Source organism: Buteo buteo, chromosome 1 (assembly GCF_964188355.1).
Source record: "Buteo buteo chromosome 1, bButBut1.hap1.1, whole genome shotgun sequence".
Lineage (NCBI taxonomy): Eukaryota > Metazoa > Chordata > Aves > Accipitriformes > Accipitridae > Buteo > Buteo buteo.
Genome location: NC_134171.1, coordinates 27,582,915 through 27,655,003, shown reverse-complemented (window position 1 = coordinate 27,655,003; position 72,089 = coordinate 27,582,915). Strand labels below are relative to the sequence as shown.

At 40.3% G+C, this 72,089-nt stretch overlaps 1 protein-coding gene across 2 annotated transcripts; it reads left to right on the top strand.

Moving 5' to 3' along the window:
* Positions 1-32,119: 32,119 nt before the first annotated feature.
* LOC142037194 (uncharacterized) lies at positions 32,120-55,599 on the top strand. Of its 2 annotated transcripts, XR_012652303.1 has the most exons (3): positions 32,120-32,259; positions 53,101-53,188; positions 54,009-55,599. XR_012652303.1 is itself a non-coding variant. In XM_075041314.1 (2 exons), the coding sequence occupies exon 2, from the start codon at positions 49,946-49,948 to the stop codon at positions 51,833-51,835; it is 1,890 nt and encodes a 629-aa protein (XP_074897415.1). In that variant the 5' UTR covers positions 32,120-32,259; positions 49,839-49,945; the 3' UTR covers positions 51,836-52,112. The 2 variants fall into 2 exon arrangements, 1 of the variants encoding a protein (XP_074897415.1); XM_075041314.1 differs by lacking the exons at positions 53,101-53,188; positions 54,009-55,599 and adding an exon at positions 49,839-52,112.
* Positions 55,600-72,089: the final 16,490 nt, after the last annotated feature.

Sequence of the window (72,089 nt, the reverse complement as noted above, 5' to 3'; positions counted from 1 at the left end):
GGGGCAGTGATGACTCCCTCATTATGAAGTTGTGCCTGTAGCATTGTCTCCTCATTGCTTGTATATCTAACGGCTGGTATTGGCCAGATCCCCACTGTCTACATTTGGCAGAGCTCCGCCTAGCTTACTTTGGAGGTTGTGAGCATAGGGCTGTCATCGTTTTCTGTGGGAAATGGGTCAGCTTACAGCTCTTCTGTGAGGAGGGGTAGTTCTGGCTGCACTGTGTCTGCTGCCCTCTCGCTTCTGCCCATCAAGCCAGCCTTCCGCCAGCCTCCCAGCAGGGTATGTCAGAAATGCACCTTTTCAGGATGCTTTCACATGTTAAAGAAAGAAGTTCTCTGAAGTCACTGTACCATTTCTTGTTTTCCTGAACCACCTTCCATGAATGCACTTTATGAAATTAAAAATATTTAATTACCCTAACTATGTAATTCCAATATAATGAACTTCAGTATTTTTAGAGCAGATTAATGTAGTATGCAATTTTACTGACAGAATAACATTTTAAAGTGTTAAGTAATGGCTTTGAGGGAAAAAAATAAGACAATAAAAGTATTTAAATAGTCTACTCTGAATTAAAATGATGCTAAATCATCCATTAAAAAAATTGCACAAAACCTTGTTGTTCCCTCAGTTTTCAAAGAAACTTGCACCAGGTGTATCTATGCAGGGGTAGTCCAAGAATGTTTCCTTCCTGCTAGTTCTGGGACATGATCCCGCTGAGCATCATCTGTCTCCCAGTTAACACTGGGACTCCACCTGGGCTCACAGGAAAGAAGAGACCAGAGGCATATTCCCATGGGTCTCTGAACTGGATGATAAGGGGGCCAGAGCCAGCTGGACATCAGCCTCACAGTGAAAAAACAAATATTAATATTTGGATTTGTGATGATGAGAATTAAGTGAGCGCATTCAAGAAAGTGTCGGACTAGAGAAAAGCAAAAACTCCATCCTGCCTGTCTTCAAACAAGTGACTCAATCCTTTCTAAGTCTGACTGCCTGCTCATAACCCACCTTGCTGAAATGCTCAACCATTGCTTAGATTTTAATTTTGCAAAAAGATAACTTTGTTGGACTTGAGTTCTTCTCCTTTAATTAAACAGTTTTTCATCATGTGCTTTCTTTATTACAAACTCTGTTCACAGGCAAAGCATTTAAAATACCTGCTGTTTACTCATACAAATGTTTCAAGTAAGTCACATAAAAATCAATAAAGCCAATTAAGTTAGAAGATTAATATTCATTATGCAAATACAAAAAATAAAATTGAACAGCAAAAAAAAATGCTACCAAAGCCCAACCCCTAACATTTCATTAGGTGTCACATCTTAATAAAAAATCAATAAAGTTAGAGAGTGCAATCTGCAGCTTAGTATATATCAAGTCTCCTTTGTCTAGAGATAATGTAATTTTCTAGTACTCTGGATATATGATCCCAAAGCAGATAAGGTACATAGCAGGAGTGGGGCTGTATGTACCGGCCGTAACTGAGGGACACATCACAGACACACATAACATAATACCACATTAGGGAAGTTCTCTGTGCATTCCAGTAGAGATGGGAAGATGTTGTGGTTTAGGACAAACAGTTGAAATCATCCAAGCTTTAAGGTCTTTAGAATAGCTAAAAAGAGAAGCAAGAGTACAGATAGCTGTGCATCATCAGTCATTTAATTTACTAACAAGTGTCAATGGACATAGCAGTATAGCACTACACATATGTAAGCTAACACCACTGTCCAGTGAAAGGTCGTACTCCTCACATCAGTAGGTATCATAGTCAGTGCATCTTTCTGAGCCATTTTTCCAAGGGTGCCTCAAACAAATCAGATTTACTATATTCTGGGGTTTTTACAGCTTTGATTTCTGCTAATCTCCTGTGACTGAGTGTGTGTGACTTGAATGGAATTTTACCTATTAGTAGACAAAGATGCAGCAGCTAGATACTGTTGGGTGACATTACAGAAAATCACTAACTGCAAGAGGGACTGAATAATCAGGTGCAGTGTCTCTTCCCACATCCTAATTCAGGCAAAGATTGGGGTGGGTTGTTATATGGTAGGTCACAGACTCAAGCGTTTAACATACATACTGATGAAACTCACAAGAAAAAGGTATGGAGATTAATCTTACATAAAATTCAGCTAGATTCTCTCAAATAAATACCATCTTCTCCTATTTACCAAACAGCAAAGAGTTTGTCTGCCATAGAAGCTGTTGAACCCACACTGTGAAGATTTCTTGAGATCTCTCTGGTGGGGGATGTATATACATTAGTGTACTACATGTCTTTGGGTAGTGTTTCTTCATGGAGACATCACTCAGCCGCAGTTTCTCCATAGAGAATAAACTCACAAGCTGGTAACACAGATGCAATCCTGGAGGAGATGATGGGCGTTCAGTCAGTTTGTCCAGGTCGAATGGCACAGCACTCCCCCTCATGAGCAGATACCTCTGTGAAAGGAGATCTCCTTCATCACTAGTCATGTGTGGAGGGTACTTAGGCAGACAATCACAGAAGAAAAACAAATGGCTAAAAGGGAAAAAAAAGTCCCAGAGCAATCATAAATTGGTGTTAAGATTTTAGGGTTCTTACATTAAAATTCAAAATATGCTATGACTGGCCACATAGCAGGAAAAGGCCAATGCTTTACTTTAAATTACTTTGATAATGATATAATAGCTTCTTAGGAATAGAAGTGGTACATTTACATGGGGTTGTTTCAGGGTTTTTTTTTGAAAGCTCCATTTCTTTAATCTTCATTTCAGTTACTGACTGTATCTACCAAAGGAAAACTGTGCGAACTTGCAAGTGCTGTGTATTCTTAGCTGTTGAAACTTCCCTCACCTTGTGGTGTTGACCTCCCAGTCACTCACCCTTTCATCTGGTACCATGCTAGGACCTAGTGAGTTGTCTCCAGGAGACATCTCAAGCCTGAAGCAATCCTTGCCTCCCTCATGGAATATAGGACATAACTCCTTCATTTTTAGACAATGTAAAAGTAGCAGAGCAGAGACAAGAATCTGGCCAGAAACAGCTGAATTTTCTAATTTTTCTCTGCAGAGGAAGTTAATAATCAAAGAAAATGTATTAGGTAGTACGTACTTCATCTCTTTTTCCTGTTACTTTAAGGTGGCAACGTATTATGTGACTTATTTTGTTTAGTCAAAAGACGTTTGCCATCAAACTGGCATAGAGCAGAATTAGAGTAGTAGAATATTCAGCATTAGAGTAATATAATATTAGCACAGCAAGGTGGCTGAGTGTGTACGAGCGTATGCATGGGTGTGTGCGGAAGCTTGAATACTGTTCTGCTGAAATGAACTTTGGTGGAAATGGCTTGTTTGAGTTCTTGGAAAATCACTTGATTCAGGACCCCAAAAGCTAGACAAACTCTCACTGAAATCAGTGCAAACATTGTCTTTTTAAGAAGAATTGCAAAGAAGGTTATCACCAAACATAGCCTCAGAGCACTGAGGAGGCTGCCTGAGTGTACTTGTCTCCGTAAACTACCCAGTAACTACCAGTATCTCAGTAACTGCAGCTGACTAAATTCACTTTTTGCAGGCCAGACCACTGCTGAGAGCCCTTCTTGGAGTGTTTCTCCAAGTTGCAGTGGTACTTTCAACTACTACTGTATTCTGGTATTATAGCCCAAACACCACAGCTTCACTACCGAGATCTGAAGCATTCTTTATTATGTAATCCCAAATGCTTGTTTAAAAAAACAAATTCCCCTCTCCTGAAAGAAAATCTGTTCCCTTGTACTTTTTAATTTCTTCTTTTCCCCTCAGAGGTACGTTAGCTTGAAACACAGTTATCTTTGTCATGGGACACATGGCAAGAGCCCCATAGCAAGTTTTCTGCTGTCACTACTTCACCGCTTCCAGTTTCTGTTTGTCCATTTTGATCTGGTTGGTCTCTATATGCATGAAAACAGGTAGTACTTAACAGCACATGTGACTGAAAATCAAAGGAGAGAGAAGAGCAGATTTTGACACAGAATATCAATTTTGGCAGGCTTGTAAATTTGCCCTAAAATATAGATTTTAAAATTGTTTGGAATATCAGGTTCCACTGGATAAACTAAGAAATGCAGAATAAAAAACCCATAAAAATAAGAAAGGATAAAGTGAAAGAATACTACCTGTATTGTTTTTCAGAGTATTTTGACTTTTCATTTCCTAACTGGTCATTTCATTTCATAATCAAGCATTTCCTTTCCTTTTCAAAACTGAGGTTTTTAAGAGTAAAAATAGGAACTAATAGTCAAACACTGTAAGGAAATATTTGTTTCTAGTGGAACTAAACATTTCAGGCTGACCCCTATAAAGTACAATAACATTTCAAGTTGGCTCAGACCAAATACTCTATTTTATTGGTTAAGTTGCTAAATCCAAATCCTATAATTTAACATGTGTAAGTAAAGCTCCTGCCTCTTGCTGTCTGCTTGAGGTATATTGATCAATAAAAGCATTCCTCACCTGTCTTGTTGCCAGTTTTCTAAGGTAACAGGACTGAAATCAATTAAGTAAATAGTCTTCAATAAAATAAATGTCATCATCTTTAATTCATATATTTTCTTCTAGACATTTTAGGGATTCTGCAAACTATGAGTGACTTCTACAAGGAAAAAAATGAGTTTTAATTATAAAATTGATTATTTTTCTCTCCTACTATTCCTTTTTTGCTAGATTTTTAATAAAAATAGCAATCAATAGCAGTATTTTTAAAAGCAAATAAAACAGCTATCTTATAATGGTTGGAAACTGTTGCAAATGGTTTTCAGGCATGTGACACATTCTAGTCAAATTTTACTGGTAAAATAGTTACAATTTATTTCACCATAGCAAAGAGCTAATAGCCTGTATTTTGGCCTTTTACAATTCAACTCTTCTACTTCAAGTATTTCTCTTGTTTGATTTAGTTATAAATGTGTTTAACATAGAGGTAAATGTTCACAAATTCCAAATTAAGTTACTTAGAAATACACACCAAAAAATCAACCCTGCATCAAAAAATCAGAAGTCTGTAAAGTGAAAACGTGATCATTGTTTCCTGGATTGTAACTAGAGGCAGTGCTGAAGAAAGGGAGAGAGGACAGAGGTAAAAGTTAGATCAACATTCCCCTGCCAGCCCTGCACAATTTTGACAGAAAGTTAGACAGCAGTCATATTACCTCTTTCCTGAGTATCCAAGTACGGAGAGGCATGATGAAGGAAGACCAAGTTATTTTTGGCCAGAGATGGTACAGGGGCAACAAAAAGTCCTACCTCTTTCTGCAGCTGGCAAGTGAAAGACAACTGTAGAAACTGTAGGCAGAAACTCCTCTAACTGGATGTTTTGAAATGCTGGTTATAAGGGAAAGAGTCACGAGTATTCACCTGGCTTCTGATCTGTCTGCTGAAGTGCTCTTTCAAGTCTCATTTTCAGCCTCAGAGGTGTTCTCTGCAACGACCTTTTTATCAAGCTTTCAGGGCAACACAGCTGAATAACACACATATTCCACAATCATAACTCTATGAAAGGAAAAGGTTCACGTGAACTTTTCCCTTAATGCAAGGGGGAAAGCTGAGACAGAAATAAAACCAGCATTTTTTCCTGTTGATTCATACTGTGACCTTCATGAGATCATTTAAGCTCTGGTCTTCCTCTACAAAACAGGGATAACCTTCACAAGTAACCCAAAACATACTGTTAATTCACTTGCCATGAGTTACTAAAAAACTGGCAGTCAAAGGGGTAGGTTTAACAGGAGTGAAGGGACTGAGAAACAAGTCATTAAGGGGACTCTGACTTTCCCCTAATGCTGCCCGACTTGGCACACACTGCCAATGGCCTGATACTGCACAGCTGCACAACCTCCATAATGCATCCCTGAAGGAGCAGCACTGAACTGAGTACCTGCTTACAAAAGCATATATAACTATCTAATGATGTTGAGAGATGACATTAGATCTTACATTCCTATTAATTCTATTATACCAATATAAGGTAGTTTCAAAGCACAAAGAGTGCAATTAAGACATGAGGAGAAAAAAAAATCTATATAATGCATAGCACTGAATTTTAATAGGGAGCTATACTTAGCTGCATTTTATAGTAAAAAGGTATTACTGCAAAGAGACTGCTCACTTCTAGTTTCCTTTAGGTCTCTGACCAAAATATGAGTCTATTACATGAATGAACTAGCTTGGCAGCAAAAGTGTGCTGTCAAGACCTTTTACACTTTTACTTGGGAGCCAGCAACTGTATGCCTCAATAATAAGTATCTTCATTTTGTTACCGACAGTCGGAGAAATACCAAAAAAGTGAAAGGTGTTTGTGCCCCTGACAGCCCACAGTCAGTCTGAAAAGTAACATCCACTTTCTTGGGGGCATCTGTCTATAGTCCATCATATTAATTTTTGTCAGCTTCACTTGGCACATGGAATAGTAATTCTTGCCTCGAAGTGGCTAGGTCTATTTAAATTAAATTGTCAGGAAGAAATTGGGAAAGGAAGGCTACAGGAGATAATTTTTTTTACCTCCTTCAATGCTTTTAAAGCAAACTAGACTGTCCTCGAAAGCAGACAGCCCATAGACAACTGTCTTCTTGTGGAATGGGAGCCAGCTGAGTGATGCTCTCTGTGCGCTCTGTGTTAGCCAACTGGGATCTGATCCTGTGCTCAAGCCCACAACAGTCTTTCATCCATGTTCCTTACCCACAAGTTCATATGTGAATGTAGGAACAGGGCAGACTCCAAAGCATCTCCCAGAGAAAAATGTCACACTCTAACATGGCATTTTAACATAATCCCAAATTCACCTTCATATAATCTGAATAGATCTCTCATGGGCCAAGATAAGCTGAAAGTCAAACCCTTTATGTCACCTGTATACATACCTGGTTGGTTTTTTTTTTCCTTTAAGCTTGTAATACAGGCTAGCCAACAACAGTGAGAATCAAAGCATTCATCTCACACATTTTGGCATACTGCCTTTTCCCAGCTTCCAAAACCTCTTCTTTCCTGCACTTCACTATCAGCATAGATATAGTCAGAAGATCCCAAATGTTGTAGTGTCCTTAGCAAAAATGAAAGAGAAAGCCAAACCAGGACAAGGTTGGGCAAAACTCTGAAGCAAAGACCAAGCTTCTGCCAGTCAGGTAGTGTGCACAAATTCTCCAAGGTTTCTCCCATTTGTCACTCAGACTTTTCAGAGAGGCTTTATAATTTCTCCTCACAATAACCAGAAAGACAGTTCATGCTCCAAACCTGGCAGTTCAGAAAGCTTCACAGTCATGCTATCATTTGGACTATTGTGCTCCAGCTTCTCTTCCAGCAGGACCCAGATGTTATTCTCTGTATATTTGTTCCTGCCTGGGAATCACCCTCCCCACCCATTTCCCACTTATTACAAATCCTTGAAGGAGGTGGCTTGGAGGTCCAGTGTGACGAGCCACAGTATATTATGCCAATAAATAAAAGGGTGCCAAGAGCAGATTGAAAAGCTGCGGTCTAAAGTCACAGCTCAACCCTTTCCTAGCTATGTGTGTTCAAACAGCATTCAAATAGTGAGAGAAACACAGTAAACATATATTCTTAGGTGAATCACAAGTGGAGCATCATTCATCAGCTGGAAAAGCCATTTACTGATCTGTTTCCCATGACAGCTTTTCCACAATTATATCCTGTGCTATCCCACTACAAATCAAGAACTAACCCATTTGACTGAGGTTAGAAGTGATTTCAGAGTCAGCAAGGGCTAATTTGTTAAAAAATTCTGTTAGATGCAGAATTCATGAGAGCATTTTCTTTCTGAACCATGGAGCTTCTGGTTCATTTGGCCACATTCATATTTTGATGCAGCATATCATTGGTCCTACGTACAGTCCAAGGCACTGTGAGACTCCAGATTGTGGCTGCGTTAAGCAGCTTTCTATTTAATTATGGTGTTTTACACACTTTACTACTTAGAGTGTAGAAACACAGGTTTCCTTGCACTACCTGACTTACTGGGCAGAGTTAAGGAATCTTATTATGTGAATTCTGTAAAGGTAAAATCTAAAAATTTACCAAGTTTCTTGGTATAAGCGTTCCGGACACTGTGTGCCAGTGGCTGGCATTCACTCCGCTCCAGATTTTGCAATCCTGCCGATCCCAGAGTCATTGCAACCATCAGGTAATCATACAGCTTCATACTCTGAGACGAAACCCATCCAGCCTCTGAATCCACAACCCCAGCTCTGACTAAAGCTGAATGCTTTCTCCTTCATAACATTTCCAAAGTTTAGTATGCTTTGGCTGTTTAATCTGCTAAAGGTTTTTCCCAGGCCATTTTCTTCTCCTGCCCAGTGCTCTGCAACTTCTGTTTCACTGGGCTTTGTAACATGAGCCTCATGCTCTACTTCCCCACTAAGCTTCACACTGACCATAACCACTGCAGCTCCCTGTCCCTCACATTTGCTGCGCTGTCTCTTCATCATCATCAAGGCAAAGATTTAGCTTTTCAGGCCTTCAGTCTATCAAGCCATAGCTTTTCTTTTCTACCAGGAATCCACTGAGACAAGATAGGCACTTACTTGTGTGGAGCCTCTCATCACTGTTTGTAATAAAAATGGTACAAAACTACAATGTCAGTAACAGTTGGTTATGAATTTTTAGGTCATCCATGATAGAGAAAAAAAACCTGAGGAAGAAAAACAGAAACAGCTACAAGTTAGGTACGTCTAAAAACATGCAGCTCTGTAATTCCAAGACTTGCTTCTTTCTTTAAGTCAGACAATAACACATAGCACAAGCCATAGACTACAACAGCCACATACCTTCTGTTTACAAGGTATCTAAAACATCCCTGATTGCTTGTCTCTCTTGTTTTTATAGAGTGTTTGGAAGGTAAGATGGATGTCTTCGGTAATAAAAATGATAAAAGCAGATTAAGCTAGGGAATGGCAGGGGAAATCTCTCTTCTCTGATGTTTAACAGTCACAGGTGCGTGACCTCAGATGGGCCTTGGTTCCCAACACAAATGTGCTCCTTCAGCTGAGTGTAAATCTTGAAAGCCACTTCCTGCTTGTCCCTGCTTCCAGGTTGCCTTGATGAAACACAAATAGCTCATACTGACATGTCTGCTAGTTGAGCACCTCATCCAAGCCCCTCTGTTACGCTCCCACAGCTGCGGCTTACAGCCTGAGAGATTACAATCCATTGAGGCAGGAACAGATACATCCATCCTAAGTGAGAATAAGAAAGGGAGCCATAAAACAAAAGAGACAGAATATACCCTTATATGATAAAAGTTATCAATAACACTTAGGTCATGAGGAGAAAAGAGGCACAGGGTAGAGAGAACAGTGGCAGAACTCTTTCTCCAGCAAGTGTGTTCTCTTTAGGAGAGGTAGAAGTGGCCCTTGCCTTCAATATCGGTAAAATGCAAAGATGGCTGTAGTGGAAAGGATATGTACAGACAAGAACAAAATTTACATTGCCTATATATACTGCACATTGTGGGGTAGAAATCTCCTTCTTACTCGCAATCTTTTATTTTTAGGGTGGTATCAAAAATATGACAGAAAAGTATGTAAGGAAAAAAAAAAGAGAGGTCAGTGTCAGCATCTGTCAGCTAAAAAGTTACTTCACCAGAAACAACATATACGTTCAGCCAATGATACATTTCCTCAAGGGATAATGCTAATACCTAGAAATCAAAATAAGAGGGGAGATAAGGCGGGAGGAAACTCCCTCAGCTACTGTTTTAAAGTCTTCTCTGTGACCTTTAGCGTGCAGCCTTGCCTTGCCCTCTCCCAAACCTCAGATTTACCATCATTTCCCTAAGCAACCATAGAAAAGAAAGGGAACTGGAGGTGAGAACAATCCCTTTTCTGCTGCAAGCCAGTAGTATCTTCGCATCCTGCCATTCCTTCATCCAGTCTTCCCAATTCTTACGCATAAACAGTAATATGCATAACACCAAAGTGCCATCTGTGAGCATGGCTATGTCACCGGCTGCCAATTATTTTATGTAAGATAAATTGTGGCTGCCACATGTTTTTAAATGAAAAAAATTAGATGAGAAGAGAATATTTTGTTTTACTCATCTCTGTTGTCTTTATCTGTTGAAATACAACAGTTTCTATTTTCTCAGCCTCCAGCAATTAGAGCCTATGTCTGTAATGACGGAGACGGTTTCCCTCAAATCTTTTATTGCATTTTGTGCTATTTTTCTATCAACAGCCACTTTTCTTGCACAATCCTTTTTATAAATATGGAATAATCTTAGGATTTTAGAGGAAGCAATTCTGCACCTATCATGTACATTTTAGCTTACAGAGCAATTTGGGGAAGCTGAAAGCAGCACTTATTTTGAAGAATAACAGTTCTTCCATTGCTAGCAAAAGATATCTAACCTGAAACACATTGACTTGTTTTTATAGTTACACAAAACAAACATAAAATTTAAAATTGCTGCTCTAAATGGCTCATATAGACATATTCTGCCTTTTTAATGTATAAAATCATTAACACCTTATTTATCTCAAACTATTTTTATTACACTGTTTTTAGGTGGCATAGTAACAAAAGAGAGGAAATGCTTTTTTCTTGCAGAAAAGTTAACTTTTCAATACGTTTCAAAGAAAATCCAGATCTATGTGGAAACTATTTTCTCTCATAAAAAGACAGAGTGCTTTTTGAATCTTAAGCAGCTCCTTCAATCTTTAGCAAATTTTAGATACTGACAGGCGATCTTGTCATTTTCCATGTTGTCTGCATGTATTCTACTACTGTTTTGTTGGGTTTTTTTTAACATATTCTCATCCTTTGTGCCTCCATAAATTTTATGCCTTTGTCCCATGTTATCTAAAACCAGGTGGTCATCTCGGTTCTCACACAGAAATTGATTATTCTGTGGTGGTAGAGTTGTTTCCACTTCATTTCCCTTTTTTTCTGCTCATGTCAAAAGACAAAGCTAGAACAAGAAACCATGATTTCTTTTCATCCGTTTCTAAGCAGATTGTTATAATTTAAAACCAATTATAATTTAACTCTCCTCCTCACCCTGCTTCTCTCAGTTAAGTTAACCAAACATATTTGGTTTTACTGCAAATAAGAAATGTAATATACTACAAATAGCCAAAGTTCCCTACGAGATCCAGTTTATTTTCAGAGAGGAAAAGCATGTCTCTTCTCATTATCAGCATCAGGCAGAATAGCACAAGCTTCCTCTGTATCCTCCATGTATGTCAGTACTTCATTTTGGTAGGAAAGAACCTTCTAGAAATTAGAAAACAGGGTATGTTTATTGTCATTCAGTTTTTGGTCTTTTGATGAGGTTGCCATTTTAAAATGTAGCTGTAATATACCTGCAAAAATATTGAATATTTTATAGATACTTTAGATTGAAAGCACACAGTCTGATCTCAGTAGCCCCAGGTCTAGCTATCACACAGGTGGGATACAATTTGGAAATCCCTATGGTGGTCCTCCGCCAAGTCAAGAAATTGTTGTTAAAAACTGCACGAAGTAAAAGAAACAGTTGGAAAGATTAATTGTTCTCTGTTTTAAAGATCAGCAAGAATTCACAATACAAAACCAAGAATTAATGACACAAACTAAGAAGTGAAATGATAACATGACTCCACCCCATTACTCCATGCTATAAAGACTTTAAAACTTACAGAATACCTGGCAAAAATGGAAGTATCCTCAGTCTGGACATCTATTTCACCGCAAAGCTATCAAAGCCCTCGCATCAAGAAGACAACTTGCTCCCTAACAGCCATGCATTTGGGGAAAAGACAAATCTTATGCTCACCACTGATGGTATAGCAATGTAGCATGCTGTAAATCAGAAGTTGGTTGACAGGCTTTTGACTGAGGATTCCATGTCTTCTGCCTCAAGACATCAGTGATACAAAAGCTGTGTGTTACAGTTTGCAGTGTTGAAAATATCTTGGAACGATTTAGCCTTCAAGGTTAAGAGAGCTTCCAAATATGGTCCAGACACACTCTCAAGTCTCAGAAATGAGAAAACAAAATTTTAGAAAATACTTTAATTACTTTTTAAAAAGTCACATCTGTTGAGTAAGTCTCTTGGGACATAGTTCTTGATTTCAGAACACTTACTGTGTTTTCATATTAGCCAAGGGAAAGTACAAGAGCATTCAAGAATACTCATAGCACAGAGAGATCCCTTGGGTCAATACCTGGCCATGTAGTTGGTGTCAACAACAGGGATTCGGTTTTTATGACCTCTGAGGATCATGGCCTGAAAGGGAGAGACAGGATTCACCCAACGCAGTGGGACAAAAGCATCTTTGCCAATCAGCTGGCTAGCCTGGTGAGGAGAGCTTTAAACTCAGAACAATGCAGGAGGAAGACAATAACCCACAGTCAGGTGAGGAAGTGGTGGGCCTGGCTGGCAAGCAACCATTCTTTATAAGCCTCAAGACAGGTACTCAGTCATGAAATTGATGGCAACTCTTTCTCTAGACTGACATAAAAATATATTTGTTTAAATGAGTTAGAGGTGGGACAAAACAATGCCAGCTGATTTCTATTAAATGCTGACAATATTTTTAGGTTTTCCTGTCAGCCTGAGATGGAAATGAGAGGCCATGCTGTCAGACCTTGCCACAACCCAGGCTGGACAGACCAGGGAGAGGTTGTGGTGGATTTGGAATTCCCTTGGGCTAAACTAAGGTGAAATGACACCAAACGATCAGTTAAACATTTTATTCATGACAGAAGCAAACTGAACTTGAGAGGCGTTAACAGTAGGTGGCAGGGTTTCTCTCAACAGCAATTGGCATGGAACTACCTCAGTAAACCGTGTAACCCGTGGTGACCATGTACATCAATTCAGGGAATAAGGAGAGCCCTCCCGTTGAGTCATGAGGTTCAGAGTAGACTCCCTTGCTTTCTAGACTCCTTCTCAGAGATGAGCCCAGGGGCAGCTGGATCCACTCCTAGTCCCAGACTTGGTCAAGGGTTTGTGTCTCAAAGGGATGAGGTGTAGGGTTTATGAAAAAGGAAAGAGAAAGAAAGAGCGAAAGAGAAAAAGGAAGAAAAAAGAAAGATTTCACTGGCCCTGGGTCCAGCGTTGGTCCAGTCAGCCTAGGTGTGGTCCAGTTCCGGTGGGCACGCGCACGTGGGGCTTTAATTCGTGTCCTTTTATCATCCTTCCACCTCCTTTGGGCGGGCACTTGAACTCATTAGGCTAATTAGGTGTCATGAGCGGTTTGTGAGCCTTTGGGAAATGGGTCGGTGGGCTTGGGGGTTGTTTGGGGAGTAAATTCCCCTTCCCTGCAGACGTGACCATTGTTTGATCTTTGGCCATGCATGGTGGGCTGCGCCGCTCAGCATATCAGAACAGCATATCAGGACACAGAGCTGTGGACCGTCCGGCATGCCCTCCCACTCCTGTTGCTGAAGTCCTGTGCTGATAGGCTTCTTTTCACCTGTGGTTCCTTGCTATGCAGGGTTCATCGTCATTCGTCGTTAAGCAGAACTTGCCACACCACAATGTTTGAGACGTTAACTTTCAGTCTCTCACAGACCTCAGGACAGCTTGTTGCAACACTTGAAAAATCACACCTGCAACACAGTGCTGCAAGGCCTCAGAAGTGCTTCATGGTCATGATGTAGCCAGGGACTGAAATTTCTAAAGAAATCTGCTAGATTAGGTGCATAGCTGGTCCACAAAAATAAAAACTTGCACTCCAAGGTCTGCTCTGCTACAGACCTAAGTCTGTAGGTCTTATTATTCCAGATGCAAGATCATTCAGTCTCTTACTCAAGAGATGTCATCACTGGCAGAAGAATCCCTTTCTACAGAAAGACTACCAAGGGGCCAAAACCAAATTGCTTCTACAACACTAAAAAAGTGCTGCACACGCAATCCTGGGGCTTCCACAGGAGTATGTGCATATGGCTGTAGCATGGTCAGGATGGCAAAGCACATCTTAAGTGCTGAATCTGCAGGCCTAGGACTGCTGGAGTGTCACAATGAGATAATTGAAAGCAGTGCTGCAAAGGGACACTGCAGTCCACTAGTGAGCTCAGTCTGTGCTACAAAGACTGAAGTTACTTAATGCAGCAGCAAATTATTTAGGTTACTCTCAGTGATAACTAACTTTCAAAGAAGACAGACCTAACACTGCCAGAGAGTCTCAGCGATGCTTCTGCAGGATGCACAATGGAAGTCTAGGATTTCCCAGTTCAACTTTAACAGATGTGTACCCAGATGCCCAGATTTTTGCTATAATATATTATACAGCATAAATAATTTTCAAATTCAACCTTTCTGTTCAGACCTAGGAGACTTTCAGTGAACAGCCACCAATGCCTTCATATGTTGCTCTAGTTTTGTGAGCATTTCTTGTAGTTAGTCAAAAGTCTGAGACTTTTCATCTTAACACATCTGATATCAGAGGCTCCATCAAGTCACCTAAGGTGATCGGTGATCTGGTGCTCAGATACTGCAACAGTTGGTAGCAATATCAAATCAAGCAAGAAAAAGAAAAGTAGTATGACAAGACGGTCAGTGAAGAGCGGACTTTCCAGACTCAGTAAGAGTCCTGTGGATTGACAGCTTGCCCTTTTCTCACATACAAGGACATATCCACACAGATGAAGGCAACAATGTTAGTATGGCTTAGCAGTCTCTGCAGTTCTCTACACTAGTTCTGTTTAAATCTGAGTTGGACAAAGGGTATACGCTGTCATTTACTGTCAGTTTATCCTGGTTACTTGGTGGTTTCCAATGATACGACCATTCCCTAATACCTGTTTGCAAGCTGTCATTAGATGCCTGCCCACTGGGTATCTATGTCACAGTACACCCTGATTTGGCTCTTCCTATTTAGAATATTTTTTTATCTCTCTTAAAAGACCTTCAACCTAACTGCAGTTTGTTTTCAATCTGTGGAAAGACCTTTAGTTTCATAATACCTCAAACATTTTTAAAATAGTTAAAATACATTAACCACTCACTAATTTTATTTCCAGTAAATTAAGAGTTTTGCTTTTTAGAAATTTCAAAGCCTTTACATAAAAATATAGCTATGCTTGAGAACTGAATAAGACCATATATAACAATTCTTAAACATGAGACTAACCTTTGAGGAAGAGAAAGTTTTCAGTAAGAAAATGTTAATTCATTCGTGTGTTTCAAAGAAAAGAACATACTTAACCCAAAGACTCAGAAAGCACCCAGGATACCCAATAGCAAAATAATTTACGCTATCAATTTCAACTATGCCTAACACAGCAAGATTTTTATGTTACTGTTAAGAGGAATACTGTTACATGGAAATACTTAACATTTCCAGACTGAAAGTAAACACAATATATTCTACGCAAACAGAACAGGTCCTACAGACTGACACTGAGTTTCAGACTCTCGGGCACCCAAGTTAGATCATTTGGGCTCTACCTGTTTCCTATTTCTTTTTTTTTTTTTGCTGTACGTAAACATTAAAGATGATTAGCCTGGTACCATCCAGTGAGCACAGATTCTTACAGTAACACTTTAACTGTGTGCAAAGACTCAATGATAAGCAAACTACCCATGTAAAGAGTAACTTACTAAATGTAAATAAGCACTAAACAGTTGGCTGATTTGGGGCCTAGGTTTTCCAGCCCCTTTTAGCTGCAGCTCAATGTCACAGGGGGAGAATTGGGACAGTTTAAAAAAACCCTATATATTCTTGATAAGAATCACTTCTTTTGGCATATATGTGTTCAGCAAGATGCAGTTAAGCAGTTTCATACTCTCCCTTCAAAAATCTGTTTGACCATTTGCTTATTTGCTTAGTATCAAAGTGCCAAATTCATGGAAAGCAATACTCAGTTTACCATGTACAGAGGAAAACAATGGAAGAAACATAAAGACTTAGGTACAGTTCCAAAAAAACTCTGTATTACAGTGCTGGTTCCTTTCCTATCAGTGACTAAAACTAATCCAAAAGACATACCATATTTACTTATGTAGACACAGAAATTATTGCATGTATTTCTCATACTAATGCTGATACTCAAACTTTTTTGTTACATTTAACTCTTGTAAATCTAAGGAATATCTAAAGATGAAGAACTAATCTAAGGGTGTAACTGAAGGCTGGGAGTTACAGGTGATCCAGGAGGGGAAGTTTTTGTTTAAGGTGTGATCTTCTTTTAGTACACATAATTTTAAAATATTCTTTTAATATAGGTCACATTTTAAGATGCTGTGTTATTGGCAAGAGGTGTACAGCTTTGGGAATTTAACTTTTGTATTCCAATAAATGCCTACGTGTTATGCTATTCTTCACCCTGCCTCATAGAGTGACAAGCTGCTCTCTGGAAAACAGTCAACGTGCAGTAGAAGAGATTGATGTATGCCTCCTTTCCTGCAGACTTTCAATGGGAAATGAGAAAAAAAAAACAAATGAAAGGACAGGAGAAAAAAAGTAAAGCTTCATGGTCAGGGTGACAGAATGTTGCCTAAGGGAATCAGAGTTTCTGGGCAAGTCACTTCAGCTAAAGGTTTTGCATGTACACTCTATTTTCAGATGCTTGATTTGCAGTATTTGTCTAACCTACCCCAAGCTTGTTTGAAATCTAGCTCGTCACCTTGTCATTTCAGTAAGATTGCCTCTCATTTTAAGCAACACGTGTGTTATCCAGGGGTATTATTGAGATCACAGCAGAGATAAACTCCCTGTTAATAGGTGTCACACAAAAATCCAGTTTTACACCTGTAGCCCTGGGCATGCCTAATTGCTCTGTGAGATGGCAGATGTGCAATCCAGTCACATGCAGAAACCTCGTCAATTATTGGAGGTTTGAACAGCTTGAGTTTTCTTAGTGAAATCTGATTTTTTTGGCTATTTAGCTGTTAAACTGTACAAGCATTCATAAACTGTAATTTATAATGGCTAAAAATATTTTAAACTTGATGAAGAACATTGTGTTACAGAGGCCAAACTGGAACGGAAGCAGAGGTGTCCAAGGCATTAAACTGTATTAGCCCCCACAACAGGGCAGCAGCACACAAAATGCCCTCGGACATGGTCCCGGTCATGTGCTAGCTGACACAAGCCAAAATCATGATAGAGACCATTCTGTTTTGAATTTAAGTGATTGACTTCCAGTACTTGAGAATGTCCCCTGGCACAGTTTAAGTTACTGGCATGGGAGGAGTCCTGGTGCCTGGATTTGGACCATTATTTCCAGGACAGCGGAAGACAAACTGGCACCAGCCCTCCTCCCAGATCAAGCCCTATCCAAGTTTTAAATCATTGTACCCAAAAATGGGAAGCCAAACTCTTCAAATCAAAATTCATCAGCTTTATTTGTAACGTTGCTAAACATAACTGTATTTTTTAGCTTCTTTCTCAGAAGTGAAGAAACCACTTCTGTGTAAGTTTTCAATCAGGACTACAACGTCAACAGATGCCATTGAAGCACTCTGGAGGATACCCCTTGCATGCAAAATTTCAGCACACATATTTAAAATTGCCAAAAGGACTGTCGACTGAAAACAAAGAGTTATAGTAGACAGGGTCACACAAATTGAATAATGAGCAGTGCTACAATTCTGTAATTTACATTATTAGTCATAAAACAATTATTTGTGGTGATTACATTTAACAGTTTTCCTAGGCTACTAAAATTGCAAAGATAGGATGCATCTACACATGTCAATAATGCTGTCATTTTATCACAAAGATGAGATCTAAATTGTTTACAAATCCCTTGACTTCTATTGACTCACCAATAATAAGCAGACTTCAACACCAGCATCTGGTATTCACCATTCCCTTGCGGTCTCTTCAGATAGATAAATTGATTAACCTTGATGGAACCCCACATGCATTGCCTGCACATGAAATAATAAATTAATGAGTTTCATTTATTCAATTAATTCTGGTTATCGCTTCAGCTGTGTCCTTAGAAGCAGCTTTGACTTTTATTCTTTCATTATTGACACCTTGTGAAAAGTTATATACAGCGAGTCCAGAAAAAAAGTGACCCAAAATACAGAGCCATGAACTGGCGCTTACCTCTTCTCCTTAAAAATTCCATTAAGTACAATGGGAGCTCCATGTTACATCCATTTGACACTTTTGTTTTCAAGTGTGCCATAGTAAACAATCATACATTTGATTTTTTTAAATTTTTAGTACTGGTACCTCCAGCATGCCTTTTTCTGTTCAAGCTGATTTGCTTACACTGTGAAATTATGAACAGATTGATTCTGAACAAGGCAGGTCAGAAAATTATTTTCAGCAGCCCATCCAAGGTCTGGTTTAGAGCTGTCAGTTGGATTTCAAGTTTTGGTAGTATAGAAGAATTCCAACTATATATACACATTGGCATATACTGCCATGTATGTTGTACTGAAGCATATGGGACAATTGACTCAAGAGACTCAAAGTAAGTGTATTACTGACATAAAATATTCTTCAAAAGTAAAGCCTGGAAAGCATTTGTTTCAACAACAACACTCCCAGGGAGAGAAAACTAGAAAAGAAACTGTTAAATGAAAACTAACAAATGCAATCAGAAACTTAAGATTTCAACTTATTTTAGAATATTATTACTCATCATAATTTTGGTTTCTTAGTCTATATAACTTCCACTTTGTGCTTTTACAGTTCCCAGAATTTTTTTATAAGTATCTACTACTATGTGGGAAAGAGTTTGTGACAAGATGTAAGCACTGTTTATCCACAGTCCCACCCACTGTGATGAAGAAAGTTCAGCACATGGTAGGATGTTCTCTGAAATTGTATTTGAAGATTACCACATTAGCAAAATATTACTCATGTTTCTTTACATGCAGAGCTACGGGCTGACATATGGATAGATGTGCATGTGCATATGTTGTCTGAGCAATTAATGATGGTTTTTTTAAACTGCAGCCTTAAACTATAATAGATCAACGTCTAATTAGCTGTTCTCAGTAAACTTGAGATGAGTACGCACACACACATGATACAGGAAGAACCTCTTATATGAAAGCTAGACCCTGCATAAATGTGATTTTCTGTTCAAATTACTTAAGCACTTCACTGCTAGGTATGCTCGTACCCCTTTCAAACTTAACCTGCTAGAGCTATTCAAACTGGTGCCATCGTTGTCATGTCTTTTTAGTGTGTCAGATTAGAAATGTTATAAATTCCTATTTTACCCTGTTAAATTCTGAAAAAAGGCACTTCCTAAGGAACAGAATATCAGCAGGTTATTTTTCCTTGTCATTCTCAAAGAACAGCGGGTTGGGCATGGGGGGTTACCCTGAGAATCAACAAAATAGGAGTTATGGCAAAGAAACACAAACATATACTTTTGCCATTATTGTAATCACTAGAGGAGATGCCTCCACTCACTGCAACTAGGCCAGGAGCCAGGCATCCATATTCTGTTCTTGACTGTCACACCCCCTGGGGCTGAGTGGAAAAAGAGACTTTCATCAAATAAAAACGGTGCTTTGGAAGAAAGTATAGTCTTCTTAAAACTAAATAAAGGCAGCAGACATTGGGAGAGTGACCCAAACCAGAATAATCTGTGTAGAGACAGCACTCCCCTAAGGTCTGGAAGAAGATCTTTGAGCTCAGCTTTCAGATTTGGCTATAGGTCATACAAAGCAGAATTGAAAATGATAATCTGGTGAATAACAGCACTGCCTGGGCTGTGCCCAAAAATTTCTTTTTAGATTTGAGAAAGCTTCCCAGTAAAAGTCATTAGTTCTTGCTGACATGAATATAAATACAGAAAAAAAAAATTAAATACGCATTTCCAACAAAAAGGATATTTAAATAAATTCTTAGCTTAGTTATAGCAATATTTATTAAGTGAGCAATATTTATTAAGTGATCTTATCACCTTTTTTCACCTACACTTGTCAGCCTGTCATATGGTTCAAGCAAAATCTCTGATGTTTAAAAAGGCCTTTAAATTAAAAATTCTACAACAGCTAAAAGGCAGTAGGAAAAAAGAGGTGAAATTCTGCAATTATTTTTAATCCTTTCCCTTTGGAATACACAACTGTGGGGAAAATATTCATCTGAGTTTTGAGACTCAAAAAGTGCTTATGAGCCATATAAAGTGCACCTAAGCAAAAGTGTTATTCATGTGCTAGTTTAAAATGCTGCATTGAGTAGTTCATGCAGATAGAAATTATAGCATTTGGTGAATAACAAAACAAGAATGTGGACAGGGTCCATTTTCTTTTTAGTTAAATTATCAGACCACCATCTGCAGACAGATCTATGATTCAAAACTTCTTAAAGCCTGTGTGAATCTCCTATTGATCTGTATCCTTCATTGAGATTTTACTTCTTCTCTCCTGTTTACACTCCTTATAGCACATGATGTGTTCAGTAATGTGTAGGTGAGTATTGAGTTGGAGAAGATGAACTATCAATCAGCCCTATTTCTGAAAAACTCTTCTGATTGCTTCCATCTGCATTCTGTCAAAATTGCTTAGTAAGAAGAATTTGCTGCCAGATGACCATGTAAAACTTTATCGAAAAATTAAAAATCTCTTCCGGAGACCAGTGTGTAAGTAATAATGAGTTAGGCAGAATCTGAGACAGCACAAAATGACCTCCTTCATCTGCTTGACTGAAAATCAATTTTATTTTGAAGTAAACATTGATTACAACATTCAAGATAGAGACTACTTATCATTAAAAATTTGAAATACTAAAAATACTAAACTTTTTCTCACGTTGCCAGGGCCTTCATGGCTACATCTGAGCTTACTGAGCAAGCCTACTCAAATCAACATTTCAGTTAATTTTATTGTTTTGCAGCAAGCCAATCATTTTTTAAAGTCCAAAACTTTTACTGCTCCTATGACCTTATTACCTTGCCAACTGAAACCTATGTCAAAGCTCTGAATTCTGCTCTCTGAAATGGAGGGATGTTCAGCATAATCTGTGCTGATCCACTGCAATCTACTTTCAATACCACAATGCAAAAGGAGCAACAACAGAACAGGAGGGAAGGAACATTGCTGAATGTCAGGCAGGAGAAATGCACTTGTTTCTGAGCAGCAGCTCATTCCCTCAGCAGATTGCTTCATCAGAAGACACAGGTATCTACCTACTCACTACAGGGTCTAGAAGTTAACACCTTATTTTAGCTTTTCACTGTATTCACCACCAGGCCTCATTCCTTCACCAGCAAGGTGATTAAGCCTTTTCATTCCCAATGTGCATTCAGCTTTCATTGTACAAATATTGATGACCTCTCAGCTTGCCTATCACAGCAGGTTTATGTTAGGCTACCTATAAAGGCCATTCACATAAATCAAAAAAAGAAGAAATAAAGCAAGAAAAGTCCTAAGAAGCATAAATCTAAGTATTTGTTAAGGGCTTATTAAAATTGGAAAGGAAAAAAAGGAGAAAAGACACCAGTTTATTAACCATCATCTCATCTCTTGACATTATAGGATACATTATCATCTAATTACTTACACTTTCCATATGTTTCCAATCTACATGGAGCTTAGAAGATCCTCACTATCAGAATGTTACTTGTAGCATGTTGAGTAGTAGGACCAGACTCTTTTTTCTAATAACTTGGCCTTTCTTTACAATGTTCTTAATACCCAGGGGTTTGAGGGGCAGGCGAGGTGTAAGAATAGGACAAAGATATGGAATAAGCAAGAGAAGAGTCCTGACTGTCCCTCCTCTGATTGATCAAAATTCTCTTTAAGCCCATGATGGCACAAATCCACTAAAATACATTCATATAGGCTGGACAACGTACAGAGAACAAATTGAAAATCTGCACACAAGAACATATGCTTTATTCATTAGGATCTAAGACAGTCAACTTGTTAGAATCATTTCATAGGGTTAAACGGCAAAAAAATTAATGAGGAAGAGTTTACAGTCTTTATGCTTTCTTTCTGAGTGAAAGTAGTTATGTTTTGATGGCTAAAATATTTAAACTTTTCCTACTGCTGGAGTATGTTAGTGACATATATTTGCCTCCCCACTGTAGACAGCTCAAAAATTATCTTATTTCCCATATCTGGTAATGACCATAGTCAAATGAAAAACGCATATCTAGAAGTCTGATAATGGCCAATTACATACACTCAAGAAAAGGCTGTAAAACAAAAGTATAGTGATGTTTCACAAGATAAAGCTTTCTAGCTACTAGCAACCCACAGGTCAGGGTATTCCACAATCAAGAAATTAGAGCTACTATTTATTTTCCTTGAAATTCCTTTATTCCCATGCTTTTTTACTTTTAAACTCAAACATACAATAGCATTCTGTGTATTTCATTAATCTCTCTCATGCACATTATTAATCACTCAAATATGTTGAGGCATACTGAAACAGTATTCTGATCTCATCTGGATTCAGAAAGCAGAGAAATTTTTCTGATTCAGTTTTGGATAGGAAAATCTTCCACAAGAAAGCATCTTCCTGGTTCTCAGCTTCTCCTTTCTTACTTCCTTAAGGCATGGAAAACACCATCAATCCAAATAACAGAAAACAGGAAATTTCTGCAGTAAGTTTTGACCCTTGCAGTCAGTAGCTCAGAAAACTATGTTCCACTGATGCCAGAATGACATAAGAGAGCCTTATTTCACTGCTAATCTGCAGACTTCTACAGAAAGAGCAAGCAGTTTCTCAAAGAAGCCACAGAGATGTCTCCAGGGAGGAAAAGCCACCAGAGGAAAGACTTTTAATGTCCTTAGAAGCCAAAGAAACATACCCAGCCAGTTAAGCCTCTGTAAAATATTTCCATCTCTTTACCTCATGCTTCTGAAAAGTGTGCATTTTTAAACATGCTAGAAGTTATTTTAATTAAAAGGAAACTTCTCTAGTTTTCTCCAGCTATTTATATGTATATTTACAGATACAATAATAGACCTTGTCTTAAGGAATGTATTTATTAAACAGTTCATCCTGGGTTCAGGCTATCGAGAACATGACAGGGTCACCCTGTGACCTACTACAGGATAGCTCTGGAGGAGTACATACTTTATGGAAGGGACAAGGCCTGACACTGATACACTCGTGTTTGAGTGGCCAGTAGCATTTGCTGCTGCTCCTGAAACCAAACCCAATGGAGAAGGTAAAACTGACACTGGAAAAATTTAGTTATTAGATGCAAACTCCTGTATCTTAAAGGAGAAAAGCAAATACTGGGGAAAGGTCTATTGTTATAGTTGGGGAAAAGTTTCCTAGTCATTTTTACCCAGAATTTCATGAAGTGTCAGCAGTTAAGTTCTTGGTACTTCAGCCATTCACAGACCTACAGGGCTAGATCCACCTTCACTGAGCCTCCATGCTGCAAAGCTGCACCAGCACAGAAAGTATGCTCTCAGTCCTTAGGGGCAACAGGAGCCTTGCGACCACTTTAGAGAGCTACAAGGGGGGGGGGGGGGGGGGGGGGGGGGTCACCTGGGGAGAAGGAAAATCAGATTTTCACAGATTTTATTCCACAAGCCAGAAAGCCTTTACAGGCCAGAGTCCCATGAGCCAAGAATAGCTATGCAATGCAAGGCTCTGCCTCCACATGTGGAGTGAACGTTCATAACAGAGCTCATGGGTGCTTTAAAAGCTTGAGGTATAGTTATGATTATTTGCTAGAAAACAGCAGTAAGGAGCTGAGGAGCATGACCACCAACTAAGCATCTAAACAGGAACCAGGCAGAAGATGCGTTTGCAACAGGCTCCTGAATGGGAAGCTGCAGGGGTGCCAAAAAAGCAAAAATAGAGCCTGGGTGTCCCCTAACCTGTGGTAAAGACATTTTTGACAGCTCTGAGATTAAGTTTAATGGTATTTTGGGGGGGTGTCTGTGACTTCTCACATTTCTTCTTTGGAGGATGGGCTAAAAAAGTGCCGCCAGTTTCTTTTCTGGGGGCAAAGAACAATGATAATGTAGAGCACATGCAGCCTCTAGATGATTTTATGCATCCGAAATACCTTGTCCTAGAAAAAAGGTAACGCAGGTCTCACTTCCCTGGCTGAACCTGGATCACTGTAGTAATTCCGAGGATACTGTTTTTAGTTCACGTGGTACCATGAAGAGAGATTGTCTTCTAGTTCTCCTCTGTCAGCTTTTCCTCTATCCATCTGTTTCATGGGTTCAAGTGACAAAATGAATAGCACTTTATTATAGAGCTGTAACTGTTTTCTTCCCCTCATCGCTCACTCCTGTAGATCAAAGTTATAGGTTACAATTAGCACCATTTTCACTGCGTAAGTGCACTCTAAAAGCATGCTTTGTATTTCCTCAAGAAGTTTTCATTCAACTTTTTTCAAATAATGTGTCCTTTCTCGAAAGGCAACGCAAAGGAGAAAAGGAAAAGATTATTTTAAGGTGATAGGGTACATAAGTGCTTCTGGCATGAAGGCTTTCAAAATGGCTATTTTATGCACTGAGAGAAAGCAGCTTAAAACTTTAAGGCTCTTTTTCATCTCAGTAAAATACGCCTTTTTTGCTGTCTACTGCTGAGTTATGAATGGTAATAGTGGTAGCATTATAGTGGCAATGAAACATATGTTATGGGTTATTGACAGGAAACTCTCCATGAACACATCAAACTTTGAGACTCTTCTTTAGAGTGTGCCATTAGCAATAGGAGACAAAACTCTTCATGAAGAGTTGAGGCTTTCTTTTGTTCAGATGGGGACTCAGAGCAGGTGCCTCCAGGGCCACTAGTTGTCATTAAGCAATCTGAGGATGTGCTTTGTATTGTGAAAAAAAGCTGAAGAAAAGGAGGATCAGGACTCCAGGCCCAAGAGAACTGGTCTGGTTAGAAATTTTATGATCCCATGGGTATGAGGCAACAGATACAGACTGAGGGTTTTCACAAGTGAAAAGAGACAGGCCATTGAACTTTTTTCACAAGGCAGGAAAAGCCACTCTCCACTTTCCTTTTTGAGAGTTTCTATAAACATTATGCCTTTGTACCTTTGCTTCTGTTTTCATTCTCCTGAAAGTCAACACAACAAACCAAGTGAATGCACACTGAGTCTTGTAATGAAAAACTGACCCACTTCAAAGCCTCAGCACTTTTCTTTCTCAGCAGCACTTGTGAAACAAGAAACTCACATTTTTGGTTGCTGTTTACATCAACCAGTATACAAAATACACAGTCACATGTAACCATTATTTGCAGTTCCAGCCTTTTTTCCTTACTACCACAAAAGAATAAACATACTTAAAAAGAAAATTCAAAAAAAGCCACAGCACAGTGAATTGTGTACATCAGCTAACTAATATTTGTTTATTTAATTCACCAACGAAAGAAGTGAAGTTGATGGGGAATGAAAGCTCAAAAAGTAGAACTTTAACACTATTCCTTTTTGGCTGAATTGTTGCTTTTTTTGCTTTATCTCTGTTACCATGGTGAATTTTGTGAAGAAAATCCAAGGGTTTTGAAAAGCCTGTGAATGCAGTCAGTTATTACATATTTTCATACCTGAATCCCCAATCTTTAAAATCCAAAACAATCTGCCTTGCAAGAGGAGGATGGATGCTGCATATGTTGTATGGGTGCATTTTAATAGGAACCATCAATAAATGACACACTGGGAAAATGTTGACTGAGAAGCCTAGAAAACCACTTAGATGAGTTTGCATGGTAATTGCATCCTGCTATAGCTAAAGTATCCCTTGTGCAAAAAATAACTCCATATTTACATGAAGTGTGGAAATAGCTAGATTCTTTCCTGCTTTACAGTGTCCTAGGTATACTACTCTGATCAATGTAAAGTAGAACCAATCTTACTCCTTTTGAGACTTCTCACCTCTGTAGCAGTTTTGACTATCCTGTTAAATTTATCTTTTTAAGAATCCACCTCTGTCTGTAGCCTGAGGACAGGAAACTAACCTTGGAAGACAGAGGAAAGTCAAAGTATGAATTGTGAGTAGAAAGGAGAAAGAAGGGAACATCCTGGAAGCCCTAAAATTAAGGAGAACTAATGTAAATACTGTTTCACAGATACTTTTCATCTTTCATGACTTGCTACAGAAAAATATATGAAAAGGAAACCAGTGTTGACTCATGTGGCATCACTTGTATGTAGTTTAAGAAATAAGCTTAATTTTCTCTGCCTTTTGATCCTTCCTCTGCCCTGCAGCCACCTTCAATATTTCTGCACTCTCCTTCATTACAATCCCCAACAATAACAGTCAAAAAATTGTTTCATGTGTACCAGTAATGATTTTGGACAGCCCAGAGTAACCAATCCTTCAAAATTGCCAGAGTTACTCAAAGCTTAGGGATGTTACAGATCAGCACTTGAAGCCTGACTTGCAGCTATTTATCAATCTTTTACAAAGGCTAAAATTTTAACAAAATGTGTGTGATTGTGTAATGTTTATATAGAAACAATAAGAAAACTGAGGTTTTTTTCTTTTTATGAAGGGAGGTGGTGTGGGTTGTTTTGCAGCGCCTAACTATCTCCAAAGGTCAGAATATCTCAAGATAGTTTTCTTTAAGTCTTTTATTAAGTTACCATATATTTTCTGAGTGTAAATAAGGAACTGGCATTTGTGCTTTGCTAAGTCAATAAAACAAACAGTGAAGTGTTATCACAAACTGTGCTTGACATCAGGATGCTACACGTTTCACATTGAACGAAATTACATTACCCTGGGAATGTTGGAAAGGGCTTCATTCAAAATATCTCCAGCATGAATGGGGACAAGCTGCTCCCTTTATATTCCTGAAGCAATCTGAACCAAACTGGCCCTGCAGCCACAGTCACAGAGCTGATGAGCTGACTGGTGGCATCCCGCTTGTAAGGCAGATCGGTGCTCCTGAACCACATGTCCCAGAGGGCTCCGAGATTGGGCCGTTACCCTTTCTGACCGCAGCAGGGTGGCTGTGATGTAGCTGGTGCACCAGGGAATTAGGACTTTGCCTTTTGGACTGGGAGAGGCACCAGGCTTTCATTCAGCGCTGAGCCCCCTAGTTTCCTCACCTAAGTTCGTGAAAGAAATCACCTCTCCAAGATGCTGTCACTAACTTGAGAGTGGCTACAAAAAAGGTGTTTGACGTCTCCATCCTAGACCCATGGGCACGTTTTCAGTGACTGCAGCTGACTGACTTCATGGAATTTCTCTGCTATATACTTCTTCTCCTTGCTCCATTAGAAACTGTATACCCATAATTTCTCACTATAATTTAATGTTCTCTGAATGTAATTGAGGCTTATCTAAATTTTTATGACATACTAGTGGCTTGAATAGAACTGAAACTGAAGACTATCTTATAAAGGAAACTGAAGGCTGCTAATGAAAGGTCTCACTAGAGACAGCATTGAAAGAGGCAAGACTGACTTTCACCCATATAATCAGAGCTGAGCTGGTCTACTCTCAAACGTAACATTTAAATCTTTGGCCATTTACAAAAAGTAGTATATGTCTATACTCTCCCCTACAATTCCTGAGCTGGACTGGCGGTAGGAGGAAAGAGTTCAATATATTCATTTTCTTCTTCAACATTCTGAACTTTTTCTGTCACAATATGCTCAGACCATTTGCAATTTTAATGCCTGGAAATGATGTCTTTTAAAAGTGGCAAAGAATTTGGGGGAATTAATTCCTACTAGAGCAGGTGAGAATACAGTACTCTTGGGAAAGCTAATGTGTAACAGTTCTTTGCCTTTGGGCTCATCTCTTCATAAGAAACCCAACTGATCACCATCTTAACATTTTATTATATAGTAGCTAGACCCAGAAATTCTTATTTCTATGCTTCATATTGCTATTGAACTGAGCAAGAATCAAAAGCAATAACTTTTAAAGGAGCTGCAGTCATTTCACTCCCACAATATTTTATCTTCTCTGCTTTCTCATTCTCCTTTCATCTCCCGTTAAAACCCTGTTATTGTTGCGTTTTAAAGTCATCAGGTTTCAGCTAAGTAAAACCATGTCTTTCATTGCAGATAACTATTCTCTACAATGACCTCGAGATTTTTATGATGCTTTATCCATCAGAAGAGGGGGAGAGGAAGGAAAGGGGTATTCATCTAGATTTATAAAAGCGATGATACAGTATTCTGGACACCCTTCTCTCTTTAAAAAATTCTCAGCAGAAAGATTATCTTTCATTTGACTTCAGCAAGCTTTGACTAAAGCCCCAGATGAGCAACAAATATGTGCTGTGTATTTCATTATTTTCTAATCCAAGTCTTGTTGGAATCAAAACCCTTTCTGCCTCTCCTTAGGGTAACTTTTATAGGGAATGAAAAGTTTTCTCTCTTTCACTTCAAAGATTTAGTTTACCTGTCCACACAATTGCCTAGCAGGCTTCAGCCAGTGAAGACAGTTGATAATGCTGGCATTGACCCCAAGAAGAAGGAAGACTTGACAGCTGTCAGAGCACTTAGGAACTATAGAAGTAAGACAAAGATAAAACACAGTGAGTAGAAACAGTCACTGGAGGAGCAATAGTTTTGCAAACTAGCTAAAGTTCTCCTTCTACTGGAAGAATTCCCTTCAAAGTTGAAGGAAGCCATGTGTCCCATGAAGGAAGCCATGCCTCAAGTGTCCCAGAGACCTCTGAATCAATAACTGAATATTTGTGACCATTATGGGGCCAGCGCTCACACTGAAATTGTAATGGAGCTCTGTGCTACAGGTCAGAGCACTCTCAGGTGGTCTTAAAAACCCATCAAGAGGGACTTTTCTGCTTCTGTGTCCATAGTTAAGCTATTTCCCCTTTAACAGTTGACAATACACGGAAAATCCAAACATATAACTTGTTTTCAAATGCATGCAGCCAGAGGAAACTTCAGCATTTTACTACAGAAAAGCTCTATTAACAATACAGGTAAGCAAAATAGTTTAAAATTGAGCAAAATAGTGACAGATAAGAGCTTTGGGATTTGTGTGTACGTAGGATTTCTTTTTTTATTATTTTAGTTTTATTAATATCAATTATCACTTACATAGGAAGAGCTGGGGTTCCATGACTGATTTCGGGGTTTTTTTCTGGGAAGCCTTACAGAAATTTGGTTTACAAAATATTGGTTTCTGTTTAAGGATTCTCCCAGTAAAAAAGAAAGGTATGTCTCACACCTGCCAAGATAAAGGGAAACTAAACTACTACTTTAATAATCACACTTAAAGTGTTTCAGTGGAAAAAATTTACTTTCATTTTAACATTACTCAGGGAGTAAGGTTTTTTTCACACTACCAAAACAAGCGTGAACATTACCTAGCTTTCTTGATTAAAAATATGTCTCAGTACTGAAACAAGGTAAGTGAAAACTCAGGATGCCAGTACCCTAAGGAATTCCTGAACACAAATGCACAGGTGTTTCAATTTCTTTTAAATTTGAAAACCAAAGCTTAAACCAAAGGAACTTTCTTTTTGAGCAGCTCGCTCTGCCATAGCTGCAGAGGCAAGGCACGGTAGTAATGGTATCTTACTATTTCAATTAAGGCTATTAAGATTTTTTCCTTTGGGATGAAGTGTTCCCACATGGCAGAGTTTTACCATTAATCCAGGTGGAAAAACTTGTACACCTGTGCGATCCCATGCCTTTGGCAAATACTTCATTGCTTCTGTTCCTAACAAATCCCACTGAACCACACACAGGGCTGTAGGCTAGAAATCCCTCAGCAGATGTAGGCAGCTGGTTTCTCAGAAATTAGCCAGTCTAGTTGGGTTGATTCAGGGGCTTTTCTCTGCTTGACTGGTGTGAAGTTGCTAATGATTAACTGCTAACCTGAATGCCATGAGGAGAATAATGCTGGAAAGTTATTTCAGAGTTATACTCAGCTGTGTTGCTGTTGTTATAGCTTTGGTAAGTGTACCTGGACTTACCATAAATATCTGGGTTGTTCAGCTACCTTTGCTGTCTCTCTAAAGTATATTTGCTCCTACAGACAGTTAATAAGACCTGTTTAAGGCCAGTTTTGCTACAGACACACGAATTTTCATTGCTATGGTGACTTCAGATGCCTATACCATCTTAAATATAGAGTTTCGGAGAAAATCTTTTAAAGAAGGGTTTTATTTAGTGGCAATTTCTTGGGGTGAGGGTGGAGGTTTCCAGTGTTTTGAGTCTTTTAAAGCTCTGGACCTCTTCTACTAAGTAAAATAACTGAAGCATATGGATTATGAAGTCTGCAGAATGGAAGCAGAGTGATATAAGATAAAGTGACCATAAATTATGGCATTTTTATCTGCCTATGGTTTTTTACTGTAGCATTAGCTTTATTACAGGTTGGTCAAGAATTTGCACATATGTTTCAGGGACTCTATTTGCAATACTTAAAAGTCAATGCATTAATTTTTGTAATGCTGGAATAAAAACTTCAACTAAAACACAACACTCTGTTTTATGAATAAATTTAGCCAGTTCCTTGCTTTCGAGTGAACCTTTCAACTGACCTCTGTATTATGGGCAGAGGTCACATCATGATTTGTAATCTAGCAGAATTGCAGGACCAAGTCTGAATTTTACAATCTTGGCTTTCAGCACTGCTGTGAAAGCATTTAAAAACATTCAAGACTCAATCTCACATAAGAATATCTGATCACAAAACATTTATAAGAGTCGACTCCAGGAGTCGCAAACAGATCATTGCATAAAATCCTCATGCATCCAAAGCACATGTCTGACATAACTAAAACTGTTCATTCTTTTTAGTCTCGTTAACTTTAGTATCAATTGCCATTTTCTCCGTGTTTATCTATTCAAAGCAGAAGTATCTGCTTCCAAACTTGTTCTCTGTAAATGGAAATCTCTAAGATCTCTGACCCACAACAATTTATTTGCTCTCATTATAATGGTCTGCTCAGAACGATCAGAGAAAAAGAAGGCTTGTTGCCATCAAACTTCCCAGACTGTCTGCAGGAGACAGGGGACACAGTTACCAGTAATCTCTGAAGGAGCACTGTAAGTAGAAAAAGAGAAAGTAAATGCAGTTTAAAAGCTGTCACAAGTGACTCTCTGAAGTGCTTACGGATGCTGACAGTGTAATAACATCACCTGCCTCTTGATGACAATGGAATGGATGGGCCTTTTTTTAGAATAATGCAATGCATGCTGAAAAGGTAGAAGTTTACAGCTAAATTAAAGAAACATCAGCTGCATAGTTTTTTAATATATGACAACTTGTAGGATGCATTGGGATACTTATGTTCTCTGTGCATAACTTCTGTTAAAAAAAGAGATCTTAATTGATTTCTGCTTCTACAAGAGGTGAAGCACGTTAATTTCACCATGCTAAGAAAGTAGTGTCTGAAGCAGAATTTCTAGGAGCAGCCCACCAAATTGGAGGGAGGGGGGGGGGCTGGACGGAAGAATTAAAATGAACAGCTGACAACAGAGCAGTCAGTTTTGATGCAGGGAAGTGTAGGACATTCGTGAAGATTTTGGGAAAAGGAGAAAGAGCAGAGTGTGCAATGACTTATAAAGAAGCAAGGGCTGTGAAGGCCCTTTAGCTGGGGTGAGCTGCTGAGGAACCCGGTGGTTGCCAGCCTTTCTTCTAGGAATGGAAATTAGGTGATATGTGTGATTGCGGGCAGCCTTTGGAGTAGATGGAGGAATGGTGGGATGTATCCTTGACCCACTGGATAAAGAAGCCATTTGTCCATCTCTTGCTGAGAATGTGATTTAGATGCCGAATGAGCAGAGCTATACAAACACAGCTCAGCTGTTGATGATTATTTTATCTGTGTTGCTTACTGTGTTCAGACAGCTTAAATAATACTCCAGAATCTCAGCTGGGAGCCTGATGAAGTTCATCCTTCTCGTAGCCTGGTGGGTCCTGGATGAAAGAAAAGCTGTGAGTTTACAGAAAAAAAAAAAAAAAGAACGAAGAAGGTATCAGCATAAGTTACAGGTCGTGTGTAAGTGCACGCTGTAAATCCCCCTCACTCACGCTGATTAAGATGCTCTAGCCAAGAGCTGTGTGGCAGGTACGCCCGCCCTGACAGTGACCGAAACGCCTCCTTTGGTGGGAAGGGAAGAGTTAAAGCAGAAGCCGGGGGCTGGGGCCGCCCGCCCCGCGCCCGCTGCCGGCCGCCACCTACGCACCGCGCCGGGGGGGGTTGGAAGAGAAGGGCAAGGCCCTGCGGGAGACAGGCAGGGCCCTCAGCCAATGAAACGCCTCGCTCGCGAGAAGTTTCTAGACCGCGGGCCGCGACCCGACGTAGGGTAGAAATGGCGCCCGCCGGAAACCGCGCCGTGTGGCCGTCCTGCTGGGAGCGGGGGGTGCGCGGTTGGAGCCGGTCCCCTTAGACCGGGACGCCGCCTGAGGGGACCCCCGGGCCCGAGCGCCTCGCCTTGTCGGTGAGTGGTGTGCGCGTTTGGAGGCGGCATTCTAGATCGTATGTGGTTGTTGGTGGTGTAGCGATAGCTCCCGGCTGGCGTCCTGAAGCTGTGAGTCCGGTGTGTTGGTCGCAGTGTTTCCGGCCTAGTATCCCTGTCCAGTCTGGCTGTGACATCTCAGTACAACGTACCGTTCCTGTTCCACTGACTGTTAACATCTGGATACCATTAAAGAATATCTGACTTTTGAAATGTGTTGCTGTCTAGTGTTTATGTGAAAACAGCTTAAGAGAATACAGAGAGAGAAAGCTATAGCTAATAGTTTTTTTTTTTTCCAGTCCAAACAGGCTTTTCACTATATAGTGATGATGCATTTGTTTCCAGCAGTCGGTTGTCTTGTTGATTTTGCAAAGGAATATCAGACCGATTCCAGTGTATGATTACAGGCTCCTTCGAGGGGGGACTTTCTCCAAGGAATTACTTGATGTTATGTCTGAAGTTAGGTGGGGAATGGAAGTACACTGACACCTCTTAAACTTTGAAACTCAAAGCAAACTAGTTGGGCACAAAAGTCAACTATTACTTCAGATGGTATCTGGAGATATGTTCTTTGAAGGGTGTTTTAAAGACCTTTGATACATTTGCACGTCATACCTCTTGCTGCATAGGTAAAATAATAGGAGCCCATGATAATAAGATAAAAAAGAGCAGCAGTCAGAACACTGAATAGCCTTACAATACTACAAAGTTGGTTTTGTTTTTTTTTAATTTATTTTGTTTCTTGAGTTTGAGGAGAAAAAAACTTGACTTTTGTTCAGTTGAGGTTTGTGTGTCCTTGCTGACTACTTGCTACTTGTTTGGTTTTTCACTTTTCAGACTAGCATGAAAAATGAACTACCTTGGGGGGGGGGGGGGCAGGGAGAAAGGTCAATAAAACACACTTGTACTCTTAGCAGCAATGACAGCAAAAGAGTTCAAGTATCATGGGATTTCAATTTGATTGTTAAGGCACCTAAAGACATTATTTCAGCGTTCTTTTTCATAGTGTTTATGAACAAGAAAGCTTATTCCTGAGGAAAGACTTACTTTCCAAAACTGGAGTGTTGAAAGTTCTGCGTGAAGAATGCAGACAATGAGCTACCTCACTCAGGAACTCTTACAAGTTTATGTACAATGGAAATGTGCACATTAGACACATGGAGTCATGGAAACTGCATGTGTCAGTCTGGGATGAAATTATGCATTTTATGTGGAGATGGGGGAGTTTTGCATTCAAATGGAGAATGAAACACTTTATCAATGGTACAGGACGTACTGTTGCAAAGCGTTCATGTTGGCTCCTCGTTATAATTGCTTTGTTGGCAAAAAGTAATTGCTTTTCATTTTGAAGTTTCCAGAAAATATTTAGCATGTATGTGCTATAAAATAGTCTGGTACTATTTTTCCTGCATAATTTTTGTTTTCCATAGGATTGTCTGAGTGCATTGTACTTGCAGAAGAAAGGTTGAACTAATAAAACATTCAGCAGGGATTTGCAAGAGCTGAAATAAAATATGAATCTGCATTTGACAAAAGTACAGTGCTAGCTTGGACAATAAAGGAACATAAGAATGTCTTCCAGGCCCCACAGAGATGCAAACTTTACAATTTAAACAAATTGCCACTTTGTTGAAATAGCACCTGATCTTTTGTCAGTGGGAATCAAGAGGCAGTGACTGTGTTCCTCAACAGCAAAGTGTTAAACACCACCTCAGATCTGCTGGGTGGGGAGAAAAGGGGCAAGCTTCCCATGAGCTCTCATAGGCCTGAGGTGACACTGACCTGGGCCAACCTGGCCACCTGGGTATCTCGCATTCATGGGGGTCATGCCTGTCTTTAGAAGAGTAGTGTGAAGAGGGCTGGAAAGCCAACACTGGAAGACTTCTCCAGAGAACTGCACTTCATTTGGTCAGGTCTGTCCTCTTCAGAAGTAATTTGGCATGGAAAAAATCCCAAGTACTTCCTTATTTTTTCTTTCCATTTAATATGAAAGAAAAAAGTACTGACGAAGCTTGAGAATTTCAAATGGTTTGCATTGCAAGTCCTGTTTCCCATACCTGTTTTGGGGGTGGGGGGAGCGCCTTTCCCCATTTTTTTTTTTATTTTTTTATTTTGCTTTTACTATGGAAAACATTGTGACAGCACAGGCACGTCATCGTATTAACACTTGAGTGTGCCTGGAAGATGCTAGAGCCTATGCTTTCAAGGAGGTGGTATATGTATAGTGAGTAACCTCCAGAGAGGTGGGTGTCTCAGCAGGACGAATTAGAAGTTGAAGAGGCTGCTACACTTAATTAGCTGTAGAAATTGAGTTAATTTTCATTACAAAGGGAAGAAGAAAAAAAAAAAAAAACTATCAGTGGTCTGAGTGCATGAAATTCTGCTCCAAAAAGCTATACATGGAGCAGGTTATTATCAGTAGTTATTGTGGATACTTACTAGGTGCAGTATTCATGTGGTTTGAAGGCTTAGGAGCAGAAGCTCATTGCTCACACCTCAGCTGCTCATGATCTCCTTGGGGAAGGAGTGTTCGTTCAGGTTCACTGGTGAAGAGAAGGAGCTGGATGGCTCATAGCCCTGTTTTCTGAAAATACCAGTGAGGTTTGGAAGCAGGTGAACGCTGTACCTCATGCTGGCTGATGAGCCAAAGACCTGTGTTCAGTGTCACTGCAGTCACTATGGCAGCTTGGACAATAAGCAGAGGGGAGCATCAAGAATTGATACCTTTCATACCAAGGACTCAGTAGGGGACTGTATACAATAGTTCCTACACAACAAACAATGTAAAAGGCTGCTGAAGTGAAGGGTGTTATTAGAAGAAGAATCTTCATGTGATAAACTTTCTCACAGTCATTTGCTTTGAGTTGATTTTTATAGAATCACAAATATTTTGTAGAAAATGCAGTAGACATGGATCACTTCAAGATGCTGTGGATAACATGAACATATTGCCCAAAATGGTTTTGCTCCTGATAATGTGTTTCCTTGAAAACTTTTAATACCTTATTACCTCAAGTATGGCCTACACCTAGGTTATAGCTACATGCCTGGATAAAGCTGTGTTTACTACATGTGTCAGTAGGAATAATGAAACAGTTGAATTCAGCTAGCCCAAGTAATAGTAGCAGCAATGTTAGCTTTAGCTCACTGCAGCAACCAGAGTGTGTTTCTGAGGACCTTGCGGTTTGTGTCTGGGTCATGTTTTTGCACATACTAAAGCCAATGCTGCTGTACCTTCACTGCTGCTGTTGTTTACCCCTATGCTGTATTTGGATTTCTCTGTGTGATTCGCAGCAGAAATGAAACCCAAGCAGCCAGATGGTGTTCTACTGCCTGCTCTGTCCTTGCACCTTTTTTTGGCATGCATTTACAGATGGGAGATGGTTCAGAATCGAAGCCTCTAACAAGTCAGCCTAAATGACCAACTCTAGGATTCTAGGATGGCTTTTCACCCGCTTTAGCTGTAAAGTGTCTGAAAGGAGGTGGCTACATTGGTTGCGCTGGGTAAACCAATGGATGCATTTGCTTGCAAAATGGGATATCTGCTACATAAATGTTGCTAATCAGGGACTGTTAACTACTATATTTATGTAATATCGGTACTAATACATAATTTAGGTAGGGATAATTTGTCGTGAGAATCTTACCTATTTCTGTCACACAGCGTTAGCAGTCACTGCAACCTCACCAAACACAACACTATCTATTCTGTCTTTCTCTAGGCTGTGTGAAATCACTCCAAGTCATGGCTTGTCTTTATCTGACATAAGAATAATAGCTTAGGTTTGTGAGAATAAAGTACAAGATGTTTACAGGCCTCATTTCTCTTGGAGAGTAACCTTTTAAAAAAAATTAGTATGTAGCCACTTATGCTTATGGATGTTATACTCAGAATTTAACACTCAATAGAGAAACTGAATACAGATCTACTATATATTAAAGGGGATGGTAACTAAAATACCATCAATTTAAGAAAATGAGTCTGAAGTATTTTGAGGGGCTGTATTTTTTAATACGACTGCCAATTTTTCTGGTATTATTATTTATTATTATTGTGGTTTTTTCTTAGTTTTAAACATTCTCCTCACTCCTGCAATTCTGTGAAAAACCCTAGCAAACAAGACAGAATATTGACTGACAGACCACATCAGTAGGGGAGAAATTGGTGGCATTAGATTGTCCAGTCGATTGCATAAGTGAGCAAAGTGAAATAATAGACTGGTAATGTTATGAGTGGTGTGGTGTGGAGGAGAAAAAAAATATTTCATACAAAATTACGATAGTTAAGTTGATGGTTCATGATTGGCATTTTTTTCAGCTTTGAAAGAATATTCTTATTTCAATACTATACCGGCAAGATGAGGAAAGGAGAACTGTAATTGTTAAAAAGCCAAGCAATGGCAGTTAATCTTGTATTTCAAAGTGAGCAGATACACTTACTGTTTTCTTGAATGCAGAGAAAGTAAATGACAATAGTGGATTCTTTATAGTAATTTGATTTCTTATTTTTTATATCCACAGAAATTATTTATTATTCCTTTCATCTTGCCCTTGTATATGCTAGGTTTCTGCTTTTGCCTTTTTTTATTTTATTTTATTTTTATTCCTTTGGTGCTTGGTCTAGATGTAGTTTTTTCATTTAGGCTATGGTAATCTTCATGGAAGCATGTTGGTCAGGGACATACTAGGGCAGGGATATAGGTCTGAGCTTCACTGTCAAATGTTAAACTACTGTCACCTGAAAAGAATGGATGTAATTTAACATGCTGTAGTTAAAGTCTGTTCTAAAATTGGATCTTTTTTCACAACCATTCTTTATTCCATTGTCTGTGAAAACAGGTAAATCTTCTAAACTTCCCTAATTTAGATCTTGGCGTAGATCAGGTGAAACGCATGCAAGCAAGTTTATGAACTTTCCACTCTTTTATTCTTTATGCTTCTCCCTTCATGTTATGCCAAACACCATTAAAAGCACTTTTTCTGAGCAAGACCAAAATGTACTATATTCCAGCAAAAAGGTCAGAAAACTGGGTGACGACCAGGCCATGATGTCACGGAGGTTAAATGATTAATCATTAGTGAAACATAAGGATGCTCCTGTTGTTTAATTTCCTCATTTAGGGATCTGCTCAGCAGTAACTCCTCTCCCTTATTTCTGCTCAGATAGCTCAGCTGATACGTTCTAGGATAACATTGGCCTTTCTCACAGCCATACTGCATTGAGGGCTCATAGCCATCATCTGATCAGCTAGCACGCATGGATCCTCTTTTCTCCAGAGATCACTAAAATGCTGAGAAATAGCTTCATAGGTCACTGTAGCAGCCCTAGGATTTTATGATGGGTATGTGTAGCAAGGGACTGGAGAAAATTTTATTAAGACAATTTCTGTGGAAATATAAACATTAATGGAAACACTGTGGAATGCAGAGTTTCAAACCATATGCTCCACTTTTTTTGAAGTTATTTTTCTCTGATAAGTATTTCTAGATGTTATTATATTGCTAGGTGTTATTACAGATATTATGAATGATTCCTAGTTGTTGTTGTTAGGTTGTTTTTTTTTTAAGGCAGAAAAAGAAAACAGCTGAGCCATACTAAACTTCCTTCAAGGGTGCTTCAAAGTGTCCCAAAATACCTTGTTTGGAAGGCCAGAGTTGTATGCAGACAGGGTGCAAGTGAAACTACCTCCAGCTGTATGGAGTGGAGCCAAAGGACACTGATTTTACAAGTGATGATATATGGCACCATGTAATGTTCATCTCTCCTGGTTAACTGAAGTCAGGAAATGAGTAGTATTCCTTTATTACATATATTTATAGTGTCAGTAACAAAATACATCTTTATCAGGCTGGATCTGTAGTTCCTGGTATCCCTCCATTTCAGAGAGAATCCACAGAAAGCTCAAAGAAATGAGTGCATCTTTTCCCTGTGAGCAAGTGGAATTGCAGGAAAAACAGGTTGAAATAGAGGATGAAAGGTACAGGAGTAGGACCTTCTGCCTGCAGTCCCTGAAGGACCTCCTGCCTTAGGTATTTGGAAACTTTTCTTAATTCACAGTAGGGTTAGAAGTGGAGGCCCTGTCCAAGTGGCCAAAGCCTCCAGCCCAAAAGCCCAAAGAAGTCAGACTTGATCCTCTTACAAAAGCTGCCAAGATCCTTCTTTCTATGTTCAGGATGGATTCCCAGAGAGACTGCGTACAACCTGCATGCAAAGCAGAAGGAATTTGGAAATATTTGTGTGGGTTAACTATGGATTCATGTATTCCAAACAGGTGACAACACTCAAGAGATCTTGTCTCTCCCTTCCATAGCCACCATTCCCTCTAGCAGGATAATAATGTATTCAGGATTCAGTGGCTGCCACAGCTGACAGATATTGTGAATGATCGGAAAAAATGGATCTTCTCCTTAACTCTCAAAAGAGTTAAGTTTAGGAGATAGCACTGCTTTCATCAATGTGGAATATGACAGTATTTTGGCTTGGGTTTTGGTTTTTTTCCTTCTTGCCTTCCATGAAGGTTTGGCGGAGTTTCCGTTCTTCTATTTCTCTCTTTCTCTTCAGAATATGGGTAAGTGGAGGTGATTGATGAAAAACTGATTGACTCATGGTTTCTTTGAGTATATTACATCATTTGGATAATTGTAATAGATACCTAACTGTAAAAGAATCAATAGCATGTTTGAGGTTTAGGATTAGAAAAGCTGGACTGTAACAGTTTCATTTGGGCATTTCACAGTGAACAGATGAAACCAGATTGAAAATACTACCAGGACACAGACCACCTGCAACAATAAACCAATAGGAATCACTGGGAAATTGCTTTATTGACAGACCTCTTTAACAACAGCTCAAACTGAGAAGAAAATAATATTTTTAAAAATTGTCCACAGTAGAGAAGATAAAATGATTCTTTTGTAAAAGATGTCTTCTACTTCATAGTCAGAAAAAAGTGATATAGGAGTTCAAAGAAATTATAATATCAAGATAATCAAATGAGATACATAATCAGAAATGAGAAACCAGCATAATGTAGCCAGGGTGTGTGTTTGACAGAAGTGAATGGAAAAGGAACTGTGAATTAACACTTAATAAATGAAAGAATATTTTTCTTTCTTTCCAAGAAAATTAAACATAAATCTCCTCGACAGTTGTATCAATGAACAATTTACCTCATTTGACCACATTCAGCGCTTTCTGAACTCTCTGCAGCCATACTATGTTATGGTAATTTCTCACATATGCTTGTTACTCTAAACTTAAAGTTGAGACTCCTTTCCTTTCTATAATACTTTCATTTTTCAAATTTGTTTACAACTTTAGAATTTTTTAATTCTAAGGTGCTTATAATGGATTGCTTTCTCTTTGATTTCATTGTTTAAGTCCAGGGCTTAGGCTTATGATCAATTTAAGAGTAGTGACAAAGATGATTAAAACAGTGGGATTTAAATAAACTTCTCTATAAATAAGATACCTGCATCAGGGTTAATACCTGTTACTTTTAAATGCTATACAAAGTGACAGAGTGGTACCTGCTTCCATGCATAAATATAAGAAGCATCCCTAAGATGATCTATCCATAGTATTCAAAGCCCCATAAAATTCAAAATGACAGTGAAAAATCTGCTTAAAGATATTCAGGAATCTCTTAACTACTTTAGCTGCTTTAAAAAGCCCTGGATTTTATTCCATTCATTGCTGTGCACCATCTAGTTCTGGGTGACTTTGATAATGCAAGGTGTAGATATGATACAATTGCATGAAAATTGCAGAAACCCATGTAAGAGTATTAAGAATTGGCTCATGCACCCTGAGGAGTTTTGTCTCCCTCCTTGAGCAGCATCCTCAACTGCCTTCAGACTAAGAAGATGCTGACAAAAACTTTTCCAAAGACATTACAGGCTTTCTGTTTTTAAATCCTTGCTTTAGATTAAGTTAACATATACAGTATCTGCACTGATTCCTCCTAAGAAATTCTAGCCAAGATGCAAGAAAAAGGGCAAAGAACGGGTCATTGTTGTCAGTCACATATTAAAACAGAATGACTCAGCCCCTCTTTAAAATATTTCATAACACAAGCAAAGGCAGAAGTAATTATAAATGTGCATCCAGTCTTCAAGATTTCTTTTTTTTTTTTTTCAAATGCCTTTAGGATTGTAATTGCATTTTAAGCTTGTTACTGTCTTTGTATCATAATCATTATACCTCTTGCTCACAGACCAAGTGTTGGACATCTATAAAAAATTGTAATTCTACAGTTTTGGCATATGGCTTACAGTGTAGAGCTAGCAGTGACTGTCTGCTATTCTTTAGAGCCTGGTACAATTCCTGTTAATGCATTACAGCCTTAGAATAATTGTTTCACTAGCTGTATGCATTTAAGCATCTGATGGTACAGGGCTCAGGAATACATCTGTAGTGACTTTGAGACAGGGAGTGGAGGATCAGCACCAGCTGTGTTACTCTTTTGACCAAAAAGATGAGGCAACACAGTTTCATAAGCTGGCAGAAGACTCTCTGTTTAACAAACGCCCGTGGACATGTGGAAAACCAGCAGTTCCTTAATCTCACTGAGGGCAGGACTTATACTGTGACAGGTAATCATATTTGTCCCTTCTCCACACATCCTTTCATATATAAAGGGTAACTAAAACCAGATTTATATATTACAGAAACATCAATACTAATAAACCATTAAAAAACAAAACAACAACAAAACAACCCCACAAAAAATCCCCCAAAACAGTGTCTCCCCTGCCACCAGATTAATGTGACAGGGTAAATGCAGCTATAGTGTGAGCAGGGCTGCGTTCAGCTCCCTTGCTGTTCTCCTTCCCTCGGGCTGCAGGCGGGGGGAAGAGCAGCTCTGCACAGCAGTATGTGTCTTCCTTCTTGGAGCTGAAGAGCAACAGGTTGTGATGACAATACCATAGCAGAAAAAGAGTAATTAGGATCTTATGTGAAGGAGAGGGCGTCAGAAGCTTCATGGCATGTATTCCCATCAGTTGGCACCTATGTTCTTTGTGGGGTAGATCTGATTTAATGACCTTTTGCAGTCCTGAATTGCAGTAGTTTTTGCCTGAGAACTTCAATGATGTTTGCATTTGGCTGAGAAGACAAATTAATGTACCTGACTGGGAAAGACTGTCTTTGCCAGGAAAAAAGAGATGTGGGAGCGCTAAAACACACAGTCCTACCCCAGGAATCCACAAGATAGATTGCACAGTAAAATTGCACTTGAAAATAAAAAAAACCCCAAAACATACTTTGGGGGTTGCATGTGTAAATTATTATGGATTTTTAGTAACCGGGCATGCACACTATCTTGAGGGACCACCTAGTTCATTGCTGCAATGTTAAGAATGGGCAAAAGTGAATTTGATGAACCAGAATAAAACCCTGAAGTTGTATGAGCTGAGCAAAGCTGTGTGTGGGTGATGGCAGCGGCAGGAGTGCGCAGGCTGCCAGGGAAGCCTTACAGACAGGAGCTTGGAAGGCAACTGTCCTTATCCCCACGGTGTTCAGCGCTGCTGACTAATGGTGAATGATGCTGGTGTTCTTCACCTAACATTTTTGAAGGAAAAAAAAGTCACTTTCAAAGTGTTCTGTGTTCAGCTCATTGCTTGTGATTTCTTCAGGCCTGGGGATCTCCATTAGCAATTCTGTTTATACAATTTGGTTTGTTAAATATATGCACTGTGGGAAATTATTTTCTTTTATTTGCAGACTAGACTCAAGGCACTGTAGACTGATGCCTTGTTTTAAATTCAGTATGTAGAAATGAGGTTTCTTTATTTTATGAGCAAGAAAGGCCCATAATTTTCAGATGACATGTTCATAACTTACTTCCATTTCTGAGGTGTCTTTTTGAAATACGATAAACCCAGCATCCCTTTGAAACCCATTAGGAGGCCTTTCCATGCACCAAAAAGTTACCTTAAACACCCTAAATTTAATGAGGTTTTTATACAAGCATCTGTAGCACTGAAGTACTAACAGCCAGCGTCTGCTAAATTACAGCTGAATAAGAATGGGGACACTGCTGTCAGTAGTCCTAGCAAACTCTAAAGCAGAATTTAGTCATGTGTGGCCAATTTATCCATTCTGTTTTCCTGCAATCTGTTCCCCTATATTTGATTAACCTTTTTAGTTGGAAGTCTCTGCCCAAGTGAAACATTTAGTTCTTCTTTGGAATGAGTAACACAGATATGCAGAGAATCAGGCAACCAGCAAGGAGTTCTGCCAAACAGTGATGACTTGCAGCTACAGCTGATGAAATTTATTTGTTTGAAACTAGAATTTGACATGAAAATGTGTTTTTGCTAAGGAAAGTATGTTTTCCAATGGCTAGAAAAGTTATCTCTGCCACCGTTTTGTAGTGGAAAATGTTGCTGTAGTAGTTCATCACAGATATCGCTTAGATCCTCACATTTCCTCTTTTTGTGTATTCATCAGACCTCTCAATCAGGCCACATTTCTCATGAGACATCGTAACTGGAGTACTGATGAAGTACTCTGATGGCTCACCAAGGATGGAGGACACTATATAACCTGTGGAAAGCAGTATGAAGGGGCAATGCAGTACCGTTTCCTAATGGATAGTTCTGTTTTAAAACTGGAATTTTCAGCAAAAATTTGTCTGTCTATTTTGGGGAAGAGATCTTTATATCTGGATGCCTGCACCACATACATCAGGTCTAGTGGGTATCAAAACTTGTATCTTTTAGCTAGGATGCATGGGTTTAAGTATGTGATCCCTCTGGGGAGGTTTGCTAATAGGTGCCAGTATCGTTCACTTCAGAAAATTTAACAGAATAAAATAAAATTAAGCTACTAATGTTTCTCAACATCTCTGTTACCAGCTGCTTGGAGATGTAACTGTCCTTTTGTTAAGAAGCATGATTGGATTGGGTTATAAGAGTTATTTGTAGAGCACTGAGATACCAGAGGGTGAAAGTAGTTATACTGAGCATGTACAACTGTACTGTATTTTTTATGGTCTCTTCTTTCCTATCACCTCACAGACTGTTTTCTTTCCAAGGCTACCTCCATTGTTTCCTTCCGTATATGTGGGGTAAATAAACCCTAAGTTCTTTAAAGTGCATCTATGACCCTTATCTGCTCCTGTTTCAACTTCTTTCTCTCATTTCCCTGTGTGCTAGCTACCAGGATGTGCTAAAAGGCAAATCTTGTCTTCATTTCAGCTTGTGTGAAGGACTTGAGATATAGCATAACAGTGCAGTGGTGCTTCAGCAAGGGATATGTGAGGATTTCTTTGTCCTTGCTCCCTTTAGAACAGTGCTGGTGACTCAATGCATTATGCAGTTTGCAGGAATTTAGTGTCGCTGCCCAGGAGGACCTGTGGTTTTTGGAGCAAGAACATCACCCACTCAGTGCATCCACAGGATGCTGCTCCCTGGTGTATCTGCATAATGAGTCCTTGCTACTGTACCGATATAGAAGGTACCTGCAGATGTGTCTCGGCAAATACCCCCACCAAAAACCTTGATAAATGTTTACATTTCCACAGTTTTGTACTTGGCTGGGAATGGATTTAAGCTATAAAGACAGACATTTGAATTACATTAATTATACTGTGGTTTGGGTCCTGTAGTCCAAGGACAGCAACTATGGACGTTTGGGAATTTTCTGACAGCGTGACATTTCATCAGGGAATGTGATCTCTTTAAAAAGTGATCTTTTCGTAGCAACGGTTTTCACAACTTTTCTTTTAGGACAGCTTGCTCTTCACAATAAACTCACAGTGGGGCACCTCAAGATAGAAATATAGAATCATTTTGGTGGGAAAAGACCCTTGAGATCATCAAGTCCAACCGTTAACCTAATGCTACCCAGACCACTGCTAAACCATATCTCTAAGCAACATGTCAATACCCAGAGGCCAGGTGCCTCCAAAATGTGGGCAGTGCATGATCACTGCCTGCTTTGCCTGAATTAGTGACCGGACTTGAGCCTCACTCTCTCATGGCCCAGGTGAGTCAGTACCCAGTGTGATGGTCTGACAAATTACAGCCAATGTCTCAAACATTCATTAAAGAACTTTGGTGGAGGAGACAGTCTCTGTACAAGTGCTGGAGTTGTGTGAACAGGAGAATGTGGCTGGAGGAGAAGGCCCTGCGGGGGGTGGGACCATGCTTCTCCAAAGCCACACTTCCTTATCTTAAGGAACCATGAGAAGAAGCACAATATATGTGCCAGAAGGAAAGGTCAGACAGCGGTCATGCCTGCAGGGATGGAGAAGCAACTCCCCAGTGACCCCCCCCCAAGCCCACCAACCCATTTCCATAGAATCCCAGGAATGTGAATGCGCATGTCGAGACCATCAGCTCATTTCTGGAACATTCCTGAGCTCATGCTGCACTTGCTCAGTGATGGCAAATTTCCACCTGCAGGGGTGGACCCTTTAGGTATAAAAGAAGGGAGGATGAGTTCTCAGCACGCCCTCTGGAACTGGATCTCTAGATTGGCTGCACCAACACTGGACCCAAGACCAGTGAAATCCTTTCCTTCCCTCTTTCTTCCTTTCCCTCTCTGTGTCTTCCCCCCTGCCCCTGCTTTCCACAGTCCCTACACTTCATTCCTTTAAACATAAACCGTTGACCAAGTCTGGGACTAGGAGTGGATCCAGCTGCCCCTGGGCTCCTCTTTGAGAAGGAGTCTAGAAAGCAATGGGGTCTACTCTGAACCTCGTGACTCAACGGGGGGGGGGGGGGGTGTCTCCTTATTTTCATCTCTGAATTGATCCCCAAATAAGTAAGGCTTACATATGGTTAGCACATGTTGTACAGTTTACTGATGTAGTTTCATGTTCCTTTTTCCATTTCTTTTTCTGTACCTCCCTTCTCTGTTCAAATGGTGGCTTAATGTCGTGATGCAGGGTTCATATTGATAAGTTCACTTGTACTTTGGCAAGATTAGCTTGGTGGAATAAATGTTGATTGTTGTTTGAACTCCCCTGGTGTCATTTCACCTCAGTTCTGACAAAGGATATCCACGAACCTGAGTCACTCTAACCTTGGGACACATCTTAATTAGCATCACGGACAGGATTTCTGTTGTTGGAAGGGAGTTTCTAATGGGATACCGGACATCCACTTGGAGAATGGGCAGGGAGGATCTGGGAAGGTGTTATGGACTGATTTCTGGGAACTCTGTTGATATGTTTCAAAAACAGTTTATGTGTTAGAGGAGCTGTCTCAAAAGAGAGTTGACAGCAGAAAGAGATGGGTTCTGCAGAGGTGGGACAGTGCCTCCTCCTGCATCAGCCTCCCTATAACCACAAAAGGTTTGAGCTTGTGCCAATGTGAGACTACACTCAGGTCATAAACAAGACAACGACCCAAGTACCCCAGACCCATTTCTGGAACTCTTGAGAACATTCTAGACAAACAACTGCGCACACTCAACAATGCTTCTCCTTTGCGAGGGACACCAATAACCAGAGACTATATAAGATGAAAAGGGACTCTGGGCAGAGTGTGCCCACCACCGATCACATCTGAAACCAGACTTGCGAGACGTCACTGGATCCTAGGGTAGTGATCTCTCTCCCTTTTCCTCCTTTATATCTATCTTGTTCTTTCTTCTTTTCACAGCATCTACCTCACTTAATATACATAGTTGTATGTTGTAGTTATTTGAATAGTTCACCCATAGAGTTATGTATTACAAAGTTTTGAATATTGAATTAAGATTACAGCAGGTAAACTTTTGCCCCCCCCCCCCGTCCTCCTTTCCCTCTGACTTACCTGGCAGGCAGCAATAACAAGAGTTCTGGCAGATACATATATACTTTGTTGCTGTTTTCACTCAATAAATAATTTGATTGGTTGGTCAGTGTGGATTCACCTTAATTTACTCTGAGGGGATTCAAACCTACAGGACCTCCTGCACTACCCAGGGTAGCTTGCTGATCAGGTCATGACACCCCAGTAACATTTTTAATTGATATCAGTGCTCAGATGTTGGCACTCTGAGCAGATGTTGCTAACTGCAATGGAATAGTTGCAGATAAAAAGCAGATATGGGTCACAGATGTTTTCAGAAGCTCCCAACCACAGCGAACAGCTGAAGTTAAATGCTGACTGCCAGGGGATTTGTCCCCCATTGATGTGACTATGATACTAGGTCCTCTACCCCCCAGTATTCTAGGACTTGACCTCTTAAAGGGCTGGGTGTGGGTAGACTCTTAAGGAAAGAGAATGGAAATTCGGGTCTCCCATGATCTCCAGGAGGCTTTTGCAGTTGGTGCTGATTCTTCATCCAAGATTGTTAATGTCAAACCTTACACTTTGTTGTTGGGAGCAAGGGCTCACTTCAGTGATAAGTGAGTTATGAGAACGGGATAGTTATTCCTACACACCCATCCTATAATTCCTCAGTATGGCTGGTCCACAAGCCAAATGGGAAGTGGTGATTGACAATTGACTATTGACGCTTGAATGCCAGTACTGGCCTGTTAACAGCTGCAGTCCCCAATATAGCAGAATCACTTGCAAGCCTACAAGAACAGGGTCACCAGATTTTAGCAAACATTGATGTGAAAGACATGGTTTTTATGTTTCCCTTGCAAGAAGCAGATAGGGTCCACTTTGCCTTTATCTGCGAAGGTGTACAATATACATTTACATGACTTCCCTGAGGCTATTGCCACTCGCCAACCATCGCTCACTATGCATTAGCCCAGGAACTAAACCAGATAACTCCTAAACATGGAGTAAGAGTATATCAATGATATGCTAATTGGAGGACCAGACTCCACTGCAGTGGGGCAAACCAGACAGAAATCATTACCCACTTAGAGAATTTAGGGCTCCAGATTGCTGCCGAAAAGGTGCAACTCCCGTCACCTGAAGTAAAATTTTTAGGTATCTGGTGGAAAGGAGAGACTGTGTGTATACCTCCCAAAACCTTGTACACCCTTGAACAAGTGAAAAATGCCTGAAAATAAGAAAGAATTGCAGCATGCCCTAGGCTTGCTAGTGTTCTAGAGAAAGCACATCGCTGACTTTTCTATCATAGCTCACCCTTTATGTGATTTAACCCCTAAAAGAACTGCTTGGGACTGGACACCCATCCATGAAGAGGCTCTGAAATTATTAATATTTGAAGCAGGGATTTACCAGCCCCTAGGGCCAATACATCCCACATACCCGCACCACACAGAATGGGGTTTCACCGTTCATGGGTTATCTATCCATATGTGGAAGCGTGGACCTGAAGGTCCTACTCATCCTATAGGGTTTTTCTCATGTAGCTTTAAGGACGCTGAAAAACGGTACTCGGTTTGGGAGAAAGGACTCTTTGTGGTTAACCTAGCCTTACAGGAAGCCAAGGGAATGATAAGGCAGCAGCCCATCATCTTGCAAGTGCCCTTTAAGATCCTGAAAGCAATATTGGCTGGAACTCCTTCCCACGTAGGAGTAGCTCAATGAGAAACAGTAAGGAAGTGGTATACCCAGTTAGACTACTACTGTCACAATAGATAGAGGAAGGAACACCCAAAGTGCTCTAAATACAGGATCCCCCTTCTGATCATCCACATACAGAACCCCCTCCATCATACATCAAAGTGGCTCCCTCTTTTAAGCCCCATTAAACGAACTTGTGGTTCACTGATGCTTCTGCAAAAAGGGAAGGAAAGACATGGAAGTATCGAGCACTAGCATTACATATTGATTCAGGAGAGCGTGTGATAACTGAGGGAGAGGACAGCGCCCAAGCAGGGGAGTTAGTCGCTGTGTGGAGTGTAGTCATTAAGGAAGCTGAGACGACAGAACCATTATGCATTTATACTGACTCCTGTGCAGAGTTTAAAGGATTTACTGAATGGTTACTGTTTTGGGAACAAAACCAATGGGAAGTAAACCAAGTGCCGGTGTGGCAGCAAGACAAATGGGAAGAAATACTGAGTATCGCCAAGCAGAGATCTTTCTTGGTAGGGTGAGTTGCTGCACACCAGGCAGGAGATAACCTGGCTCACCTCCCAAATAACCAGGTAGATTCTTTAATGTGTCTAGCTAGTCTCGCCATTGATAGCAAAACAGAGAAATGAGAACACATGCTGGAGTGGCTGCATGTGAAGCATGGCCACTCAGTGACTAAAGACCTGTACAAAGGCTATTACAGAGGATGAGCCGTTACGTGAGAATTATGCAACACCGTTATTTCTGCATACAGTCAATGTCAAGTTCGTTTGGAAAAATAAAACCCTTTAAAAGAGCAACCCCTACATTTAAGGACAAACAAAGGTTTATGGCAAACGTGCCAAACTGATTATATTGGCCCCTTCCGGGTATCAGAGGGAAAACAGTATGTGTTAGTGGGAGTTGAGGTAGTACTGGGAATAACACAAGCTGAAACTACCTAGAGCAACAGGAGAAAATACGGTGAGAAGTCTTAAAGTATGGTTTAGCTGTTTACCCAAACCCAAATCAATCCAATCCAATAATGAGAGCCATTTCACTGCTGGAGTGGTGCAAGAATGGGCTAAGGGTGAGGAAATCCAGTGGGTTTTCCACACCCCTTGCAGGCTAATGGTATTGTGGAGAGAACAAACCAACTTCTAAAACGAGCCCTGAGGCCCCATGGCCCAGGATGGGCCTTGTGAGTACCTGAAGCAGTATACTGAAGCAATAGCCAGAGGGGGCCAAATGGCTCCTCCAACTCCTGGTGTTCTGTCCCACACCTCCTTCTGTTGTTCCAGGGACAAAAGAAGGCAAAGACCCTGCATGCTCACTCCACTATCCTGGACAACTGGTATTAGTAGAACTGCCTGATGTAGGCTCAGTACCCCTTGTTCTAACCACCCCATTAAACAAATATGCATGGGTAGCAACTGATGCCCATGGGAAGGAGCATCTTATCAATACCCCATGGATTGTCCCATCCTTTTAGGTGGGTCTTCATGTCCTGAAGTAAAGATGTTCCGATGTCAAGTGGCTGATCAGAATGTGTTTGCACAGTGTGCTATGGTGCTAAGACCATAGCTGCTTGGTTGCTGGCTTATGTCTTTGTTACTTTTGTATTTTTGACTAGTGATGCTGTGTTGACTTCCCAGGATTCCTGAGTTGGGGGGAGGACATAGGGAGCTTGGTAGCAGACCATGTTGGAGTTGTCGTAGCAGCAGCTATGCCACATGGGAGCAAGAGGTCACTATTTTACCTGATTAAGATGATGTGGTTCCTTCACCACAAAATTCAGGCAATGTTCCTTTGACACCACGCGGGAGCAAGAGGTCGCTATAAACTTACTAGCCTTTTCACAAACAATAAGCACATTCTACTAATCTACGGATGCTTTAATATATTACAGGCGGAGCAGTTCTGGTCAAGAGAGCTTGAAGTTTAAGGTTAGTTTGTATGCATCCATAATAGGTAACACACCCTGCATATGGCCTGTATTAGGGTGTTTCGTAGAAATTGCATAAGCACCTCACAGGGTGCACCTTAGCCTCTTGGATTGCAACCACTAGCAGCACTGCTTGACATCTCTTCCAGTCCCATTCCTCTAATCATTGTTTATCTTTGTATGTATTTTGCAGGTTATCAGAAGCCCACCGCAGCACAAGTTTTAAGTTGATGAGTGGGCCATTATCTGTATTGTTCGTTTGATTTTGTTTGTAATATTCTTAAGGTACAACAGGGAAAAATGATTTGGAGCTCCTTCTTCCTTGCCTTTCTTACCTTTGGTGCATCTGGACAAGGAGAAAGAGCCTCCAATTTAGCTTGGGAAGTGATACAAGGATTCATACATGTCTGGAATAGAACAGATCAGGGTATCTGTATTCAGATTCCTACTTCTGCCGAGCAGGGGTTTAGATTTGGTTTGATACCTATGAGGCTCAATATTGGAAAATATAATATGAGCAATGGCATTATAGGATTAGTAGATGCTCCATTTGAGTACCAGTATCAAAGTGATTATACCTCCCCTGGCAGATGGTGGCAAGACAAAGCAGCCTTCTATGAGATCCCTCAGGACACAAGGTGGCCTGACTTAATAAACAAAACTTGTAAGCGATGGAGATTGGAGGTCAGTCGCGAAATCGGTATTAGTCATAGCCCGTCATGTCCTCCGGGATTCGAGGAAGCCTATTCCAGACGATTCCCACCTTCTCCATCCTGGTGGAGAATAACAGGCTGCCCTTCCTACCACAATATATCTTGTAATCTAGTGCCCTTTTGGCCCACTTACCTGGAAATTACCCCTTTTGAATTACAATATAATGTAAGATGGGATTCGGCTTGGTGTATTCACATACCTGATGTGAAGGGACAGTATCTTTTAATGAATAGCACCCACACTGCTTGGGGATGGTCAGTGAAACACATGTTAAAAAACCAACCTCTTCACTTACTAAAGAAAGAATTCATGGGCATGCCCAACCCCAGTAATGCCCATTTGTTAAACTGTACCCACATTATAGACTGTACCACAGGTGCCGGCAATCCCATTGAAACATGGATCAGTTTGGAAGTTAGAACTTTAATTCGAGATATGTGCACCTGTTGGGGATATCCTAATTTCGGATACCAAAACCGAGATAGCCAATGTAATCAGATCACCAATAATGTTAATATCTGGATAAAATGCGGAATTCCTATTAACCACTTCCCAAGACATAAGGTGAGAGGGGATAATCAAATACCGCAGGGAGATGCAGCTACTTGTCAAAATGCTTTGTATGCCGCCCCCAAGGGGACTGTCTGGGGGTGCTCAGATGGGAAAATGTACTCGCACTTGAACATTGTCAAACAGGCTGGATTGCGGTGTGGTTTGGGAATTCCTACTGTGTGCCCCAGGCGAATTTTTGAATATACCACACCACCTATTCAAAGAAAAAAAGGAGAACTTGATGACCCAAGTAGCACCCAGGAGTGGATTCAAAGCATTCAAAAGCCCGATTATTATACCTGGGGACAGAAGGTATCATTGGAAGTATTCTTTGGGCCATCTGGGTATATTCAGCACCAGCGGGTGCTAGAAAACCTAACTTGGCAAGTACATGTGTTAAGTAATTGGACCCGATACGCCTTTGGGGAACTAAATCTGCAAGAACAACAAGTATCAAAAACGGCATTAGAGAATCGTTTAGTCCTAGATATGTTATTGTTAAAAGAACAAGGTGTGTGTGGTATGTTAAACTTGACTGAATCCGAATGTTGTATTACCATTCACGATGCCACGACCTCCATTGAAGAAGCACGAGCCAAGATGAAGGAGATTGCCGACCAGACCAGGGAGTTCTTCCGTGCAATGCAACCAGCTGACTGGTTTGACGGCCAGCGTCCAAACTCAGGGCTACATTCCATTTTGGGATCCTTGGGACTGACGGGATGGGGAAAATGGCTTGTAAATATTGGGCTTACAATATTAATTGGACTTATATGTTTAATGGTAGGCCTTGCCATAGTAAGATGTATGATTAGCCGCTTACTGTCCTCAGCTAGCTCTATTTCTTCTCCTACTGTCCACTATATTAAAATCACCACAGATGAAGATGATATGAACAAGAATCAAAGTCCAGCAACTGTTTGAGTCATGGGGTGGTGTGACAATCTGACAAATTACAGCCAATGTCTCAAACATTCATTAAAGAACTTTGGTGGAGGAGACAGTCTCTGTACAAGTGCTGGAGTTGTGTGAACAGGAGAATGTGGCTGGAGGAGAAGGCCCTGCGGGGGGTGGGACCATGCTTCTCCAAAGCCACACTTCGTTATCTTAAGCAACCATGAGAAGAAGCACAATATATGTGCCAGAAGGAAAGGTCAGACAGCGGTCACGCCTGCAGGGATGGAGAAGCAACTCCCCAGTGACCCCCCCAAGCCCACCAACCCATTTCCATAGAATCCCAGGAATGTGAATGCGCATGTCGAGACCATCAGCTCATTTCTGGAACATTCCTGAGCTCATGCTGCACTTGCTCAGTGATGGCAAATTTCCACCTGCAGGGGTGGACCCTTTAGGTATAAAAGAAGGGAGGATGAGTTCTCAGCACGCCCTCTGGAACTGGATCTCTAGATTGGCTGCACCAACACTGGACCCAAGACCAGTGAAATCCTTTCCTTCCCTCTTTCTTCCTTTCCCTCTCTGTGTCTTCCCCCCTGCCCCTGCTTTCCACAGTCCCTACATTTCATTCCTTTAAACATAAACCGTTGACCAAGTCTGGGACTAGGAGTGGATCCAGCTGCCCCTGGGCTCCTCTTTGAGAAGGAGTCTAGAAAGCAATGGGGTCTACTCTGAACCTCGTGACTCAACGGGGGGGGGGGGGGTGTCCCCTTATTTTCATCTCTGAATTGATCCCCAAATAAGTAAGTCTTACATATGGTTAGCACATGTTGTACAGTTTACTGATGTAGTTTCATGTTCCTTTTTCCATTTCTTTTTCTGTACCTCCCTTCTCTGTTCAAATGGTGGCTTAATGTCGTGATGCAGGGTTCATATTGATAAGTTCACTTGTACTTTGGCAAGATTAGCTTGGTTGAATAAATGTTGATTGTTGTTTGAACTCCCCTGGTGTCATTTCACCTCAGTTCTGACAAAGGATATCCACAAACCTGAGTCACTCTAACCTTGGGATTGTGACACCCAGCAGCAGCTTGGCTGCATGGAGGGGGTCTTTCCAAATCCCTCACACCTGAGGGCCTTCAGCTGCTGGGCCAGAGAGAGTGAGTAGCTGTGGACACTTCCTAAGATGTGACAGGCAAACCTTATCTCTGGGCTGCAACAATTATATAATGCTACAGATATTTCACTTTGTATAAATAACCAAATTAACTGCTGGATCTGGAATTTTATTTCAGGTCTCCTATAACCTGAGGACTGTCTTCACCTTCAGGCTCTTTGGGAGCACATTGAAATGTTTCCTGTTCCTACATCTTTTGGACGAATGTATGAAAAAGACTGTCTTACCCAATTCAGAACTGGGTGGGGGGGTGGGGGGGTGTGTTTTTTTAATTTCTTACATTTCATGGAAGTCGTTTCCTGCCTAAGTCTTGTCAAATCTTATTGAGCTGATTTCCAGTAGGACTAATCAAAGTGTGGCCTGAGAATTTGGCCTGTCAGAAATACATCACTATTTTGATATTTGAAAAAGAGAAAAATATTGCTGAAGAGAACTGTTCCCTTTTTTAATATCCATTTATGGCTGGGCAAGTATCTTTTTTCATGACATAAATCATACATAATGTTCCTCCTTCTATGCAAGCAATGAGAAAATATCCTCAGGCAAGTTGTTTTCCAAAATAATCAGCCTAGGCATTCCCCACCTGGAAAAATATTGTTATGGCACTGTGGCTTGAAACCGAGTGAGTGCTGGAATATGACTAATGTGAGCCAGTGTACCAGAAAATGTTTTTGTTTCAGACATTATACCTGGTCTCAAATCCAATCCCAGCTTTAGTGGTTTAGTTACTCAAGGGCAGACATCAAACACCTGCTCTGTCCACTCTCCCTCACTGCCAACACCATTAATTTTCCAAATGAGTCAGCACATCTCTATTTATTCTTTAATTGATTGGTAATACTGAATTCTAATTGAGATTGTAAAATGAAAGTTGCAGATTTGATTGTCTGCTCAGAGTTCAGAGCACTTCAGCGATCAGAGCTATCAGTCTTATAAATGGTATAAGCAAATGCAAAACAACAAAGAAAAAAATCAAATTCACAGTGCTGCAAAATGAGCTAACTCATGTGCTTACTTCCTGTTCAGGCTGTAATATAGGCAAGAACAAAATGTGTCTGGAAGAAGAAAACAAAACAAAGTCAAGGTGAAAACAAAATCTTTCCAACTTTATTTCTGAGGTGGCTAGAGCAGCATATTAAATGCTGCCACAAGTCCAACCCATGACTGACATCCTGAAATCAAGTTAGAATTGATTTCCGGAGTCCAACACAGGAATATGTAGATATAATTTGGTGGAAATGTTACAGAAATATGTATTTAGCAAGAGGCAAGCAGCGTGGAGCATTAGCCTTCATTAGCCCTTGTGCTGGTATAAAGTTGTTTCAAAGTCCCTCTCCCTCTGGAGGACAACAGTAAATGGATGAACACTTTTGTCTTCATTCAAGCTAATAGTATAATTGTGGAAGCAGTTCCAGTATTAAGAAAATGGGGTAATAATAAAGTTTTAACTTCCCTTTTGTGAGATAGTTATGTAACATCACCTGTGCTGGCACACCAGTTTTGGCTGGCAGGAGGGCTGAATGTGCAGTTGGGGCTTGTGGCACTCCTTGAAAGAGGGAAAGCCCAGTTTCCCAGTCTTCTGAAACTACAGACCTCATCTGAAAAACCTGGGTTTTGTCATGCTCCAGTCTGGGTTTGAATCTCCTCAGATAAGGACAAGGAGTCTTTCCTGTTTAATGAAATTATTTCATTCTTCTTGCCTCTGACTCACTCCGTTTCTGATTTTTTTTTTTTTCTGTGCCCTGTGGGTCTCAGTCCATCCAGCCCTCCTTGCCCTCCATGCAATTTTTATCTTTGTCCCTATGTATCCTTTCTGCTGTGTGAAGTTTTTTGCACACATTTTTCACATTGTATCACCTACTTGCAACAACCTGAACCAAATCCTGCTCTTGACTAGTGATCAGGACCTGTTGACAGTGAAAGAAAGATTCCTTTTGACTTCATATCGTTCGTGAAGTACACTCAAAAATACTGAGCAAAGCAGCATCCTGTAGGATTTAAGACAGAGCTGCAACACTGCGTTCAAGGACAGCAGGCGTGAAGGACGTTATAGAGCATTTTCTTCTAACAAATATATTACATGCACTTAAATCTCTACGGATCTGCTAAGTTTAAATTCACAAGCCAGTCTCTTGGTTTAATTTTATAAAAATCCATACCCTTTGATAAATGTACTAATTTTGCCAGGTGAGCCGGCACAATTTTCTGATGCAGAATGCAGGAGAGGTAGTGCTGTACAGGCTACAGAAGTGCACGCTTCCAGCTAAACGCAAGTGTGAAATACCCGTGCGGTACATGAAGTGGGAGTACGGGGCCATTCCTTGCATGGTGGAGCTGGTACTCTCTGCAGCCTGTGGAAAGTCCATGCCAGAGCAGAAGAAAAGTGTGAGGAGGAAGGAGCAGCAGAGAGAAACCACCCTGTCCTGATGGACCACCACCCTGCGCCGCTCTTTGCCTCACTGAAGGGGCTGAATGTGACCTGCAGTGACAGCAAGGGGGAGGGAGAGGAGTCTGGAGTGAAGGAGTGGAGTTAAGCCTGGGAAGGGGGGAGGAGAGATGTTGGGTTAATGTCTGTCTGTTTCCCACTACCTAAATCAGTAATCAAATACTTACTTTAAATGGCAATAAATTACGCTAACTTTCCCCAGATCAAGTCTTTTTTTTTACGCGGTATGTTAATTGGTAAAGGATCTCCCTGTCTTTATGTTTTGTGTTTGTGCGGCGGGGTTTTGGTAGCAGGGGAGGGGCTGCAGGGGTGGCTCCTGTGAGAAGCTGCTCGAAGCTTCCCCAGCTCCAAGTCAGACCTATCTCTGGCCAAGGCCGAGCCCATCGGCGACAGCAGTAGCACCTCTGGGAGAATGTATTTAAGAAAGGGAACCTGCAACAGGGGAGGGGAGTGGGATGTGAGAGGACCCCCTCTGCAGACACCGAGGTCAGTGAGGAAGGCGGGGAGGAGGTGCGCCGAAGGAGGGGATGCCCCTGCAGCCCTGGTGAGACGGCAGGCTGTGTCCCCCAGACCGTGGGGGGAGCGGGGGAGCAGAGGCCCACCTGCAGCCCGGGGAGAGAGGAGCCCACGCCGGAGCGGCGAGATGCCCCCCAAGATGGCCGTGACTCCATGGGAAAGCCCACACTGGAGCAGGCTGTGCCTGAAGGACTGCAGCCCATGGGAGGGACCCACGCTGGAGAGGGGAAGAGTGAGGAGTCCTGCCCCTGAGGAGGAAGGAGCAGCAGAGACAACGTGTGATGAACTGACCCCAACCCCCATTCCCCGTCCACCAGCACCACTGGAGGGAAGGAGGTAGAGAAAATCAGGAGTGAAGTTGAGCCCAGGAAGAAAGGAGGGGTGAGGGGGAAGGTGTTCTAAGATTTGGGTTTACTTCTCATTATCCTTGTTTTGATTTGATCGGTAAATTAAGTTGACTTTGTTTTTTTCCCAAGTTGACTCTGTTTTTTGCCTGTGACCATAATTGGTGAGTGATCCCTGCCCTGTCCTTGTCTCGACCCACAAACTTTTCTTTATATTTTCTCCTCATCCCACCGGGGGCGGGGGAGGAGTGAGCAAGTGGCTTTGTGGTGCTTTGTTGCCAGCTGGGCTTAAACCATGGCACTTCATTTTGCCTCTGGTTTTTTTCCTATTTTCTCACCCCTTTTCAGTCCCCCCTGCTAGGTGGGGAGGAGTGAGCAAGCGGCTGGGTGGGAGCTTGGCCAAGCCACCACAGTAATGTATTCAGGTCATTCAAAATTAAAGCATGTTATTGAATAGCTGAGTGATAAAAATGGAAGATGAAATTTAGCTTTAGTAGTATTAATTAATGATCAGAGCAAAAAGACAAAAAAGCCCTAATAACAATGTTGGAACTGTTCACTCCTGATGGAATTGTTCAGTATTGGATCTAAAGGAATAACTAACAAAATTTTAATAGCATATTCTGATGATTTGTCACTGACTCTATTGCAAAGAAAGTTGTGTTGCATCAACAGCTTGACTCTCCCAGATTATGACATCTTTTCAGAATACAAATACATTTTACAGGGTAGGAGTTCCAAAATTCAGTTAAATTCAAGATTCCTATGAGCAGGTTTTCTAAACAACGACAGCATAAGCTGTGTTTCTGATATGAGGACACCCTTGTATGGGTGTCCTGTGAGGCCTCTTTTCTATCTGGGCCAGGCTATATGGTGAAATTGTCTCTCTTGAAATGCATCGATAGTAATGATGTGAGTCTTCTGATTCACAATGCATAGCTTGGTCAGAGCAAAAACACACTGCATAATGCAGAATATAGTGCTTCAGGGAGCATGGCTGATAACAGAGAAAGGGACCCAAACTACAACTAAGTCAGCAATGAACTAAAGAAAATTGCCTATGAATATTTTCTTAAACCAATTTGAATTTAAATATTTTATGTCGTTTCAGTGAAAAGATTAATTTTGCTTCAGATTGAACCAGACCCGGCATACATTTTCTTATTAAATACTGAATTAATTAAAATAAATACTGAATTTATTAAATACTTAATTAATTCTTAAATACTAGGAAGTGCCAAAATCAAGATTTTCCAGAGATGCAAAGAGTTGATTTTTCCATGAATCGTTTCCTGTCAATAAAATGTCACTAGAAAACATCTGACTAGCTCTCATAATTTGGTGTGCTAATGAAAGCATACAGGCTAAACTACCATATCCATTTCTGATTCAAGGTTAGTCATTACTATCTCCAGCTGCCTATCACTATCACTATCCCTATACTGAAATTGTACCTCCTTCCCCCACACACATGCCAGTTTACCTGTGTGACTGCTGTCTCACCAGTTCTGTAAAATGATTTAGGTCAAAGATAAATGGAGGAAGCAGTCATCTGAACTGAGAGGGGGAAATGTCCACTTGGAAGGAGAAAATAGAAAAGAGCATGATGTATGGGGGTAGTTAATCAGATTAGATGGGTTAGTCCATCTGATAGTGCCCCAAACCTCATCAAGTGCTGCATTCCATTTCAAAGGCCAAACATAAATTACTGAATCGCTCAGGTATATTTGGATGTGTACTTATGGTCCAAATTCCAGACTGCTGATTAGAGGCATCCAAAAATAAACCCCCAGAGTCAGACATTCATTTAGTTTAGGGATTGCTATTCCCAAACAAATTACAAATTTGTTCCTTGCTGTATTTAGTATTGTGTCTCACTTGAGAGTGAAAGTCTTTAAGTAGAAAAGAGGAAAAAAAGAAAAAAATCCCCCAAATCCCATAAGAACGGAATTTCAAGTAAAGAAATACTGCTCTGTGACAGAAAAAGATGTTGAAGTTAGGCTCAGTGAATTAATGTAGTATCAGAGTGACTGTTTAGGAAGCACTTAAAGGCAGCCCAAGTAATTGGCAGCTGTGACTGTATCGGACAGCAGACTGATCCTGCTAACATTTTCAGAAATTAAAGGCACTATCTATATCCAAAGCACACCACAAAATGCAAAGGGACAGGATCACTGTGACCAAATAATGTATATGGCTAACCAAACAGCACCTCTGCTGTGTTTGAGACTCATGATTTTGAGCCCAGTATTTGGGGTCACCAGTGGCCGTGGGGTTAATGGGAGAACCAAGCCAGCCCTGTGCCAGCCATTCATCATAATACTCCTATGAAGGGAAATTAATCACCTTGGATGGTTTGGGTGCCAAGGGAGAGGATGGGACAGGACATGGCTGCAGACTGAGACCTTTTCAGGGACTCCAGGGAAGCTACCACGTCGCACACAAGAAGGTACGTGTGGCCCGGGCCCCAGCAGGGACATAAAAATGGGGTCTAAGAAGGGTAGCAGAGGTGAAAGCCCCCTTTGGGAAATCTATATTTACCAGCAGATATATGTCCCTTGTCAACACATATTTGATCATAGCCATGCAGTTTTTGTGGTGAACGGAGAGGTAGGGCATTATTCATCTGTTAGGGCATTACTCCTCTATTACACGAGTGCTTCCCCAGCTGTCACAAAAACTCTTAAATTGGTTTCCCGGTTGAGTCCTTGGAAGCCCTGACTGACACAGGAACTGAGTAACACACGAACAAGAAGCTGCTTTAATTTTTCCTCTAATTTTAATATTTGGTTTAAAATGCATCTTTTCAGTGCAGCGGAATGAAGGCTGTCAGGTGGCTTTCAAATATGCTTGCTAAAAACACAAATGTAAATTAATGAAAAAAAAATCCACCTTCCACCAATAATGAAGCCATCAAGGAGTGTAACACTGCACACAGAAATAGGGTCCCATTATGCAAATGCATTGCAGAGGATCTTAATAGATGGGAACCCCTCTGTCTCAGTCTATGTAATTAAAATGTACTGCATATAATTAAAATTAGTGTAATTAAAACAGTCTCAGCACCAAGTTCAATTATGTCACTCAAGTGTTGCCTCTAGACACACCAGAATCGGCACATCAGTAATGTGGAGAAGATAATCCCTATATTCCTTTAGATTAATAAACAGCCAGGACCAAAAGAGGGTAAAAGGGTAAAAAAAAGCAACACCAAAATTATTATTTTCTTCAAAAAAAACCAAAAATGGTGCTTTTTCTCTTAAGAGAAACTCGTAACATCACAGAGATCTCTGTTTTAATGCATATATAAAAATAACGAGCAGATTAAACATCTGATAGGGCAAAACCCAACAGTTTAATCCTCTAACATAGTTCTGTATTATTAATAAAGACAATAAACTACTATTCCAACAATCAGTCTTGTGAGCAGAAAAGCTAGCAAAACCTATGGCTTTATGATCCATAGGCAGACAGACCTCAGTACCACCAGCTTCACACCGCTGCTGTTCTCAGCTCCCACCCACGTCCCCTGCCTGTCTCACTCCTTGCCTGGGCAAAAAGCCCACGTAGCCCAGGGCTGTAGGTGCCCTGCCAGCCACCTCCTCCCTCCTGCAACGTCACCCAGCACCTGCTGGCACCAGCAAGTGGACAAATGTTCAGGGGGAACATTTGGGATGTGAGACATAAACCCCCAAGCCCTCCAGCCTTCTTTCCAAGGGGTTAAGTCGTCCACCAGACTAAGGGATGCAGGGGCAAACCGATACCATGGTTCTATAAGCACTTTTCCTTTGGAAAAAAGGCTAAGAACACAAAGTGGCAAGCAGAAAGTTTGTGTTTGTGGGAGTTTTCTGGGGGGGAAACAAACCCCACAATCTTTTGTTTTACAGCATAAACAACGGGCTAATAGGGCACATAGGGATATAATGACAATTGCAGATGTTTCACATTTCAGAGGAAATGGTAAATGGATGATCCTGGTCTTAATAAAATCTTCATAAAATATTCCTGAAGTGGTTACTATATATCAGCATTGCAAATGTCATCTTTGACATTATCTAAAAAGTTTCTGAGATTGGAAAGTGATGATGTAAGAATACCCAAGTTTTTGCAGAAATAATGCTGATCCTGAAGGTCCCAATACAAGTCCTGACCCTGAAATCATCTTTGAAACAAGGTGAAAGTTAGGTACTAGACTCTCAGCAGTCATGAAAGACTGTATCTTATTAGCCCCTCGAACACCATCAATTTACACAGATCCTATACTTGGATTACAGTGATAACCCTTAACATTTCTACAGTCTTTTACATATTCAAAGCCTTTTGCAGTTTTTTCCTTGGCAAGTGTGTGGCAATAATATTGCTCTCCATCCATCTTTGAGGCTCCTGTGTAATACCTTCTATCTACAAGATAACTGGAAATGGATTAATAGGATAAGGCTGAACCTTATCAACACTAAAACAATATTTCAGCTCAGCAGTGCTGCCCTCTTGTCGTGATAAGATGAATGCATTCCTGAGTGTGAAATGAAACAATTTCCCAGGAGAACACATCATTTCACAGCTATTTTGCCTCATGTTTTATATCTGGAAATTATCTTAAATTACTAATATAGCCTAGTAATAACAAAGGCTCCAAGTTTCACAGAGCAATAGAAATGCAACGTATAGAATGTCTGGTCGTCTTCTTGCTCTAAACGTATATGCATTTCCATGTATTGGTTTTTTTTCTTTGGTGGTGGGGGGAAGTAGTAGCAGGGAGAAAAAAAAAAGTAGGGTAGCAACAGGCTACAGGATATTTATATAGCTTAGTTGGTTTTGAATGGCTAAACCTGAAGAATTTCAAAATATAAACTTAAGAAATGGAGTCAGGCAATCCCAGATCCATTAGCAGTTATTTTGCAGAGCTTGAAGAGGGTGAGGTACCAGATGACACAGACTTCTCTCTACACAGAATTGTGGGGTGGAAGCTGAGAAACCATCAACCAGTATATAACCTCAGTCCAGGAACGGACAGCCAAACCAGCTGAAGGAGTTGTGAAGAGGACAAAGAGAGGAAGAAGAGTGCAGATGGGTTTGCCAGAAATAAAACATGTCAAATCAATTTTTCCAGTTACCTTTTTCCCCAGTAGTAAATCTTCTCTCCCAAAACTAGTAAGATTTTGACACTTTCTCACATGACATTCTTACAAACAGGCTAGGGAAGCCTGGACCAGACAAAACTATTACAAATTGCAAGACTGGCTGGAAAACTGTTAGCAGAGAGTGAATATCACTAGTTCATGGTAAAAATGGAAAGAAATATTAAATGTGGTTTTGTAGGGTTCTTTATTTTGTCTTAATTAATATAGTGATGTTATTTAATATATTTATTAAAGACCTGAATGGTAGAAGAGAGATTATTCTCAATAAATCAGTAGGTGATATCACCCTGGAATATACCACTGCTACATCAGAGAGCAGCATTCAAATATAATACCATCTTGACAAATAGGGAAACAGACTGAAAAAAGTAATACAGTTCAGCAGGGAAGAGTGAACATGTAGAGCCAAGAATAATCAATTGCATGACACAGGATCAGGAAAGATTGCCTAGACAGCAGTTCTGCAGAAAAGATATGCAGTTTATAATGGATTACAAGAGGAACATGAGCCAATGTTGTCACTCGTTGCAAAAAGGCAAACATCCATACTAGAACAAGCACACAAAGGTACAGCCTGCCAGACACATAAATTTGTTTGTTGTAAAGCCCATTATAGTGCATTTGTGAACTGTACTTTTACCCTCTAAGAATTTGTGTGGAAAAAAAAAAATTATATTTTACCCCTTTTAATCACAACAGATAAAATAAAAATAGCATACGTGTGTAAAAGACGTGGATTATTTTCTGGCTCATGCAGCATCAATGGATTTATTCACAAAAGCTCAAAAAACCCTACTACAGATAATATGTTGAAAATTGTAAGATGTTCCCATTGACTTCCATATCTGATTAAATTTGCATAGTTGGATATTTTAAAACTCAATTTTCCTGATACGGTTTATACAGAATTCATTAAAAAGCCAGGAAATAAAATAAAAACAATAATTGTGATTGTCTCCTCCCAGCCACTTTAGGAGTAACTTCTCAAAGTATTATTGCACTTCAATTAGAAATGCATAGAATACAGATTAGTTTAAAAGAGTGGAATATATAAGCCGTCCATAAGACTAATCAGAATTTCTGTTATTAGTTCCTGATAATAAGCAACATGTGAAAAAATGCATTTCATGCGTTGTATGCATCACTATGCAAAAGAGATTGATTGAAAAGCATAGGAAAAGCTTCTTCATTTTTTTTCTATTCTTTGTCTTAGAAACAAAAAGAGAAATAAATACTTTCTGCTATGGGAATGACAGATAGTATCTTTACTACAAAATGTGTCAATCAAAGGCAGAGTCTTTAAGTTCTTGACAGTAGTTACTCAGCTAACCATTTCAAACACTAAATCTGAACTCCCCTAAAGCACAGGTGGTTTATGGACATTCAGTTCGTCAGTTCAGCAAAACACTGTCACTAATAGAGGCTGAAAAATGTTGTTCGTAAGCAAAATCTATTTCTTCTGCAACCCTGATTGTTCATCATCATAATCTACAGATACGAATTGTGTGAACTGCACAGAACAGAAGGCCAGGGAGTGAACCCTGAGGAACATCAGCCAATTATCATTATGCTTAATGTGTATTTATTTAATTGATATGGTAGAGACAATACATTGGAGCAATAAATCACATCCTAAATTGTTATTTATGAAAATCTGTGAACAGAAGGAACTAAAGTGGAAAAACACCTCCCAGAATAGGAACCAATCTGTTGGCAGGATGCAGTCACTAAAGCAAACTCAGAAATTCTGCTTGTCCATGAGGTGCACCCATTACATATAGTAATAATGGGTCAAAAATACGTAATTGCTCACAGTGTGGCTTTTCTTTAGATCAAATTGTGCCTGTGCTTGCTGAGGATGAAAGAGCAGAAATAAAGCCTAAAGAAAATCCCCTCTTTGCCCAGAGGCTTACATTCCCAGAGTTACCATGTAAGACAAATCAACAATACAGCCATCTTCTTTTACAGAATGGAAAGAAAGATTATGTCTTCTTCTGTACAGAAGATGCGCCTTATGATCGCAGATCAATGCAGAACAAGTCAGAAGCACTGGAGTGAAACTCATGCATCGAAGTGGTCATGGATGTAAAAAGAGTCTAGGGTTAAGCACAGAGACTCCAGGTGTGTTAACACCTTCATATGAACAAGTAGGTCCAGAACAGACAAACAACTCTGAGCCCTCCCAGCAGAGCCTTTTATCTCACCACCTATGCTGGAACCTCCTGAAGTTGCAACAGTGCGATTTAAACCTCATGCCAGATGGAAGATGAACGTACCTGCTGTAATTAGCCACATGGGAACGAGACCTGAAACGGAACTTGGCAAACAGCCTGACCCTGGCATCTCAAGATACCCAGCTCACAAATCAGAGACTTACAAGGGCAAACTGGTGACAGAACACATACGGCTATGTGCTGGTACCGGGGAAAGCAAAGTTCTCAGCAGCTTCCTCCAACAAGGGGAAAGGGAGACATCTTACTTAGGAATTAGGTCCTCTTCTTCTGGCAGGTAACAATAAGCCGCTCATTTCTGACAGTAGGCACAGACCAGAGACGCTTCATTCACTGGGTGCATTCTCAGCCTCTGGGCATGTAGTGCCTGGAAGAGGAGGCAACAGAGAAGCATCCTCCTCCTACCTATACACAGAGAAGCATCCTCCTCCTACCTATACACCTATACAATGGTGAGACAGGGCTACAGAGGTAGCTTTATGCAGGTTCAGCTTCTGCAGCTGCATGCCTGCATGATTTGCATCTCTTGGTATTCCTAAGCAGAATCATGACTTCTTCATACACCATGTATGCAAAGCGCGAGTCACTCATCTCCACCTCTATCCAATATGCCAGGTGCATTTCTTAGCAGAAAACAGAGGAGAGCAACTTAGCTATGGGCATCAGGCAGAAAGGTATCTTGTATTCTCCTATTCTCTCTCTAATTATCTGTTGTGGTTTTGAAAGATCCTTGATTCTGTTTCCTCGGGAAGAAAACAAATGATTGTGAAAGAGTCACGAGCAATTTGCTCAAAAGATATGGGAACCTGAAAGGCTTGGTGATCACCCCCAAGGTAGCACAGAGAGTCAAAGCAACTGACCAAAGGAGACTGATCTGGTCCAGTCCAATCACTAGTTATCAAACACATAAGCTCTTTCATAAACTAATTAGGATCCACCTTAAAACCAGTTTGACTTTCAGCCCTACAAGGAGTTGCTCTGGAACGTCACTTTGTATGATTTCATGAGTCCACATCTGTAGGTCAGTATGCAATTGCATATATAAAAGACCTAAGGAAATATCTAAGGGGCTTCCACTGAAACTCTGCCATTACTGCAGCTGCCTTTCCAAGGACATTATTTCATAGAGCAGGTAAATGTGTATGTTAGTTAGTAAAGGCTACATTTCAATACTGCTTTCCAATTCATTAACTTCCCTTCCCTAGTGTCTAGATAATTACCTTCTAGTTGTATCCCTGGAGTGGTGCCTAAGGCATAAATGAGGGCAGAGTCACCTGAAAAAAATCACTGAGGTTAATTCCCCTTGGTGTCCCAAGAACAGGGTCCACATACTCATTTAATCAAAATGGCCAGAGAAGAGAAAAGATAATATAACAGCTGAAGTAATATCCTTTCTACTGATTGAATGGTAGAGAAAGAATTTATTAATATTGCTTTTATGCAATATTTTCTTCAAGAAAGAAAAACACAAAACCAATTTTCTCTCTGAGTAAAGTTTATAGTTTTTCTATTTCTTAGCAGCTGAATACTTTTTAAGTGTTTTCAGCAATATAAACTCATATTGTAAAATGTGATCTTAAAGTATGATATGTAATAGCCCGCACCCACCCCAGTTTCTATACTAGATGTGACATCCCATGGTATGGAATACCCCGTTGGCCAGTTTGGGTCAGCTGCCCTGGCTGTGTCCTGTGCCAACTTCTTGTGCCCCTCCAGCCTTCTTGCTGGCTGGGCATGAGAAGCTGAAAAATCCTTGACTTTAGACTAAACACTACTTAGCAACAACTGAAAACATCAGTGTGTTATCAACATTCTTCTGCATACTGAACTCAAAACATAGCACCATACCAGCTACTAGGAAGACATTTAACTCTATCCCAGCTGAAACCAGGACAGCCATCCCACAAAGTACTTTTTTCAGAGGTAAAGGGGGTCAAAAACTCATGTCAGGTTATAATTTTGTTTCTGATACAGGAATACCAAGTGTGGGTGTGCCAAGATACATCCTGGCTTGAGTCACCAGCACACTGATGGAGTCAGTTCATTCCCTAGCCTCTTACTTGCCAGACATGTATGCTCAGGTCTATTTATCCCAGTAAAAGGACTTTACTGACAAACTAATAGTTGTTACCTGTCCAAAAGAAGCACTGACATAAAGATTATACTACAGTAGGGATAGAGCAGGAAGATCTTGTATGAAATTTCTGTCCTGCAGAAATAATTGGTAGCTTTGCTACTGACTTCACTGCAGTGAAATTTTACTAGAAATCTTAGTGCTATTTCTACTAAGTCACTCTCCTTCATTGCCAAAGTTTCCAACTAAGATATTCAGGAAAATAACAGTGATCTTTTGATAAACCATGTATTTTACTAAGGACTTTAACGTCAAGGGACCTGAAGATCATTTGATTTTTCTGAAGGGATAAACTGTGGTACATTAGATTCTTTATCAGACCTGATCATTAATAATCTAGAGGTAGCTTCAACAGTTTCCATGAAACTCATTCAGTCATGTGGGTTAGGTTTCTTACCACCAATCTGCCACTACTTAGGATGCCTTTTTTAGGATATTATCTAACCTCCCTGGAACAATCCCCTCAATGGTTGTGTTTATATACTGCCCTCCAGATGACAGCAAAGGTCAACTCCCTATCATCTCATTAAAGGTGTATTTAATTTAGCCTCTTTCCTCTACACAGCTAACAAAGCCCTGATTAATCAGCTATATAGCAAGAGTAAACACACTGCTTCACTTAATTAAAAATTAAATTCCTCTTGAGGGATCATTACAGTAGTGAGCTGCTACATGCCTTTGTTAAATAGGTGTTTCTTCGAGGACACCATTAGGGGTATACTATTGGGAACTCTGTATCAATATAAACAGAAATTTGTTCAGACATTCAATTAGAACACTACCTATGTTCATCCTCTGAAAAAAGGCAGGTATAGAAAAGCCAAGGGTACTTTGAAGAACCTGGAGAATTGCACTACTATCTTTGGTACACTTTGGTACCTGGTATACTTATGCATCACGTAATTTCATTTTTTGGAAGAAAAAGCATAAAAATTTTGCTTTGCATACTTGTGACTGACCAATAAAACCCCACAATGGAAGAAGGCTGAGAGGAGATGGGCAAGGGGGATGTGCCAGTGAAATTCAGGGAATAACACTGGTTGTGTCTGACCAAAGCTGTTGCAAAGAAGCTGACTTTGTCTCAACACAAAGGGGACTAGAAGGGGGCCTTTGTTTTGGATAAACAGCTACCAACAGTTGAGTGGTTCAACTGGTGGTGTAAATGTTTTTCCCTGAGTTAGTAAAAGAGTGTGAATGTCTCCCTGAGTTAGCCAGGCCAGCATGGGGGCAGGGGAAGGGAGTGATTAAGTGGTTCAGCCCAACATCGAGTATAAATCTAGACAACTAGCAAAAATATTTTGAAGAGAGCAGTAATCTTGAGCTGGCTTCAACCGATGTATTCCTTCCTGGTGATTGGGGGTGCCCAGTACAATTGCTATATTTTGCTAAATGTAACTTATATCTGTATTGTGTTTTCAGTATATTTTGTATCACTTTGCTAAATCAGAAATCCTGTGTAATGTCAAATGTCTTCAAATAAGTAAATATGATATTAAACATTACACCCTCCACCTATGGAAAATCTAAAATAAGCTAGTCAGAGGGTATTGGACTCTGACAATAGTACATATCTCTTCGTTGAAATGCTTTCAGTTCTCTAAACCTTCAAACAAAAATAGTCAAACTGATCAGAGATGCAGATGCTAATAACACCGTGTCATGGTTTAACCCCAGCCAGCAACTAAGCACCACACAGCCACTCACTCCCCCCCCCACAGTGGGATGGGGGAGAAAATCAGGAAAAGAAGTAAAACTCGTGGGTTGAGATAAGAATGGTTTAATAGAACAGAAAAGAAGAAACTAATAATGATAATAACACTAATAAAACGACAACAGTAATAATAAAAGGATTGGAATGTACAAATGATGCGCAGTGCAATTGCTCACCACCCACCGATCAACGCCCGGTTAGTCCCAGAGCAGTGATTCCCCGCCCCCACTCCCCCCAGTTTATATACTAGATGTGACGTCACATGGTATGGAATACCCCGTTGGCCAGTTTGGGTCAGGTGCCCTGGCTGTGTCCTGTGCCAACTTCTTGTGCCCCTCCAGCCTTCTCGCTGGCTGGGCATGAGAAGCTGAAAAATCCTTGACTTTAGTCTAAACATTACTGAGCAACAACTGAAAACAGTGTTATCAACATTCTTCTGCATACTGAACTCAAAACATAGCACCGTACCAGCTACGAGGAAGACAATTAACTCTATCCCAGGTGCAGCCAGGACACACCGTCTAAGAAAATGTTAAAAAAAAAAATCTTTAGTCTTTTCTTCTCAGCTCTCCACCTTCTAATACAATCAGGAGCAAGCAGTGTAACTTACACAAAACGGATTAGCTGTAGCTAATGTGCTGAATGTTCATACGCAATGTGATAGGAACATGCTCCTAGTCTGGTTGCAAGTCCCATCTCCTTTTGACACACAGGCAGTGTGAATTCAGGACTCTGATCTGCCCACATTCCTGACGAAACCAGCGCTCAGCTAGAAGCCGCTGTAACTTCCACATACAGGCCGTAGTGTACTGCTGGATGGAGGTGTATCTGCTCGCTCTTTCTGCTCATTGGCATTAAATCTCCACAGTGCACAAGTGAATAGAGTGGCATGAAGTCATTCCTGGTCTTTTGCTGACCTTCACCTCGGTACTTTGCAGGACAGAAGAAAATAACTCTTCACTTGGATTCTCTTCCATTTCAGTGGCTTGACAGCCATAGCAGCCAGCCAAAACACACTGATAGCATGCAGTACAGTAGGTCTACACTAAATACAGTGTGTTTTTTTCCTGTTACAAAAGGGGACCAAGATTTCCTCTAAAGACCATTCCAGGGGCATTACAGTTTGGGGTTTTGCCTTTCAGAATCACAGATTAGAATAGCTCCGTCTGTGGTCTTGAACTCTGGGTCTGAAAGCAGACATTCAGGTGGGAGTAGACACTTTATATGTTACACTGAGGGTTCATCTCTGCTTGGTAATATATTCCCATGATCCAGAAAGGCAAAAGTGATCTTCTCTGTGACATAATTTTTAACATGGGGACTCTTATTTATTTTCTCAGCTACAATGCATGTAAAGCAAATAGACCATAGCAATACCATTACACACATTCCTGCACTCACTTTAGAGACAATCAATATCAATTATCAAATTCTCAACGGGAGAGAAAGGCTGTGAAATTGCCCATAAAATAAATTTACAAAGTCATCCCAATACCTTCTATGTTCTATTCTAAAAATTATACATAAATAATTATTTCAAAGGTACTTTCATTTCATTACCATACCACAGCCTATTCATGATAGTAGTGATGATGACTATACCATCCCGTGTTTCACAGAAATGAGGAAAATGAGTTGGATTCTTGTTTCAGTGAAGGTCCTTGCTTTGTAATTGATTCTGCCCTTTGGAGCAGGGTCATTCTCTTGTACTTGCTTCTCAAGCTCCGTAATAGACCAGTATCTTTTATTCAAATAAAGGTCATGTTTGCTCTGTTATCCAAATACTGAAACTCTTGATATACTTCAAAAGCCCAGGAAAAGACTTCCCGCCCTGCAGGTACTCTTTATTGGTAACCTTGGAGTTTCTTTTAGGAAGGTAGCCCCTAGGTATTTGAACATTCACACAGAGCTTGTCTTCTCTGTCTCTTGTGGAACATCCACTAAATAGGATGCGAGTTTGCTTACAAACATCTAAATATCCCAGGCTCTCTTGTGAGTTTCTCCTCTCCTGCTCTTGAGGCAGAAGAGCCACAAAAAATTATCTTTCTGGTTCATGGTACAAGGGACGATAAGCTAGGCTTCCAAGGTACTGGGTGGATCAATACGCAGATGATGTTACATCTGTGCTGGATCACCTTTGGAATCACAGGAGTGAAGAAAAAGGGAAATTGCATTTTTAATATATATTTTAAATTTCACTAATGCCCAAAGATACTTGGCATAGTTTCCTGCCTCATTTGATATTTGCTGTTACTCACATCCAGGCAATAGGACAGAGCCCAGCATTAGTCAGTGGTCAGACTTCATCCTATAGTCCTCCAAAAATCTCAGTAAATCAGATTCCTCGCAGCAAGTGTGTTCCAGTCTAACAGGCAGTACAATGTATTGCAAACAACAAAAGTAACATTGTTGTAAGCTGTTTAATGTACTAACTATTTTCTGTCTCTTCAAATGAAGGATTTGGCTCTCCATCACTTTATTATGCCTGTGGTCCCCAGTCATTTTAGTGGAAACATGCCCCAATGAGCATGTTTCAAGACTAATGCATTGCAGCCTTTCCTATCTACTACTTTCCAAGGTGATTATACATATCACACTGAGGCATCATTTAATACTGTGCACTCTGTTTGTCCATAGAACGTACAAAGACATTCATCATTTCACAAGGCACTACCAACTTGGAAGTGTCATGTTTGTACTTTTGAACATTCAATATATTTATTCTGTTAGGCTCTTTAAATGTCTCATCCTTAATCCTTTATCTCTAATTTAGACAATTAATTGCTTCAGACAAATTACATTATTCCCTTTCATATTTCCCTATATGCTAAATACTGATAAGTAGCCTCCATTTATCAATGATATTCAGCTTTACATTAATTATATTTCAAGGCATATAAAAATCATTGTGCAGTAGCACTCTTAGTGATGCACAAATGAACCACATACTGAATATGAACCAAATACAAAGAATTTAACTGAAACCAAGTAAAATACTGAATCCTGAGCAGAGATGAAAATAATACATTCAAATTAATTCAGGCAATTTTGAATACCATCATTTTTACTACAGCTTATGCTCTCAACAATCACTCTCTTTGAACTGCAGCAACTGGGATTAAAGATTAGGATGTATGGAGCCTACCTGAATCTTTCTGAATAGCCACAATTATCTTACGATTTGTAATGCTGTGCTCCTGCTCTTGCATGCTAACACCAGGCACAGGTTTTATTATGAAAGTCACAAATTTACTAATGCCTTTTAGAACATTATTTCAGCTGTTTTTATGTGCCGAGTTGAACTGGCTACACGTGCAGCATAAAATTAGGGATAAAATATGCTCTAATATAAGTGTAATTAGGATAGAAATTAAAGGAAATGAGTTAGTATAGCACACACAAAACAAAAAAAAACACCCACAAAAAACTATTACCCCAGCTATATCTGGAACCTTGAGCTTTGAGGCTTAACAAGCGATTTGAAAGCAAGTCAAACAGTCTGAGCTAGATGCTAATAGATAACCACCTGGGTCCTTCCAGTGCTCTAGAAGGCCTCATTAGCCATGTAAGGCCATGGATCTTGGCTCCTTTTCCACTTAAGTAAATTTAGGACTATGAAGAACTACGATAGGGTGGGTATTTCATGCTAATGAACTCTCTGCACCACATGGAACTCTCTTCCTATTAGAAAAAAATGACCATTTGTAAAGAAAGCCAATTTTTTTTACCCAAAATATTAGTCAATCAGTAGTTAGACCAATTCCCTGTGCTGATGCAAGAATAAAGAATCAGCTAGGACTGTTTTCCAACTCAGCCATGTCTATTAAATAGATCTCTGTATAGCTGTAGTCTTTTGTTTGAGAACAATAGGACCTGGATCAAAAGTTTATTTTAACTGTATCAGACTCAGCAAAGTTGCTTCAAAACAAGATTAAAAACATACCTGGGAAATGATTCCACAGACCTCTAGTGGACTGAAATTGAGCTACTCAGACTTACTGCATTGCTTAGCACAGCAACAAATTCCCATGGTTTATCTCTAGTGTCTTCTTGCAAAAACTAAATACTGCTGACAAGTTTTATTCTCCAGCAACTCCAGTGATGTTTTCTGCTTTCCATATACAAAGATTTCTGGTAAAATAGCAGCCAGCACACATCCCAGAAATACAGAATCTTACTGTAAGGCAACTTTTGAAAGATATCTAGTATTTTTGTGTATTGTTTGCAGAGCAGAAAATCAGATTTCAGAAGAGCTCATGAAGGTAACTACTGGAGCTGCATGGATCCTATTCAAACAGGGCTGTTTTCCACTGTTATATTTTCCACTACCAGCTTCTGAGCTAAAAAAACACTGAAGTTCTCACAGCTCTGGACTGAGCTGAATATCCTAGATTTCAGGTCTGGTGGCAGGATTAGACTGGAAACCATGTCATTCAGAGCACCAAATGCCATCCTGACTTCTCAGATAGTTTATCCCAGATCAGTAGCAGAATATGTTCAGGGTATTACAGGCATGTCCTTCTTATAGATTTGTCAATAATTAGGCTCCTTAAAACAACACCTAGAGAGATGAAGCTGATGATG

Excerpts from the sequence above, each read along its gene's own strand:
- LOC142037194 (XM_075041314.1), top strand. The coding sequence starts at position 49,946 with ATGATTTGGAGCTCCTTCTTCCTTGCCTTTCTTACCTTTGGTGCATCT.